Source organism: Ruditapes philippinarum, unplaced genomic scaffold, assembly GCF_026571515.1.
Source record: "Ruditapes philippinarum isolate M1 unplaced genomic scaffold, ASM2657151v2 ctg3627_1_1_1_1, whole genome shotgun sequence".
NCBI classification, from domain to species: domain Eukaryota; kingdom Metazoa; phylum Mollusca; class Bivalvia; order Venerida; family Veneridae; genus Ruditapes; species Ruditapes philippinarum.
In genome coordinates this window covers 36020-98549 of record NW_026857599.1, presented here as the reverse complement: position 1 = coordinate 98549, position 62530 = coordinate 36020, and the positions used below count along the sequence as shown (strand labels likewise).

At 32.2% G+C, this 62530-nt stretch overlaps 3 protein-coding genes across 4 annotated transcripts; 2 read left to right on the top strand and 1 right to left on the bottom strand.

Annotated features, from left to right (window-relative positions):
• Positions 1 to 1887: 1887 nt before the first annotated feature.
• On the bottom strand, positions 1888 to 8603 carry LOC132750279 (putative nuclease HARBI1). Its single transcript, XM_060740227.1, has 7 exons — positions 8223 to 8603; positions 6895 to 7034; positions 6129 to 6205; positions 5405 to 5522; positions 4989 to 5061; positions 4586 to 4767; positions 1888 to 3895 (listed from the first exon to the last, which is right to left on the bottom strand). The coding sequence occupies exons 1-7, from the start codon at positions 8430 to 8432 to the stop codon at positions 3676 to 3678; spliced, it is 1020 nt and encodes a 339-aa protein (XP_060596210.1). The 5' UTR covers positions 8433 to 8603; the 3' UTR covers positions 1888 to 3675.
• A 5176-nt stretch (positions 8604 to 13779) lies between these two features.
• On the top strand, positions 13780 to 22150 carry LOC132750280 (heat shock 70 kDa protein 12B-like). Its single transcript, XM_060740228.1, has 5 exons — positions 13780 to 14025; positions 16295 to 16537; positions 18810 to 19048; positions 19849 to 19918; positions 20838 to 22150. Exons 2-5 carry the CDS (start codon positions 16303 to 16305, stop codon positions 21899 to 21901), a joined length of 1608 nt encoding a protein of 535 aa, XP_060596211.1. The 5' UTR covers positions 13780 to 14025; positions 16295 to 16302; the 3' UTR covers positions 21902 to 22150.
• A 7522-nt stretch (positions 22151 to 29672) lies between these two features.
• On the top strand, positions 29673 to 55969 carry LOC132750276 (heat shock 70 kDa protein 12B-like). 2 transcript variants are annotated; one of them, XM_060740220.1, is made up of 5 exons: positions 29673 to 29762; positions 44810 to 45112; positions 45996 to 46214; positions 47977 to 48112; positions 53644 to 55969. In XM_060740220.1, the coding sequence occupies exons 2-5, from the start codon at positions 44819 to 44821 to the stop codon at positions 54696 to 54698; spliced, it is 1704 nt and encodes a 567-aa protein (XP_060596203.1). In that variant the 5' UTR covers positions 29673 to 29762; positions 44810 to 44818; the 3' UTR covers positions 54699 to 55969. The 2 variants fall into 2 exon arrangements, with proteins under 2 accessions (XP_060596203.1, XP_060596204.1); XM_060740221.1 differs by lacking the exon at positions 29673 to 29762 and adding an exon at positions 35335 to 35404.
• Positions 55970 to 62530: the final 6561 nt, after the last annotated feature.

Sequence of the window (62530 nt, the reverse complement as noted above, 5' to 3'; positions counted from 1 at the left end):
AAAAATTTATTTTTCACTGCAGTGAAACATATTTTCGTATTTTCACTGGTGTTGCCGGACTACTTTCTTTTAAATTCTGCCATACTCAAAATTTAAGGGAAAGTCTTGCAAATTTTTTATATCCAGAAAGAGAAAAATGTATATAATAAACAGAAAATTCAAGTTTATTCTATAGATACATGATTTATTTTCATCTTGTGGCATGAAAATTACCATATTTCACTGGTGGCTACCACCACTCATGAAATATTTATTTTCATACCACTCGATGAAAATAAATCATGTATTTATAGAAAAAACTTGAATATCCTCTATATATTTATGAAAAAATACCTTCATTAACATAAACAACTGTCATTTTATTCCTTATTTCAAGCTGGAAATAATTCAATAATACTCATGCACATTTAAATTGTAGGTGATAATGAGCCAGTGCCAAAGAAGGCAAAATATGACAGTAAGTAATTATTATGTTATAGTATTACTCCAATTCTATTATTATTTCATTTATTAACTTACAAGATTCAACATTACTAGTGATTGCGAACTGAGGCCTTGAAAAGCATGCACCTGAGTGTTAGAACCACAGATTTTTTTCACCCATAAGATATAGATATGTGTAGCAAATGGAAAAAAAACTAAGTCTCTGTTGGGTTTCAATTTATTTAATATTACAGTCATGATCAACACCTTTAAGCTCATTGGACTAAAGTCATTACATACTACATCTTGAATGTCTATAAATGTATCTTCATTTCACAAAGCCATTAGATCATGTGGCAACATTATTTACAATATATAACTACATGGGTCACATTTCATCAATGGCACCAAACTTTTTACATAATAAACCTTCTCATTAAAAATATGAACTTTGAAACAGACAGTATGTTTGCTATAAATGACTGTACATGAACCAGAATCCATTGTTACATAAAATGTGTACATTATATTTTTTAGGTCCACCATAGAGGATAGTGAACCTTCACTCAAGAGGGCAAAATATGATAGTAAGTATCATTCTTTTAACAATCAATGATTTCTTTTATGCAACTATTATTCTCATGTTAACTATGAGTAAAACTTTAACTTATCACATAGATAATCACTTGCTTATTATACATTGTAATATAAATTTCAGATGCTTCAACAAGAAAGAGTGTACCGGAAGCAAAACACATCTAGAGATGAAAGTGAGTATGATACATGTAATTAATTAAAAACAATGACCATCATAAATATCATCTAGTTATCTATTTATCTAACAGTTATGATTGTAATCAAAGTTTTTTCATGCAAAAAATGGAGCTTTTCCACAAGTACTTTACTGCTCGAACAATTTAAAGCTTCAACATTCTTCATTCATATAGATCATATTTTTCATTTATGTAGGATGGCAGTTTTATCTCATTTTTGATAAAGTCACATTTTCAAAATATTATGACTGTAGGAGACAAATAAATTTTATCGAACAAGATTGTCTGTTATCAGAAAAACATTTAAATTTGCTGCTATGCCCAATGACGGAACAAAAGGCTTTAGAATTATAATTAATACATTATTGAAAACAAATGGTATTTACAAAGGAAATAGATTGTATTGATTTTAAGGGTTGTAAAATATATTCTTTATTTTATTTTCAGGTCATCGTGTTGAAGAACTAGTTATACAGCAAACTGCTGTAATGAGGGATTTAGTTGCCCAAGTTTCATCTTTAAATGAAAATTTCAAAACCTTAAATGCAAACTTTGATAAATTACTTAACAAATTATCCTGTTAAATTGAAAAGACTGATATTATTTCCTAAACATATTTTAACTTAAGGTATTACCATCCTAATGCATTACCACCGCTTTGAAGAGTATTCAAATAGGCTAGACTACTGTTAACTACATTGAAAATGAGGGCCGTGGGTTCAATCCCCAGAAGGGTCAATTTTCTTTTTCTTTTAAACTTTTTTATTAATCTATCAGATTCCTAATGGAAGAATAAAGTGTTTCATTTTAATTATATAATTATTGTTAGCTCAAGATACTTCAGCGAACAGGTATTGCTAGACCTGTTCTTTACTGTCATAACGTCAAAATAAAAGCGACATATAAAGTTATGGAAGCCAGAACTAAATTATTGTAGGTATCTATTTACTAAATAATGCCAAATTTAATAGCAAATATGATACCAGATATTTTCAAAGTTTTAAAAAATAAAAACTACATGGTAAAAGTTTTTTATATTTTGCAAGACCAACCAATATACATTTAAGAAAATTTAGGCAAACTTTGAAAACAGCCCCTCATTGTGGAAAATTTAAGGGATATTTTAAGTAAGGCTTTTTACATATGGAAATGGTCAAATAAGTGTTAAAAGTGGGTGGGGTAGGGTTACATTTTTATACATATTAAAAAAAATAGTTTAAAAACAATCATTTTGCTTGTTTAATTTGTTACCTAAATGTCATTTTTTGTTTCTTAACAATGAGCAATAGGAAAACATTTTTCATAATGATGATATTATAGATTATTTAGAGATTCCTTATTTCTGAAAAAAGCCCTTCTAAATGGCAAAGTTTTATTCAGAAAAATTTCCATAACTCATAAACCACACGGTAAATTTTGTTTAAATTTTGCATACAGGTGATATTTAGGGCATATAACTGTGCTATGTTGTCAATTTTACAGTTCATTATAGTGCCCATTAGGGTGTTCTACCTTAAATCATATTTACACTCATTATAGACCCTTGGATAAGCATAATACTTTAATTTGGTCTGTCAATTTAAGACGGTTTTGTTTTAGCATTTATTATTTATTGACCTATGATGTCAATTTTTTAGTTCCTTATAGTGCCCATTAGGATGGTAATAACTTAAATCAAATTTACACTCATTATATACCCTTGGATTTACATAATTGCCTGTAATATAGAATGATTTAAAAGCTATAAAAGACATCAACATGAAACTTGTTATACTGTTTAGTTAAAAAAGAATTTTGACAGGTTATATTACCCCATTTAAATGGTTGTTTGCTTATATAACCTAGTTTGTGACTAGGTGAGGGTTATAATTTGCAAACAAATTCTTTTAAATGGCCATATAACTTATTAGAAATCTTTGTAACAAAGTCATAATATAGCAAACAACATTTTTATAGGGAAAAAAATTCTTCAATCATAAATTTAAACATCATTGTATTCCAATGAAAAATTATGTTAAAAAATGTGCAGTATTTGAATTATTAATATTTAACACGTATAGTTGTAAGACAAGGGGATATTTCCGAAAGCTATATTTTAGTAGTTATTTTTCACAATGATTCAATGAATTAATGTATTTCATGAAATCACAAATTAATATTCAACAAATTATTAACTGAATAGCTTTCACATGTATAGTTTACTTATATTATTTAATATTACTACTTAACCCCTTTAATGTTTATTATTCATTACAAATATCATTTTTTCTTATCAAAGGTATCATTGACTCTGACAATAAGTTAACTACTGTGCTAATTTTGGTTTATGTGAAATACAAAGTAATTCCTTTAAGTAATACATGGGTGCTTAATTGAGATAAAAAAATAGATGTAATTGTTTTAATTGAGTGAAATGTTATATTTCAATTGACCAGAACAAGTAATTATATTTTAATTTCTATGTCTTAAAAACATTTTTTCAGAATAAATTAATTAATTCCTGTCTAATATTATTATTATTTCTGTCATCTCCATTTGGTAAATTATTATCATCATCATCATCATCCTGTGTGATGATCTCCACAGGCTCTTGTACTCCTCTAGTTTTACAAAAGTTATGTAGCCTCATACATGCGACCACAACTTGGCTGCTCTTTTCTGGTGAAAATGGTAGAACACCACCACTTTTGTGTAGGCATCTGCAATAAAGGCATAAATATATGAGCCGCGTCATGACATAACCAACATAATGGGTTTGCGACCAGCAGGGATCCAGACCAGAGCGCAGTCTGATCAGGATCCATGCTGTTCGCTTACAGTTTTTCTACTTGTTATAGGGTTTGTAAACGAACAGCATGGATCCTGATCAGACTGCGCGGATGCGCAGGCTGGTCTGGATCCATGCTGGTCGCAAACCCATTATGTTGGTTTTGTCGTGACACGGCTCATGTATCTTATTTGTTTCATGTGGTATGTCATTACTTCAGTGGCATGACATTTTCACAAAAAATAGGGCCAGAAGTAGAGATCAAAGTTGGGACAGCATCATTTAAACATATTGTAAATTCATTATCAATAAAGGTCATATAGTGAAACACATTGATAAAATGGATCAATACAATTTGGCGGCGTGGCAGAGTGGTTAACGCGTCGGACTATTAATCTAAGGATTGCTGACCGCGTGGGTTCAAATCCTGATAGGGCCACGCCGTTGTTTCCTTGAGCAAGAAACTTTACATTCATTGCTTAATTAGTACTGGTTGGTTCCAGGAACGGATTCAAGAGTGTTTCAATAAGCTTATAGCTTCCAACGCAATCGAACTAAAATAAATTTGTACTATAAACTAAACTAATACAATAATTACTTTGAATGATATGCAATATTTTACCTGAAACGTGACTTCAGTATACCAAAGGCTTTTTCTACCACCACTCTGCCTCTGCTATGGTGTTTATTGAAGGCTTCCTCTTGTGGTGTTGTCGGATTCACCTTTGGGGTCAAGAGGTACCTCCTTAGAGGATACCCACTATCCCCCAATAACAACCCATTGTTACTTTGTTCTAAATGTGTCTGAAAAATGATAGATCATCATGAAGCAGTTATTTTCAGATGACATATAGTTTTCTTTAGAAAATTCACAAAAGCTAGATAAAATCAGAAAGAAAAAATATTTTTGTCCTTAATCATTTAGTATGAGGTTAGCACAAGCATTTACTAATATGATTTTAAGTCCATTAAGGGTAATGCAGCTTTAATTCATGTCATGAGAAATTTATTGTGAAAAATTTCACCTTTAACCCACAAGCATTGAAAATGGCCGCATCATGCTGTGAACCAGGCCACCTTGAGACAACATCTGTGAATCTACAAGAAGTATATTTATTTGATAAGTAAATCTACAACAGCTACATCAATTTGATACATTAATCTACAGGAAATATATTGATTTAATAAATTTATCTGAAGTTGAACTTTTTTTTTTTATAAATTGCCAGTAGTATGCTTCCCTTTTTTCTCCTTAGCATTTTAATGTTATAAAAGTGTATGTTAAGTTCATCTTCATTATATTGATTTAAACAGTTATCAAATGAAAATAAGTTCCTCCTGGGACACTTCTTGGATTAAGAAACTAAATTAGATTCTATTTTATAATTTTTTTGTAATTTAACACACTACTGACTTGAATGTTTGACATAAAATAGTGTACCTCATTTCAGCATCGACTACTGCCTGAACATTAAGAGCATGGAATCCTTTTCTGCAGACATAAGCTGCCTCATCCTGTGATGGACCCTGAATAGGGATGAGGGTTCCATCTACTGCTCCTACAAAAAAAGAATCTGAATTGATAATTCTTAGTAAGGATTGTATACAAAGAAGTGTCACTTGTGCCTGTAGAAATGATATCAAATGATTTTAAACATAAAACAATATAACAAGCATTTCCAAAAGCATAATTATTATATTTTAAAACATTCTTTTAATATATAGAGGATATTCATGTTTTGTCTATAAATACATGATTTATTTTCATCGAGTGGTATGAAAATAAATATTTCATGAGTGGCGGTAGCCACGAGTGAAATATGGTAATTTTCATGCCACAAGATGAAAATAAATCATGTATTTATGGAAAAAAACTTGAATTTTCTGTTTATTATATACATTTTTCTCTTTTTTGACATTAAAATTTGAAAGACTTTCCCTTAAATTTTGTGTCCTGGCAGAATTTAAAAGAAAGTAGTCCGGCAAGACACCAGTGAAAATACGGAAAATATGTTTCACTGCAGTGAAAAATAAATTTTTACAATGAAAATACAGAAAATGAAAATACGCATTTTATTTCATCAATATTTCTCAATATTTCATTTGTAAGTATATAATAAATATGTATATATGAAACTAATGTTCAGTAATTAATGATCAATTACCGATTACGTTTGGAATTCTACATTTCTCATAGAATTTCCTCTTCAAATGATGTAAACTTGACCTCTCAGTTGGAAATCTGAAATTTAAGAACAGTTGTATTTAATTATAGACGTTAAATGAAAAGAGTATATGTACTGATTAAAGAACCGTAAGTTGCACATATATGCATGAACAAAGTATCTTTTAAGAATTTATGTACAATCATTTAGAATTTAATAGAAACTGTAAAAAGTGTAAAGTTTGCAGAATATATAATACATATGAAAAATATATGAAAGTTCACATATATTATACATAATTATGAAAACTTATTCATATAAAAACATGTGATAACCATGAGTTCAACATATCCTTGATGACACATGCTTTTCATATGGTACTGTTTACATATGTTAATCTTTCATATGAAAAACACATGTCTTTAAACACATGTTGTTCAAAACACATGAAACACATATGTTTTACATATGGGGTACCAAACATACAGCAAACATGTGGTGCATATTTACCTGTGATATACAGGATTGCCTTAGTTTTTTTCAAATAATATATCTAGTAAAAATAGATAAAATTTTGCACAGATTTGTATTGAGCAATAGACTAAGTACTGTGTATGAATGTAATCACGAGAATATCAATGGATGCTAATTGACGAAGTGTCTCAGAAATTAAATTGAATTAGATTCAATATAACCCTGTCCTATTATAGAATTTATTATAAGTAAGTAAAATTACTTGTATATGTGTACAGCTCCACATACTCACCTAATATTCTTTAATCGAAGGTTTACACTTCGTATGAATTGGTGAATGTAAACTGCAGCTCTGGCTTTAGACACCCCGTGGATGTCTCCAACTTCTGATATAAAATCTCCTTTTGCCAGGTATCGAAGTCCAATAAGAACCTACAATGAAAGAAAGTCGAATTGCTTTATTGATGTGCTTGAAATAAAATTACTTTGATAAAAATATATCTAGATCTTATATGATTTTTAGGTGTGTGTTTTTATTTATCCGTGGCAACGAGTTACTAAGTCGTGGCAACAAGATACTATGTCGTGGCCACGAGATACTATGTCGTGGCCACGAGTTACTAAGTCGTGGCCAGGAGATAGCTAACTCGTGACCACGAGTTACTAAGTCGTGGCCACGAGTTACTAAGTCGTGGCCACGAGATAGCTAAGTCGTGGCCACGAGATACTATGTCGTGGCCACGAGTTACGAAGTCGTGGCCGAGAGATAGCTAACTCGTTGCCACGAGATACTATGTCGTGGGCACGAGATAGGTAACCATTTATGTTACTTTCCCATAATTAACTAGACATGTGCTGTAGTACAAGGATACCCCTACTTCACCAGCCTGTAAAAGAAGAATTTATACAACTTATTGATTTGTCGCTAATTTTACACTTAGCGTCACTCTGACTTAGTAACTCGTGGCCACGACATAGTATCTCGTGGCCACGAGATATATATAGAAACACACACATGTCACCTTTGTGCCACCGTAGAATACAGATTATATGTTTTTGTATATCGATAGAAACATGTTTTTGGAAAAAATTATTTTGGATGACTTGGATTATTTAAGCATTTTACATAGATTTCAAACTACCTTTGTGCCACCGTAGAATACAGATTATATGTTTTTGTATATCGATGGAAACATGTGTTTTGGAAAAAATTATTTTGGATGACTTGGATTATTTAAGCATTTTACATAGATTTCAAACTAGCAAATGCTAACGAAAACAGAACATTAATTCATGTAGGACTTCATGCATTTATAAGAAAATGTTGAAGAATATGTAGCATTTATAACGAGCAAAACATTATATGGTGTTAACAAAATAACGAAATGATTAAATATTCAAATAATATATATATATTATAATGATTTTAAGAGTGTAAAGATTCCCCATTACGGTAAAAAATACCTTATATTACGCTGATTAAAACTATCAAATTTAGGTGTATCGTGTCAAAAAAATTAGTGTCTTTTATCCGGTAATTGTTTTCCCACAACGTTATACTCGCACGCGGGCCGTTGCTATGGGTTTATGTACACTATACAGTAGTATTGTATTTTTTACCTTCGTCAAGCTGCTAACAGCAAAAGACCGGCCTGTCAAAGGTGAAAGGTCTTGTCGGCAAATACTTTCAAGCTCGTAAATGGCAGCTTTATCAAGCCGATAGCGGGCCACAACTTCCTGATCACTCAGGCAATCCAAATGCACCATTCGCTGCCTAAAAGTCCGGCTTTTCCTTCGGCATTGTCGATTCACAAGAAGTACGGCGGCCATTTTGTTTGATCTGCGACTGCTACTTAGCAATCGTAGAAAAAATGCATGATCTTACGATAATCGTAAGATTAAGGAAATCTGCGACGTTTGATAAGACACCGCCAAAAGCGTACGATCGACGTACGACAATCGTACGATAAAAACGGTCGTACGACCGTTGATAAGACGGGCCCCTGCAATACATCACTGAATCAAAGCACTGAATGTACTGATGGGGAGGCTATGACAGAATGTTTCAGACTTATAGTTTCTTTTCTTTTTGCTTAAAATGTGCTGTTAAATAAGAAGATATGCACATTGCGCCATTTATCGTTCAACCATTCATATATATGGTTAATATGGTTGACTATTCATTTTGTTAATATTCCAGAACATTTCATTGAGGTCTACTTTCGGATTGTTAATCATGCAAATTTTGAAAAACCTAAAAACCATTCATAAATGACATACCAGCAGGTATGACGACTGTTCATTATAATATCATAATACCATTTTACAACTGACGGTTCCTTATCAAAATATTCTAGGACTGTTCATCATAAATACTTTATGTCATTTTAATATCATTGAATGATAATAACAACTGCAAGTTAAGCAACATTTTAATTGAACATAAAAATTATACATATTTACATGTACCATAATTGAGATCAATAAGACACTGTCTTGTGATGAGTATTAATATTCATTCTCTACGGACATAAAGTTGTCTTCTCCCGAAGCAAATCTCGAATAAAATCACGTTTCAGAAAATTATTCCCATTTCATTACTCGTCGCTGACTTTGACGGCTTCGGATAATATTAAAGCTAAATATTTCTTGAAAAAAATACATATCTGCAAAGCTTATTCAAAATTGAATCAACCTAAGTGAAAATTGATCAAGAAGTTATATCTTCTTTTTTACCGCCAACACTCAACCAACTTATGGTAGTTAATCGATAGATTTTAAACCTCGCTAGCTTGAAATATATACTGCGGAAAATCTGTTGTTAACAGGGCGTGCGGTTATTACGTAGGGTTTTCCTTGTCGACCATTTCCCGCAAATAGATGAGAACATCGAAGCGTCAGTGCTATGAATGGTGTTATAAATAGCGTGTTTTGGAGGTTTTTGTTGAAACTTCTCCAAATCCCTCCAGGGATATGCACGTCGCGGAGAAGCCACACGGCAGGTCAAGGTCAAGTCATCTCAAGTACCAGAGGTGATTGGTTGACCTGTCGTAACTTACTCTGGAGGTTTGGCGCTAATGAACGCCGTTTTTGTTGTCGTCAGTCAGGAAGTTGATGCCTTGACAGTACTGTCGTCTCCTTTACCACTAACGAACGAAGAATGGGCTACCAGGAAGATTCTGCTTCAAAAAGACGTCCCCGATGCTATAATCTCGGACATATGGTTATTCCGGCGCCGAGAATAAATGAACTTAAAACACACACTCTTGTTGAAAACAAAACAAAACAAAAACAACAACATATTTTCTGTAGTAATTTTTCAAGTGTTGTAAAATGAAAACGAAATTCGGTTCATGCCGCCAATTATTTTTAGAACACAAGCATATAAGTTCTTTTTATTTGATTTATTCAAATAAACATTAATCACTTCAGCGCGCGCAAATATCGTTTTCAAATTAAAATTTCGTAAGATACAAATGTATGTTGATGAATTTCCGATGCTCGACTGTAAGTCATTCGTATATATATGCGTTTTTTTTTGTTTTGTTTTTTAAAGCTTCTTATTCTTTAATATTTTTATGTATCTCACAATCTGTATTGAAAATTTTATTACACCTGGACTATCAAATTATGATTCGTTGCCCTAGAATTGAATAAACTTTCTAATAACACAATACGGGGTCATTCATTTGATTGAAGACTGATCTTTGCGTCATTCTCTGAAATAATTATTTCCTTGTTAAAACATATTTGACCACATATTTCTGTCATTTAACTGTTTACTTTACTTCCGATTTTTGTTGTACCGAAACACATATTTCTATTTGTGATTTCTATTCGAATCCATAATCAGTTTAATGGGATCACCACCGGGTAAACGACTACTAGGTACTTTGGTCATGTTTTTTACCCCAAATATTTGAATGTTTCTATTGGGATTAAAATGAGCGTAGATAACTAAACAACTGGTTGTATAAATCCCTGACCTGTCTAATTCTAATTATGAGATTAGTGGATATATTAAGACATTCAATACAAAATATTCCTAAACAAAAGAGCACATGTTTAAATTTATTCCTTTACAAATAAAAGATCAGAGTAGGGATCTGTCAATTGCCAGACATATTTTTAAAAGATACTTTTATGTTAAAAGTTTGATTAATGAATTATGTAAGATGAAAATATAAGTATTGCTTTTTTATTTTGCTAATATTAAATGTAAACTTGTGGTGAAATTTTGTCGGAGGGTCCTTAGGGATTTTGTAGTTAAATAGTTTTTTTTCGGCGATACATGGTTTAAGAATATAATGTTTTCAAACTATATGTTCATCACCATTAGTGAATTTTTAGTTAAATGTATGCAAAATATTTACTAACAGCTATATGATATAGCGGTTTATGAGCGTTTTCAGCGTACAGCCTCCTAAGGTGTACTAATAAGTTAGTTTTCCTTAGTTATCACGCAAGCATGATCCATGTCTCTGATGTAAGCGACAGTTTACCATTATTTGTCTTTAAAAAAATATTAAGGACTATTAATGGTTTATAACAACAAACGAACATGCATGATATTGAGACTACGGTGTTGCAACGTTCTAGTTAATGACCCGTCATAAACAGTTGGTCGCTGCGTAGTAATTGGAAAATTGTTATCAAAAATAATAAAGAATATTTGCCACCTAATTAAAGCATTTACTTATAAATTTTCATTTATGCTTTTTCTTTAAAAGATATTGATAAAGTTATTATATAAAAGGGTTTTCATACCAGAACTATTTATTACCAACGTACGTATGCCTAAACCTGATTACCGCGGCAGTATGACGTCACGGAGTAGTGATTTTGAAAAAAATAACAAACAAAATCAAGAATTTTTCAGAGAATTATTATCTTTACAAATTGCAGATATGAAATAAAAGAATGAACATATGTTCATATTGTAAATGTCTGTGATGAGTGATGAGTCAGCTTAGAAAAAATCAAGGTACTATTTTTTTACCTGATTACCGCGGCAGTAAGATTTGACGGATGGTATTAAAATTGGGGAGGCATAGCCTCCCCAAAAACTACCGTAGCCCTATTTTGTCTAGAAAGCTTTTATGGTTAAACCAATGACATTTACTACATTTTCGTAATAAGTATATTAGCATAATTATTTCACAATAAAATCAGAAGTTATCGAATCAACCGACAAGAAATTTTTTGAAAGGAAGTAGTGAAAATTTTCAATGATTATAATTGTTTTTTATCTAAAAACACAGGGAAAATCTTATGTTATTATAAGGTAAACACTTTTCCATACATTTTTTTATCCATTTGTCCTTGCAAAGTGTATAGTTGCAAATTTCGCTTTACTTTGTTAAAACAGAAGATGTTTTCTGTATTAAAATGTCAATTCCAAATAAGAAGTAGGAACCTCTTACGCATTGAACAATCATCTTGTATATACAAATGTACCCTGTATGATTGACTTTGTCTATAATATCTGTATCCTACTGTTAACAAACTGTTATGTCATGTAACACATTGGACACAATGATTGTAAACAGATATTGATAGAGCTTTGAACTCTAACTTTATATATCCCTATATACGTTTACCTTATTTTCTATTTATTAAAGCAACAGTGAAAAACAACTTCCTTTAATTTACATTTAATTCACTGATATGAACTTGTTTAAAACCAGTTTATATAGAGTTTCCAGCAAATTTGATTCTCTTACAATAAAACTTATTTCTAGGTTATTCAAAACAAAATAATGTAATAATCTAAATATTATAAATATCGATTATTGACTTCGAATAACAGATGGATTCGGATTTTCATATCCGACTCAAGTGGTGAACGACTACTACTTAACTTTGACCATAGCAGTAATCATAGCAAAACTATTGTCTATAACACATATGTAACATGACATCAATCGACAAAAAAAACACACAAAAAACACACAAAAAAACCCAACAAAAACAACAAAAAAAAAACCACACACACACGCACATCAATACGCTGAGAAATATGTCAAAATAAAGTTAATTGGCATCAAAGACAAACACTACGTGCATTGAATTTCGCATAACGTAGATTTAAAGTAAATGTAACATTTTACTGTTAATGTCCAGCTGGATAATATGCAACACAACTGTTTTCAATCTTTAGTTAAATTCATTAATTTGAACACTTTTTAACCTTAATCAAAAATTCTATAATAGGGACCAAAATGTACTTAAAATCATAGGACTGGTGTGTAGAAAACAATGGTTAGATCGTAATTCATGTAAACAATTAATTGTCCGGTTAGTGTCATAATCATTTACGACACAACACTCCCTCTCCGATTTCGTAGCTTTCTTCTTTTTTCAATCATATGTTTGTTAATTAACGTGAATTGTATACAATATGTAAATTACTTCCTTTGTACACTTTTACTATTTCACGTTTAAATGTTGAATTCTGCTTAAGCCGGTGCTAGGGGGCGTGGACGGTAACTTGCACTTTCCAGTACCGTCCATGAACAGGCTCAATCAAACCGAGCCTGCAACATTTTCAATTTTGCCGTGTTGGGCTTTCTTTAGGGATTCTGTATTTATCTATTTTAACAACATTGTACTTTAAAATACATGTTCCTAATTGTTATGAAAACAATTACGGATCTTGGGGCGTGCTACTTACCTTACGTTTAATAATGCAATTTCAAGGAAATTTTGATTTCCCCTTAACTTTATAAACATCAAGACAGGATTTCAACAACTTCAAGCATCTTACGCACACATTCGCCACGCTTAACAATTGTCTTTCAGTTATATATTCTTGTTTGGAGTGTTCGTTATATAAAACAGTGATATCTATGTAATATGATATCTTCCTTTTTCTAATTACATTAAAGTGTTAATATGCATATAGTCATGACATTTTACAATAAAGAGAAATGCTTAGAAAACATGTTGGCATTGGAAAGAAAATAACAATTAAAAGGACAAATATAATTATTGTTTAATTATTTTAAGGAAGTACGCCCTGAAAGTGTTATAATTACGTTATTTGACTACTATGTTGAAAATGTCACGTCCCGGCTCATATATAGTTATTATCTATTTTATTCATTTTCAACCACTTACTTTAACTACCGTATCATGGCATTTGTACAAATATAATACATGCGAATTCTAGACAACACAACGTTTTGAGTTCATTATAGGTATGATCCATTCTATAATAGTAATGGGTTTTATCCCATTTGGAAAGAATTGGAAATAAGAGTAGAACTTTTCGACAGCAGTCTTTTGAATAAAATATTTTCGTTTAATGTTGTAAACATATTTGTTTTACACAGGACAATACCATTACGACGAAGTCAAAAGCAATCGAATAAAGTTTATTGATACGAGATTCTCTGAACGGAAGTTATATAAACAAACACAGGTATTTTATATGACATTGCATGTTGATATAAGAAAATAACACTGAAGTTTTTGTTTTTGCATTTCTTCCCATTTTTTAACTGTTATCTATTTCTGTCACGAGTTAAACGAACCGATAAATTCTGTCAGAGAGTATATTCTTGTATACTTTCATTACGTCATTAAATTAAATTGGTAATGTCTAATGCAAACGAACTAAAATACATTGTACATGTTGAGACAAAAGTTGAGTTAAAAAAAGACACAAATGAAGAGCGTTTTCTGCTGCGCTGAACGTGCTCGTGCTTTAGATCAATCAAATTGATGGACATAATTTTGTCGTGCCAAATAATCAGTATGTCTTTTGTTTGTTGTTTTAGTTTTATTCTATATTTCCAATGTGTTTGACAGCAACTGACACGTAGTTACTCAGTAATTAACATTTCGGTCAATGTGATTTCTTTTCATTAATTCAAAAATTACAAGATTAAACAGTTTTTGTTTAATCTGTATGGAAATAAAAATATTTATGCTTTTAATGTGCGCGAAATTACTAACAATAGTTCAATATTCACAGCCTTTTGTTTGGTAAGTCAAGATTTACAAGCAAACATGCAAAGCTACTTACATCTTCTCAGTTTATTTAGTTATTCATTTGAAAATTAGTTTCGATTAATTAAAAGATAATATGCTACCTTTCTTAATGTTTGTTATCTTGTTTCAATTGTTTTATCATAATCGTTCCGCTAAAAACCAATCTCGTATTCTGAAAATAACAAAATGTATTAGATAATATTAATGGGTTTCATCCTATTTGGACAGAATTGGAAATAAGAGTAGAACGTTTCGACAGTTCGTTTAATGTTGTACACATATTAGAAAATATATCTCATTAAGAACAAAAATTTAATATTTCAAGAAGAAGTAGCTAGATTGAAGAATGTAGAAGTGAGATGTATTTCATTTTTTAAATAAAAAAACACGTTGTCTAATTAAGTAGTTCACACATTTGTGTAAGACCAAACTAGCCAAACAAAAAATGGCACACAACGTTTTGCGTTGAATTTGGGTACTATTAAGGTTATAAAAGGGCAACCGAAGTTATATTTTTCGCTTAGATACAATAATACGATATAACATATATCGCAATAATATATTTAAATACTGAAGGAGGCTTGGCCGTAGTGTTTACAACTTAAATATACTATCAGGAGTTAAAGTGATATCGTTTTCCCTATTTCTCGTGAAAAAGATAAATAATACTGTATTGTAAACTAAGATCGCATTTAAATAATATTCCAAACAACGATATATTGAACGTGTAGCAAATTAGCATAGATCGCTTTGTAAAATCTAATTTAAAGACATTGATAACGCTGTAAAATGAACATCAGATCCTTGTACTGAAACATTTCAAAATCGGAAAAGTTACAGATTCTTTCTGAAAATTCGAATGTATGTTGTATACTAAAAATACCTACATACTACTACTGAGTGTACTAAAATAATAGAATATGTCTTTTTATCAAACATAAATTAACAATTAAATATATATTTTAATATTTTCAGCCGTATTCTGTACTGTTTTATTTGAAGTAGATTATAACTGGACAGACAATAACAAAATATTATGTACTGTTTCATTTGAAGAGGATAACAACTGGGCAGATATTTTTAAAACTGGCAAAGAATTAAAATTATATTACATCATTAAAATCTTTTACGTGATACACATTACTTTGCTTATTAATTCATAAAACTGCATTAGTAGATGCATTATATTCATAAACGAAATAGTTAAGATTCTATATTAATATAACAAAATAGCAGAATGCTCAATTTTCATTCTAGTAAAAAACAAGTTATAACATTTGATATAATGAATATCTAGCTTTTTACTTGGCACGAACATTGCGTTGAAGGACATTTTTTTAAATATCTAATACATAAAATAGAGAAACGTCAGATGCCTAAGTGAACAGAATTTTTGAATGCCAGTTTTTACATATATACATATTAAAACATTTTTTTCACTCTTAATGTCTGTCGACTTATTCAAACAATCAAGCAACTGTTAATTATTATACATGTAGTAAATTAAATAGTTAATATCAATTCACCGTAAATATAATAATGACATATATATTTACGAACGTCTTGCCCTTTTTATCTATTGATTATTGAAGTCAATTTTTATAAAAGTCTATTTAAATGCCTTTTAGTCTGTAAACAACAAAATGTACTGAAGTTTAAAATCTCATACCTGCAGCAAGTGTCCGTTCTTCTTTCAGTGACTAAAATGGCGGGTTCTGCATTGCTAGTGGTTGCATTGGACTTTGGTACAACATACAGTGGTTATGCCTTCTCGTTCCGGGACAACCCGTTAAACGTACAGACTAATAAAGGATGGATTGCTGGAAGCGATCAGCTTATATCCTTGAAAACACCAACGTGTGTTCTACTCAATCCATTTGAGCAGTTTGACTCATTTGGATATGAAGCAGAAAATAAATTTTGCTACCCTTGCCGAAGACAATAAACACCATGGCTGGCGTTTGTTTCGTAGATTTAAAATGATTCTTCACAACAATGAGGTTCTCCCTTTTGGCAAATTACTTTAGACTTGAGTTACACTCAGATTAATTTTTAAATCATTGGCGAGATTGTATGTCAAATTGTTAATAAGAAAAACAGAATGACCACAAGATAGTATAATTCAACATGAATGTATGTGGTTTTATTTTATTTTATTTTAATAACATGTTAGAAGAGTGTTTTATGAATTAATTTTTCATGTGATTTTGCAGTTTTAATGTTTCCATTCATTAAATAGAATTTCAAATGTTTTTGATCATTTTAAGAACTATGTATGGTCAAAGCATACAATTTACATCTATACTGGCATTTACACCAGAACATGTCATGTCTATTTCATAAACAAATATCAATATTTGAAACATTTAATAAATCAGATTCATAAGGAAACAACTCTAAATAGCAACAAGATTTCAAGGGTTTTCCTCGTTAAACAAATGTTTTATTTTCAAGTGTTTAAGTTGTTAATACTTTTTCAATTGTAGTATTTATGAACGATTAGAGTGAAATCCAAACATTCTTTTTAAAATGACATTTCTTATGTGAGTTATTTTCATTATAATATTAGTAAAAAATGAACACGTATTACATTGATACAGATTGGCCCCTGGTGTTGCTTTAAGTAACCTAAGGTTAGCCAAAAACATATTTCCTGTTTCGGTGCCATGCAACCTTAATTGGTTGGTGCGCCTCAAAATCAATCAACCAATCTTTTTGATACAGATACGAGTTTGTATAGACCTTTTTACGACACGGTCCGTTGCTATGAAAAATTGACCGAAAGCAGTATTTTTTCGCGCATGGGCAATTTGCGTAGGGCAAAAAGGGCCTTGCCATAAATAGAAATGCAGTAGAAATTCATAGACAATTCCGTGTTAGTTTAAGGTAAAAATTAGAAAATCATATTAAATAGCTTTTAACAGAACACAAAAGATGCATTTATAGCTTTGTGGCCAAGATCGCCCAAAAAGGCATGGAAAAGACGAGTGTTTAAGAATTTCCCCTTACGATCACGTGCCGGACATGGAGATTATTGTTGTAAAAAATGTAGAAAAATATATATTAGCAAATAAACAGGTCAATTTAATTGTTGTTGAAATTTTCCGTATAAAAACTTTTTTATAACATATAATATATAACATTTCTATATAAATTTTACAACATTTAAAATTGATCTTAATTATCATTCTGAAAAAGAAAAGTCGGAACACGTGATATAATGCATTTTTAGTTTTCAGTTTAGCTAATTTTATCTGACTTGACTGAGGTGCCAAACAGAGATTTTTTAAGTCACATTTATATTTAAATAATTTTTCAAACTCTTGAGAAGTTAGGATGGGTGGTGGAATAACACACATTTTATCCGGTACCTTGTAACACATGGAAATGCACGTCACGTACACTATTTTTCACTTCATAAAATCCATAAACACTGATGAGATTGGTATAAATAAAAGTTACTTAAATTACGATTAATCATTTTCATCATTTTAAGAAGTTAACTATGTCATGGTACTAAAACGACCCGGTTGAATGATATTATAAGTAGCTGGCAAATAACAGCCGGTCACGTGTCATCTGTTCGAGACTTACCGATTTGCCAATCCACTTTCAAAGGAATACCAATTGTGTAATATTATGTAATACATGGGTAATAAAATGTGGTCTTTAACATCCTGCTGTTTCAATTTAAATTACTGATGAAAAAGTCACCTAATGATACCTTGAACAGAGGACTTTTGGTTGTTGAATTTTAAGTCCCGCTAATTTTGTATATCTGTTATAAATATCAATTCACGTTTTAAGTACTTACCGCTTTAATTCATCCCAAAATGTCTTTTTTTTCTGGGTGACATAACTTGAAATCATGCATTTTAAAGCCTTTACATGCTTTAAGTACGCTAAAATGTATTCTATCGTTATTGCGCTTTTGTCCTACGCAGAATGCGCATGAGCGAAATGCAACATGCGTTGCTATGGAAAACTCGTACTGTAAAAAGGTCTATATCAACATGAGTATGCTTACATACTAGAATTTCGAGACAATTAGTATACAGTTGTTAAAAAAATAGTAACGGAAAATCAAAACTTTTATTGAACATTGTTATAGTGTGCGCATTAACACCTTAAAACCGTAAAATGAATGGTAATTTGAAGACGATAATGATGACATGACAATGTTAAACAATACAATCATTGATTTAAAATAAGGAAATTATATATATATGCAGGATCTATCAAGATCGACTACCGTTAACGACATAAACGGAAGATCAATGCCAGCAATGAGAATCTTTACAATGTCAATAAAGTATCTGAAACAACATTTCACTACGACGATCAACAAACAAAAGACCGGGATAGTTGACACAGACATACTGTATGTTTTAACTGTACCTGCCATATGGAATGATAATGCAAAGCAATTCATGCGTGAAGCAGCAGAAAAGGTAAATCACGTTTAAATACAGAGGACACATTTAAGGTATTCTGCTTTTTATGTAGCTCGTGACCTTTCGAGTGATTAGTTAAAAGTCCATCAAAAATCGGTAAAGAGTAGTTTTTTAAGTCTTTCCTTCACCTAAAACTATTTGATTTACTAAACAATTTCGTTAAAAAGATATTTTATGCTGGAAAAGGAACTAACATATTCAATGACATTTCATTTGATTTTGTATTTTGACAAAGATAAATTAAATTAAGACAATAAATCAATGAATCAATGTTAAAAGTAAGCTTAATTCGAAACCCGAAACAATGATTTTGTGGTTACTTTGATTTTCGCGTTTCAGGGCGAAATCACGACAACATGAAAATCTGCCGTATTTTCGTTATTTCGACCTTCGCGTTTGAGGCGAAGACACGACAAACAAAAGGCGCGGACATAAAAGATTTCGCCCCTCCGACACGAAAACTTAAACAATGAAATTTTCGTCTCTTCGCGTGTTAAAGTTTCGTTATTTCGCCTAGAATGTTTCGTGTTTTCGTGTCTTCGCCCCGAAAGGCGAAAGTCGAACTAACGACAGATGGGTATTTTTTCTTGTCTTCGCCTTTCGACTTTAAGACACGAAAACACGAATTGGCAGAAATCAGCCACCATAACTTATATGAAACTAAATCATACTCATTCAAATATTTTCCTGTTTCGCCTGTTGAATTATATTGAGTTGGCATTTTATTAACAGGCTGGCATAGAAAAGCACGCCTAAAACTGTCTTATGAACCAGAAGCAGCGTCTATTTGGTGTCAGACAATTTCTACAGATGTAAAGGAGTCATGGTCTAAAGCAGGGAGACAATACATGGTGATCGATCTTGGAGGTTGGTTAAATAGCTTGGAATACAATAATGAATTTTACCTCATTAATCGGCTATTTGTACAAAAGAAAATATCGGAAACAATCCTTGTAACGATTTTCTTTCGATTTTTATATCATTTTTCTTTTTGTTTCAATTTCAAAACTTTCATCATATAGTTAAAGTTGTACATGAGAATTACCGGAACTTAGAAACATTGTCACAAGAGGTTTGATCGGTAGCTCAAGTAATTGCGCAAATTTACTGGGTTTCTGGTTTATTGATTTTGTCTGTGTTATTGAACAAAAAAATCGTTTGAGCAAATTAATGATTTTTGTGTCGTCTGCTACTTATTACTAGTAACTGCTGCATGCTACAAAGTACCGAAGTCCCTATGGGGTCACTTTTTCGTCGTATTACTGCCTTTTTTTTCTCCTGTCTGCCCGGCGAAATTTGTTCCCCTTTTTTGGTGCCATCACAAAAACTTGCCCTTTAACTAACCCTCAAAAAACTTTTGTTTGGGCCCTTTAAATTTCAAAACATAAATGATCATTTTTCAAGGTAATTGTGCGCATCGTTGGCATTTTCAATATAAATGATTTTTGTCTGAGCCACGTCCCTTTGATTATTTTCACCTTTTAAGTTTGTCCGGACCTCTCTGATACTACTTACGCAATTTGAATAAAATGTAATGATCTGTACCTTAAGTGTTTGTGCATATTAACATGTATTTTGGTGGAACGATTTTTGCTGAGTTATGACCCTCTCATAAAACAGGCGTTCTGGCCTGTAAATTATTTTTTTGTCGTCTACTAAGCAGTGGCTGCAACAACAGAGCTGCTAAATTGGCTATCACCAGGCGATACACGCTATCCCTGATTGCTCTTGTTTTATTAAAACATAATATATGAATGCATTAGCTTATAAATGTTATTTCCAATAGGTACTGCAGATATATCAGTACATGAGAAACAAATCGATGACACATTAAAGGAACTCCATAAAGCAAGTGGTGGTCCGTGGGGAGGAATAATTGTTGACAACAACTATTTAGAATGGCTGACTAAGATATTCGGGAATACCACAATGCAAAAATTTAAAAGTAAGCAAATGGAAGACTACTTTCAAATGCTTAGGGATTTCGAAATAAAAAAGCGTTCTGTCACTCCCGAATTAAAGGGGAAATTTACATTTAGACTGTTTTCATCAATAAAAGAGCTTTATCAGGAGAGTAACATGCCTCCATTAGGGAAAAGAGTTGCCGATCTTGGATTGTCCGGAATGGTTACATTTACTGGCGACAAAATGAGAGTTGACGTTTCTGTCGTTAAACAATGGTTTGAGGCTCCGATAAATAGCGTGATTGAGCATGTACAAAATATTCTTGCAAAACAGAATATGCAAAAAGTCGAAACAATTCTTTTAGTTGGTGGGTTTGGGGAGTGTGAATTAGTCAAATACATTATCCAGAGAGAATTAAAGTACAAGGAAATCATTACCCCAGAAGAGGCAGGTCTTGTTGTTCTCAAAGGTGCAGTGCGGTTTGGACATTATCAGGATACTGTACGTTCAAGAATAATGACCCACACTTACGGGATGGCTACCTTTCAAAATTTTGATGAGCAAAAACATAAAAATGCAGAAGTAAAATTTATAAATGGTAAGAAAAAGGCTTGCAATGTCCCAAGAACAATTATACAGGCTGGAGAAGAGGTTAATATTGGGAAAATTATTTCTAAAGGTCCATTCACGCCATCTGACCCTGATGAAACGAATATAATGGTATATTGTACAGAAGAAATTGATCCTGAATACACAACAGACAATGGCTGCAAACACATAGGAACGCTAAGAGTAGCACATTCAAATGGCAGATCGAAAGAGGATAATCAACTAGAAACCTCGTTCATATTTGGTGATACTGAACTTCTCGTGAAAGCTGTTAATGTCAGAACAAAAGAAGAATTTTCTACGTATATGGACTGTCTACAAAAAGTGTATACATAAAACAAAACATATGCTATTCTACAAATGAATAATACTTTAGCATGCAATTTATTGCAAACGTTGATATGAATGCATATATTACATAATTGCAAAAACTTGGTAGAAATGAATAATTTATCCCTAGTAAAAAAAGTTGTGATGATATATTTCTCATATATTCTCTTTATTTGTATGATAGTCAAGAAGAAACAATTAATCCAATAGTTCAGCCTTAAACGTGAACTGTAGAATGACGCTTTCCAAGCAACGTTTGAGACGTGATACATATAAATTGTTTTTAAGAATGGATCACAGGGTTTTGTTATAAAAAATTTGTTTTGAATATTGGAATACATTAATAGAAAATAACAAGCCGTTTTAGGATGTAAATGAAGCATATAAAGATAAAAATAACAACATAAAAGGGAAAATTTCGGTACATGATAAATAAAACAGAATGAAATCAATAGATAGCATACTGCTAAAGAAAAAGAGACAACCAGGAATACCAGTTTGCTTCTTTTAAAATGAAGCATGCGTGATTTCATTTTGCAGCAACTATTGGCTTCGATATGCTGTAGAAGAAATAATCGTTAAAGCATCAGGAAAGTTTTGGAACACGGTTCACTCGGTCATAAATATTGCCTGGTGATATTATAGCTATAGTAATTACAGTTACTATTTTGCGAAACATGAAATAGTAAAAATTACTATTTTGTGAAACATGAAATAGTAAAAAGCTATTTAGAAATCAAGGCCTAATGTTTATAGTATTCTTTGGTAATTTGTTTTGATGATTATATATCCAATGCTTCAATACTTTTCTAACGTTTCCCGTTAATCAAAAATATGTCCTGATCTGATCAAAAACATATCATTATTTTAAAACCATTTTGAGATTGCCGAGGATGCTTGCTTTGAAGTATTATACTTCAGTCCTATCCAATTTAAGGCGGGGTTTTATTGTAATATGACAGACAAACGGACACTCAGTGATCATTAATATCATCCTAACTATTTATGCAAGTTCGTTTAGGATTATATTGTAAATTCAAATTAGTATCAATATTGTACTTCACAAATATATTGAAGTATTTTAAAAATATACTATGCTCTTTCCTTGAGTAAAATAATTTAATAACAGAAATTAATTGAAACCTATAAAATTCTCACTGAACATGTCTAATTTGAATAAAAGAATGAATAAACTTTGTGTATGGGAAGCTGCGTTCCCTATTACAGGTCAAGGAAAAGTTGGTCCTTTCTTAAAAAAACTGATATATTCATAATGTGATCAACTATTGTGTGTAGGGTTTTGTAACATAACATATCTACTTCGTGTGAAGTCAAAAACATGTTTATTCTATATTGACAAGAGAATGTAAAGCAATATTTTCTAATATCGAATTTGAGCATTGTATATCTTTAAGAAAAATTATTGAATAACGCGCTTTTGGATAAAAGCCTTATATACGATATTACCAGTATGAATATCATGAAATATTGTCGCAAAGATATGGCTTATTGTTTCTATACACAGGAAAGAGATAATGCAAGCTGTTTCAATTTTGAAATATACCAAATGTATTATTAAGTTATAAATAAAGCTATAGGAAAATATAAATTATTTATATTTAAATATACTGAAAAATGAGATACTATTAGTAAAATGTTGTGATATGCATTCCTGCTGCATTTTAAATTCAACGAAAAAGCTTCAGGATACTTTAATTTTCACTTGTACAAAAAATATATAAAGAGAAATATAAATATCTTAAAGTTTTCTGTTACATGCAAGAGAAATACACGTAAAAGTCTTGTGATGTTTTTTGTTTCCTGAATTTTTTTGTGCATGTTTTGATAAAAAATGTCGCAAATATAAATCTTTTACATTGGCAATGTACTTTATTTAAAAAGTGTGGTTAATAACCTGAATGTTAAAGTGTGTACATTGATTAGAGTATAATAAAATATATATAAATACATTTTCATTTTTTATGCCCCGGGCATATAGTAATGAACTATTTGCCGTCTTTCTGTCCGCATGAGGTTAACCTAAAAACGGCAAGTTAGATTTTTCTCAAGTTCAACCAGTGCCGATGGCTTTGTAATTTCACACTTACTAATCAATAAAAAGTACATTATCTGGGCAAGTTACATAACTATAGGCTTCCATTTTTACCAGGTAATTGCCCTTTTCAGCACTTAGAAACTGAATAATGGTTAACCTTAACCAGAAAGTTGGATTTATCTGAAATTCAATCTATACTAATGGCTTCATAATTTCAACACTTACTTTTAATACCAAAGTTCATCATATATTGCCAAGTTATAAAACTGTGTATATCAATTTTCCCCAGTTATTACCTTTTTTATCACTTTGAAAATAGGGCCTTGTATGGTTAACCTATTCCGGCAAGTTGGATTTATCTTTCATTTCTGCTAATTACTTAATTTATATAAATATGTCCTTCACATTTGGTAAGTGGATATTAAATGATTCTCTTATATTTTATAGAGTAAGAGATATCTTGGGCCAAGTCAATGTCGCTGATCTAGAAACATGCCAAGGTAGGTGTTCTATCTTTGGGTGTAGTTAGGGGTCAATTGTGCCCAAGGTCAATGTCAAACAATGTCGAAAATAGATTTTTACATTTTTACAGGTGTATTAACCTTATTATATTGCCAGATGTCATTTATATTTTGTAGTAACATAAAATTGAAGTCTTCTCCTTTGCATGGAGTTAGGGGCCTGGGTCAAACATTGCTAAAAAGGTTTTTGACATTTTTGCTCACATAGCTTTTATTTCTTGACTGATGTATTTCATATTTGAAAGGAAGGTAATTTTGCCATGGTTTTCTTCCTTTCGATTGGAGGAAGGGGATCAGTGGGTCAAAGTCACCAGTGCTAAAAATAGATTTTTACACATATTCCCATATAGCCTTTATTTATAGGCAGAATATATTTCATAGGAAGATACCTTGCATGATATTCTTCCTTGTGACAGAGGTAGAGGTCAGTGGGTTATTGTGAAGGTGTCAATTATAGAAATTCTACGCAATTGCTTATAAATAGTCTTTAGCTATTTGATAACTTGCATCCTTTGGATTGAGTTAAGGATTCAGTTGGATTTAGGTCACCAAGTGCTAAATAAATGATTTTTACCTTTTTGGCCAAACACGCTTTATTTATGGACAGATGACTTTCAAATTTGGTAGGAAGAAATCTTGCATGGCCTTTTTTCTTTGAATTGAGTAAGAGGTCAGTTGGTCCAGGTCAAGAGTGCCAAAATTAGATTTTTATATATTAGTTTATACGGCCTTTATTAATAGACCGTGATTTACATATTTGGAAGGAACATACCTTGGATGGTCCAGATATAAGTAAAGAAAAATAAACAAGAGATCATGGCCCTGAGTCACTCACAGAAACAACTGCTTTTCAGTTGTTGGAAATTATCCATTGTGAATATTTTCGTATTATCAAATTTTGAGCATAGAATTATGTTTAAACAATAATTATAAGAAATGCCATGACCTGGGGCATTTAAACTTATGCTTAAACGTGGGCCAATTAAATTAATATGAGCAAACTTAATAAAGTTTGGTTGATCATCCATGAACTAGTTCTGTAGAAGAAGATGTCTAAAGGTTTTTTTTTTATTTTAGCTCTAGAGACCCCTAAAAAGGGGCCAATCAAATGAATATGAGCAAACTTGATATAAGACTATACACAAGAATGCTACAGACAAAAGTTTTGGTGATCATCCATCAATTAGTTCTGTAGAAATAGAGGTTTTTAAAGGTATTTCTTTTTTTAGCTTTAACGCGCCCCTAAAAGGGGCCAATCAAATTAATAAGAGCAAACTTGATAAAAGACTACCCAAGAAAGCTACAGACAAAGTTTTTGGTGATCATCCATTTATTAGGTCTGTAGAAAAGACGTTTAAATGTATTTCTATTTTTAGCTTTACCGGCTCCTAAAAGAGGCCAATCAAATTAACATGAGGCAAATTTAATTAAAGACTACCTTATAATGCTTACAAAACAAAGTCTTGTAATCATCCATCAATAAGTTACTGTAGAGATTGACGTTTAAATGTAATACTTTTTTAGCTTAGCAGCACCTAAAAGGGGCCATTTAAATAAATATGAGCAAAACTTGATAAACGACTACCCAGGAATGCTTCAGACAAAGTGCGGTGATCATCCATTCATTCGTTTCTTTAGAAGAAGATGTTTAAATGTTTTTCTATTTTTAGCCCTAGAGACCCCTAAAAGAGACCCATTTAAAATTAATATGAGCTAACTTGATATAAGACTACCCAAGAATGCTATAGACAAAGTTTGGTGATCATCCGTCAATTAGTTCTGTAGTAGAAGATGTTTAAAAAAAATCTATTTTTAGCTCTGTTGACCCCTAAAAGGGGCCAATTGAAATGAAATGAGCAAATTCAAGTGTGACTGTCACAAGGATGCTACAGACCTAATTCAATGTAAATCTGCCCAGCAGTTTCAGAGTAGAAGATGATTGTTGACGCATGACGACGGACGACGGACGCCGGAGCATCCCCCGTTGATACTAATAGCTCACCCTGACCCTTCGGTTCTGGTGAGATAATAAAAATACAGTGAATTCTAAAATGAAAAGTAAAAACATGTATAGTCACAAATGTAGGTTCTAAGTAAACTAATTTTAACGTTTTATTTGTTTATTTATTTATCTTATTATTCATTTACCATTTTTTATTATTATTATTTGTTTATTTTGAAACAAAAAATCATCGTAACACTAAGAGTCCACAATACACCACTGAACAGCTGTCTTTACCCTTCTTTGTATAGGAAGTATTAACGGTTTAACCAAATCAGTTCTCTATATATTCGTAATAAATATAAAAAGCATGATTTTTTGGGGAATAAAACAGAAGTGATGAAACAATCCCTTTACATGAAATTTTTTGAAAGGAAGGTTTAAAATTTAAATTAGGAATTAAAAGGAAAATTTTTCACTTAAAAGATTTTTTTGACATTTTATTCAATTTTGGGAAATTTTATATATTCAAATAAAATTAATTTAAAAAGAAATTATTTCAAAAAAATTCCTTACAAAATATTTAAAAGGGAAAAAAAAAAAATTTTTCACATAAAAAAATTTAAATTTAAAAAGTTTTTTTTTCCCAAATTTTCCCGGGTTTTTTTTCCCCCTAAAAAGTGATTTGGGGGTTTAAAATATATAGATTTGTTCAAAAGGAAACAAGTGATTACTTGCGCTTATCTGACTCAAGTAAAGTTCCAGAATATTATAAATTTTGTTCATTTTTTCGTTATATTTATCCATCACGTGACCAGTAAGTCAACTTCTTTCTCTCATTCTTACCGCATTACAACGCTGCCAAAGATTGAATTGTTTGAAAAATAGAATGCGTGTACGAGTAAAAAATTAGACAGAGTCGGTGCAAGGGGCGTGAGCGATAGCTAGGTGCTTTTTTTGAGAACAGCCCAAGTCTGCATCATTTTTGTTTTGCTGGTTTGGTATTCTTTAGGAACTTCTGTTTTGTGTTTCTGTTGTTTTTTTTCCTATTGATCACTTCATTTTCACCCCGAAATATGAAATGGACTATAAAATTGATATAAATAAATATGTGTTTAATTATTTACCTTTGTAAATTTCATATTCATTTAAAAATAATATTTCAAATATCGATTGTCTACCACTTCGACATACTTTTTTTATTTTCGCCTAAATTTTAAAACCCCTTTTTTTTTAAATTTTGAAGAAAAAAAACCTTTCCCCTTATTTTAAAGTTTTAGTTTTGGTTTTGTTTAAAAATTGGTTCTTTTCCTGTTTACATTTTTTTTGGGAAAGGGGGGACTTATAACTTTTTTGGGTGGTTTTTTCCCTTGAACCCTTTTCATAAAACAATTCTTTTGGAAAATTTTAAAAAAGGGTTACCCGGCCCCCCCCACCCCCCCCCCCCCAAAAAAAAATTCCCAATAACGTAAATTTAAACCCGGGGTTTTTAAAACGAAACCCATTTTTCAAACTATTGGGATTTTTTTTTTCTAAAAATAAAAAAAAAAATAAAAACCCAATTTACTGATTAATAACACTAGATATCACTGTGGCAAACTATCTAAACCCTGTTTTTGGCTTTTCATGATTTGAACGTTAAAATTCAATCCTATTAACAATGGGAATCTGGTTACATGATAATTTTAAACTTATAAGGGAAACACCAAAAAAATCAAGAAGTGGAACCAAATAAATCCTCGGTGGACAACAATTCTTTGGGGAATGTGAAATAAATCAAATATTACGGACTGGGGAGGTATCATTTTGATATGATTTTAGGAATTTTTTTTGATAAAAAACTTATACAAAAATAGTTATATATTAACTTCTACATGCATTTATTTTATTTGCCCCTATACTGGAATCAAAAGGTTTTTCCTTCTGCCTTTTTCGTTGCCTTTTAAAAAGATGGAAAGGGGAAGTTAATTTAAAATTCGTTTGTTGCTGACAACTATGGTTAATCAAAAGACTTTATTATTGTAATGATTTACTTTTTGTCTATTATTTTTTGTTCTGTATCCTAACTGGTTAACTGTTAATTCAACCTGTTATGTCAATTACTCATGTACAACATCGAGCACTTATCACCCCAATGCTTGCAAACAATTTTATACAACTTTTGAACTCTAACTTTATATACTGTAATCTCTTTCTAGTTTACCTTATTATTCCTTAATTAAACCCAATGCAAAAACCATCCCTTTCCGATTAACAATTTTTAAATGCACTGACCATAAACTTCCATAAACTTCTTTAACGCGGTTTTTATATATAATGGTTCCCAGGGAAATCTGATTTTTCTAAAAATAAAAACTTTAATTTCCAGATAGGGGTTCAAAACCAATATTAAATGTAATAATGCCAAGTATTAATTATGATTATCGGATTAATATCGATAATTCGGGATTAAGGAGGTACAATTGACTTTCGAATAATGGATTCGAATTTTAATATCCGACTAGTGGTAAACGGCTACTACTAAACGTTGACCATAACATGTAACATAGCATAACAGTTATTTTTATTTATAACGCATATGTAACATGAATTCAAACGACCAAATAAAAAAAACCACAAAAAACAACATACAAAAAACAAACAAAAAACAAACAAAGGGAAATGTGTCGAAATAAATATTTAATTGGCATCAAAGACATAACTACGTGCATTTAATTCCGTATAATGTTGAACGTAAAATAAATCAAACACTTTGCTGTCAATATCAATGATGCAACACCATTGTATAAATTGAAATCATTATTTTGAAGACTTAAACCTTATTCGAAATTGTATAATAGGGATTAAAATTTACCACAAAAACATAGGACGTTTTCGAATAATGGATATCGTATAATACGTTCGTGTTATATTTATTTATATAGTCTACGTGTATTAAACAGGACAGCGCGACTACTGCAGATAATACCGGGTGTGTAGAAAATTCGTGGTTAGCCTGTAAATCATGTAAACATTAAATTGTCTTGTTCATTATAGCAGGTACAAAATATTGTCATTATTAATGACGAACCCGCACTCGCTCCTCGATTTCACAGCAATTTGCTCTTTTAATAGTACTCATTCTATATGATATATAGTTGTTATCAATTTTTTATACATTTCAATCCCTTTACTTTAACTACCGTATAATGTGCATTTGTACAAATGTAATCAATGTGAAACGTTTTGGGTTCATAATAGCTGGCTGAATTGTATTCAATAAAAATACCCTTACGATAAAGTCAAAAGCAATCGAATAATGTTTACAGATAAGAGATTCTCTGAACGGAAGTAAATTAACAAATGCAGGTAATTTTTTATGTAGCATTGAATGTTAAGTAAACATAAATATACAACACTAACGTTTTGTTTTTCCAATTATTTCTATTTATTTACAATAACTTAAGTTTAACGAATTAAGAAATTCTGCGACTGGTTATGTATCTTTGAAAACGAAAGAGGAAGTATATTCTTGTACACTTTACTATGAAACTACTTTCATTATCACTTGAAATTACATCGATACGTACCTATTACTTGTACATAATGAGAAATAAAATTAGGTAATATAATAAACACAAAAAGGGTTTTATTCAGCTTTCTCTTTTGAACTGAACGTGCTCTTGCTTCCTTTCAAATAACATTGACGGATGCAAGTTTGTCGTGTCAAGTAAATCAGTCGTTTTTTGTTTGTTTGTTTGTTTTTGTCCCTAAATATTCATTGCGTTGAATATCATTAACACATATTTAGTTATAAATGAACGTTTTTTTTGTGTAAAGAACTTTATTTTCATATAATGCTATATCAAATTTTCAAGACAGAACAGTATTTGTTATTTGTTATGCACCTGTCAATATTTTGCCCTACCGGGGGGGGGGCGGCGGGCATACACGGGGCTTTAGACAGAAGACCATTCCTGACAGGCGAGAATTTGACAAACTTATGGAATCCGGGTCCCGGGAAATAGACTTTGGCCGGTTTTTACATCCCGGGACTCGGGAATTTCGACGCCACAAATTAAAAAAGGGGAGTAACGGTCCAAAGACGACGGCGATATTTTTATTCGTGTTTTTTAAGTTGCAGACATGAAACTTTTCGAATTTTTCTACGGTAGAGAAAATAGTGGGATAAGGCGAGAAGGTTGCCTCAGAAATTGGATTTATATGCAAAGGTATACAGGGATTGTATTCTTCATTTATTTTCACATTTACCCAGACACTAGTATGTGGAGCCTAGTGGTATTTGTCATCTGTTTTCGCGAATAAACACATTTAATAATTGATTTATTTTGCGAGTCCGACAGGCATTGGTCATCACATGAAACTGACACTTATCTCGTATTGATAATACTAAATCCACAAAAGAACGTTCACTTTGCCTGTAGAATATAAACGATTACAGCAGAAAATTTCGTATCGATTGAGATAATCCTTTTAACTGCAGTATGAATGAACTGATCAAGTGACACAAAACGGATGTTGAATACATACACACAGAATTATGTTATTAATTATTCATTTTTTAATTATTTTAACACCTATGCGACCAGTGCAGATCCAGATCAGCCTGCACATCCGTACAAGGGAGTCTCAATCCAAAGGCTGAAGTCACGGGACTCCAAGTCAGTCATAGTTCCCGTGAGCCTTGTTAGAATATGATTTTTAATAAAGTAAGAAAATGCATTTTAAATATGTCAAAACAGATCTAGATAAAATGATATCTTTTTTTCAGATGTATTACCATCATTGTTTTTTATCATTTACTGTTTCAACTGCTTGTCATAACGAGGCTTTGAATCTTGGCTCTCGGTTTCATCTTCATTGGTCTTGTATTGCTTTACGGCCGTGACTTGCTCTTATAAAAAGTAAATTGAATCTGCAGAAACTGTTAAGGCTTTGTTCTAATCTGATAAATGTGAATGTATTAAAATTGATTTATATTTAAACAGGTGAATATTTGGTTGGACCATTAAAGGCATTTGACGAGTGTTGCTGCCAACAGAAAAAGGGGCAAGTCAAAGGCGTCTGAGACACGGTCTTCGAAAAAGGTATTCAGGCACAATGACATTATGAGTTGAATTTCATAAATGATTGCCTCAACATTAAATGAGTCTGAGGCCAAAAAAACTCTTTTTTCTGAAAGCCATAAAAAACATAAGGGGTATTGCACTTCTGTGGTCTAAATATGTGCATTTTATCATTGACATGGTGGGGAATCATTGATATGGTGACCTGTGACGTAACATGGTATCTTAAAGTCCCATTATGCATTTGTAAACTTTATATGAAATAAAAGAGTATTCACTCCAATGACATCAAGTAGAATTCTGATGTAAAAATTTGCATTTGATTTCTTAAAGACATGAAAGAAAATCTTCGAAATATACGCTATAAATATATTGTGCTCGTGTAGCGCAAATGTAATAATTGGAGGTATGTTTGGATGAAAAAATAAATTCTGAAGAATAGTAATGTGGAAATGAGCCATTTTCTTCAATAAGAGGATGATTATAATATGTTTATTCAGTAATTGAAATTTTACTCACAAAAGCTTATGTTCCTTTAAACTTAAAATTGGTGGATTCTCCTGAAAAAGCACAATATTGTTTATAATGTAATAATGTCACTGGGGGCTACTGCAAGTCCTGTCAGTTACGAATACACCAAGATATTTTCTGTTAAACAAAGATATTGAGTTAAACAAAAACATTCTCACATGGACACCTGAATCTGAAAGATTATAAATTGCTGTAATACCATGTCATGTGGTCTCCATATCACGTGATTCCCCACCATAATTGCAAGATTAATTTGATAGACTAAGTACTAGCAGAATCTTTAGAAAATAATGTGTTTTCAACAAAAACGAAAAACAAAAGTACCATTTTTGTTCCAATAGAATTAAAAACAATCTATTGTTTTATCTATCAAAAATATATGTTGGAAATCTTTGTTAAGTTGTGCTACTGAATTATTAATTTTCAAACAATCCAGGCTCAAGCTCCTATCCAGGCTCAATTAAGCTCCTTAAAGGAAAGGGTTTCCTTTTTAAAACCCCACCCCAAGTTTCCCATCCAGGGTTCCTGCTCCTTTTCCAGGCTTTTGGGGAGAGTGCCCCAAGATTGTGAGTACACCATGCAACCCAGCTTAAGAAATTATGCCAGTTCTTTTTTGTAAGCTTTGTGTTCATGGTGAGCCTATAATTGTCGTTTCTCATATTTGGCTGAAATCTCGGCAAAGTACAAGGCTGTGTCATTTTGGGTAAAAAAAACTATAAACACTAGGTCAAATCTTAGAAAAAGAATGCGAACACATTAAAGAGGCCACATTTGTGGCCCATTCTTCATGAAACTTAGTGTAAATGTTCATCTCTATAAAATCTAGAACATGTTCAAAATTAGGTCATGAGGGGTCAAAAATGTAAGTCACTAGGTCAAATCTTAGAACATTTTTGGTCCAATTTAAATGAAAACTTAATAAATTTGTAACCTTTAAAAATGCCCTCTATTTCAGGTAAAAATGTGGAAGTGTCCAGGTTTGGCAGCAACAGAGGCAGGAAGAATGTCGTTTTAATGACTTTTTGTGTTAAATGTTAAAATAAAATAGAAAGTTAAAGTGTTGTAAGTTTTTAGCTCATCTGAGCTGTGAGCACGAAGCTATTGTGATCATGATCGGTGAATGTCTGTCTTCGCAAATCTGGTGTCCTCAACTTTTAGTGTTTTAGCACTCTAAGAGGCCCCAGATATTCAATTATCAATTATAATTACGCTTGGTCATCATGCTTACCATCCCTACAGAAACTGGGTCATGTGGTTTGTTTTTGTTTTGTTTTGTTTTGGGTTTTATGTCACATCGACACAGTATAGGTCATATCGCGACGTTCCAGCTTTACTGGTGGAGGAAGACCTCAGGTGCCCTTCCGTGCATTATTCCAGGCACGAACGGGCACCTGAGTAGAACCACCGACGTTCCGTAAGCTAGCTGGATAGCTTCCTCACATGAAAGAATCCAAAGTCCCTGTCGGGATTCGAACCCACAGCGGTGAGGGGCAAGTGGTTTGAAATCAACGACCTTAACCACTCGGCCACGGACGCCCCTGGGTCATGTGGAGTCAGAAACTAGGTAAGTAGGTTTGTTTTGTAGCTACACTATAAATGTAAAATATTAAAGAGCTTATACGATCGATTGTGTGTCCGTGTCCGCATTGGTTTAAGTTTTTTAAGTCATCCATTCTATCCTATGAAAGATATTCAATTGAAACTAGGTACGATATTTAGTGGGACTGCCACTACCATACTAAGAATGCTTATAACCTGGATGCATTATTTTCAGAATTATGCCCCTTTATTACTTTAAAATACCCATTTTATAAGTTTCTTCTAAGTCTAATTATTTGAATACTATCAAAGTTATTAAACTAAAATTGATACATAATTACTCATTGGGTACTTCAGAGGCCCATTAATCTGGATTCATTATTTTCCTAATGATAAGCCTTTTTACTTATATTTTTCATTGTTTTTTTCTGATAACAGTTTTATTTATTGATTGATCGCTTAGATATTTACCCATTTACCCTCTCCCCTACCCCTGGGGCATTTGGTGCACCAAGCAGGCTCAAGGGTGGGAATTTAGACAAAATTGGTTGTCTCTAGGGTGGGGATGTAGACTTCAAACATTTTAAGATGTCAAATTCCCCTGGGTCAGCCCGCCGCCCCCCCCCCCGGGCGGGCAAAATAATGATAGGTGCATTATATCTGTATGGAAATCTAAATATTTATACTTTTTATATACATGAAGTTCCATAAAATGGTTTAATATTCTCTTCCTTTTGTTTGTTAAGTCATGTTTCACAAATATACTTGTAAAGATACTTATAACTTCTCAGTTTATTTAGTAATATATTTACACATACATTTTCATAAATCTTAAGATAAACGATAAAATACTTCATTTTTAGCATTGTTTCTTATCTATGGTCAGTTCAATAACCTTAATTACACTACACCTCTTCAAGTCCGTTACCTTATATTCCGTTATTAAGTTATGCTATTAAGTTAACAAAAGAAATGGTCATTGGTGACATATTTTGACTGGTGATAATTAGAAATAAGAACAGAACTTTTTGAAATAAACTTTTCGAATAAATAATATTCGTTTAATGTCGAAAACATAGTTACAAGTGAAAAAGGAAATATATTTCATTAAGAAAAAATACGAATATATCGGGAGGGAAAAGGGGGTGAGGAATAGTGAAGTCTAGTTCCAAGGTGATAAATATTTCATTCTTCCGTCAAAATAAACAAGACGTTTTCTTATCAAGTAGTGTTTGCACTTTGTTAGACCAAGCTAATCTAAACCCAACGGCGCTAATTTGTATGAAATAAAGACAGTCTGTCAACGTTATGCGTTGAATTTGTTATTGCTGATTCTCTTGTTAAACACAAATAAATAAATATTCTTGTCTTTGTCAAATTGGTGCTTTTCCCTTGTAACTGGGTATTAAGTGACGACTTTATTTTTAGTATACGAGTATATGGAGAAATGGAAGACTGTATATTACGTCATAATGTAACTTAACACTTCTCCCCTTTGTTATTTTTGTACCCATGTTTCGCTGATATCACAATAATTAATTTCTTTTATTGAACAGATAATTTAAGTTCCAATTTTTCAAAATAAGGGCAAAAGTTTACAAATCGATCTCTGAAGACTTTGGCTGATAAGAATATACTTCCGCATTTGCATGATATAAGTAAGAAAAATACTTAAAATACAGTAAATTCTAAAACGAAAAGTCAATAAATGTAAAACAATCGTCAGTTATAGTCACACATGTATATTTCTTGTTTACTTATACAATGAACTTGTCAAAGGTCAGAAGTAATCGGATCATTCCACGTGACACGAAATTCTTTTAAAGGAAGTAAATTAATTTAGGAATTTAGGAGGTAAATTTTGTAAGATTTAAAGATTTTTTGATAACATTATATACATGTTCTAAAAACTTAAATTAACATTAATTCATAGCATTATTTCATACATGCTAAAAATATTATAAGGAATAAAAAATCATAATAATCACATAAACGCAAATAAAATATTTTATTCAAGTGTCGGTTTTGTTTAACTTAACTGGGCATGTAATTTATATAAACGTTAATAATTGTGTTGCTTTTTTGTCCAAAGGAAACTTGTGATTACTTTAGCTTAGCTAATCTGACTCAGTAAAGTTCCAGAATATTTTTAATGTTGTTCATATTTTCGTTGTAATCATCCATGTCATGACAACTAAATCAACTTGTTTCTGTTAGCCTAACCTCATTATAACGAAATGTTTGAAAAAAGATTTGAATAATATATTTGTTCGAGTCAATATTAGACATAGCCGGTGCAAGTTTTAACGGTCAATTCAATGCCCTTAACAATAAAACTGGTATATAATGTAAGGTATTTTAGTAAGTAAGATTTAACGATAAGATCAGAAGTAATATAATAAATCCTCGTGACACGAAATTCTTTGAAAGGAAGTAAATTAATTTTACGGACTCGTGGGTATTATTTAGTATGATTTAAAGAATCTTTGATAATATAATTCATACAGAAAAAAATGGTTATATATAACTTCGAAAAGCATTTATTCAAGAATAAATATTTCATTTGCTAAATGATTCAAAATTATCTTTTATTGCTTTATTGCTTTAGAAAAATGAAATTGGAAGTTAATTTGAAATCGTTTGTTGTTGACAACTGCGATTATCAAACATAATACAACGTAAACATGGCAAATATAATAACATAAAATGTACCAAGATAAAACAAAATATGTTTATTACATGAATGCAAAGAAAGTGATTTATTCCAGTTTCGGTATCATTTCCAATGAACAAAAATGGGTTTGAAATCAAAATCAGTTTTATGTAGATTTAAGTTCATGACTGGGGCCACAGGCGGCAGTATCAGTGTTTGGACACCCCACCCCTATCTGCCCCTGGACCCCTACTAGTACTACAACCCTGAAAAAAATTCAACACTCTAAGGCTTACTATAAGGTACCAAATACAAAACCACCGATGAAATTATATATAAAAAAAAAATTTCCACTATCAAAATTATAGTTATAGAAAGGTGAAAAGCCTTCTATATGTTCATTTGCCAAACAATGTGGAACACGGGAAATCGTCGTTTCGGTGACTGAGGCGCATTTCGGCAGGATTTCGCTGCATCATTCATCAACATTAATAAAAAGAACTAAAATTCCACAGCTTATCTAATTCAAATCTAACGAATATCACTATCATTCCGATTTTTTCTGTTTCACGGTATTTTTTGAATTGTCGTAGCCATTTTGCAGTCTGATACCTGGGTTAAAATACGCGATCTGATTGGACGAGCCAAATTTGACGTCCAATCAGATCGCGTATAACACAAAGGTATCAGAATCTAAAATGGCACTAAATTTGAAATGGTACTATAAAGACAATACAATTTCTTTCATATCATTGTAAATTTTTAATACAATTCAAATTTCTATGACGTTTATGACTAAATGCATCAATCATGATTTTGCTAAATCAATATCTATCAATATTGCTTTCACATAAAATACTGCTTGGATATTATCAGCAATTAAAGTACCCGTGTCCGTTACACAAATTACACAATTCATTTTTCTCTATCTGACTGTAATAGAAAATGACCAGTCAACATTAAATATGCCTAATATTCATTTTTTTCAAAAAAAAGAAGAAATTCTATGAACCTGTACTCTTTGTTAACTCGACGTAGTTTCGTCAATTTTTTTTTAAAAATACAAATTTTGCGTGAATGTTACACGCAAAATAATTGTTCCTATTGAAAATTCCAGTTAACTTTTTGAGTGTTTGTAAAAGCTATAAGCGCAGGGGAGGAAAGTAAGGTACAAGCGACAACAATTCTTTAATTCGCGTAGGCTGCAACAGGTCTCGTATGTAAGTTAAAGGGATTTAATAAAGAACAAAAGCCTAATAGTATCAAATAAAATGAAAAAAGAAAATGCAAAGTTATTATATAAAGATGCAGTTATTACGCGAATAAAGGCGTTATCACGCGAATCTAAAGGCGTTATTACGTGAAAGAAAAGGCGTAATAACGCGAATAAAGGCAAAGTTACTCCAATATAGGCGTTATAACGTAGCGTCTTAAAAAATTGGCATGCAGAAAGTTGACAATATTTCTGATTAGATTTCGTTGATTTTATTCCAATAGTTTCAGCCAATTTTTGTACACACGACGTCAAACTTAACCATCAAAGGCCGTTTTTTTTTAACATAACGTCTTTGCGTATCCTTGGCAACTGTTACGGGTATTTCAACGCCATTGGCGGACAAAATATCTTTTAATTTTTTTCCTTTAAGCTGATATAAAATATATAGTTTTAAGCAAAAAAAAATATTTGAAAAATGAAAAGAAAACTGTCAATATTGTATAAAATTTGACGTTCAGTTTAGCCGCATTTTGCGGCTTTAAAGCGGCTTATTTAAAAATTCCTGCAATATATTTTCGCGTGTCGCGTTCTACCTAAATTACGCGAATCAAGACGTAATGATACGAATAAAGGCGTAGTAGTAACGCAAATAAATGCGTTATAACGCGAATCAAAATGCAAAATTTCGCAAAACAAAGGCAAAGTAGCGAATAAAGGAGTAATTACGCAAATAAAATCGTTATTACGCAAATCAGAAGGTGTTATTACGCGGAACAAAATGCGTAATAACGCGAATAAAGGCTTAGAAACACGAATAAAGGAGAGGTAACGCGAACCAAAAGGCGTAATAACGCAAATTAAAACGCATTTTAGCGCCAATTCAATACCATACTTATATAAATCAAATGGCCTAGTAAGGTGTGAACCTTGTAACGTGTGAATTGATCTGAATTAATTGCTCAAATTATAAACTAGTATATAATAATATAATATACATTTACAATAACTAGTTTCGACCATATATTTTTACGTTTTAAATTTTTGAGTCAGTGCACAGCCATTGTATAAAGTGTACAAAACCTATTTTAAGTGTTTATTTTTAAAAAGTGGCCCTAATAAGTGGCCGTGAAACGGTGCTATGGAGAAGTTTATTTATTTATTTATTTTGTAATTTTATTGCTATGAAATTTTAATTGAATAATTTCTTAATTAGGCTGTGCACTAGACTATTTTTACCATACAGTCTCATGGTTATTATCAAAATTGGGAGGTGCTGGCTACAGTTTACCCATAATGTCAAAAAAGACTCCATATTGTATATATCCCTTTGCCCCCGCCCGTGTTATTTATTATCTATCTTTTTTATTCCTGTATATATAAACTAGTATCCTTAATACTAGTAAACGTGAACCCGTGCCCCCATATGGAGCAATACGTTTATCACGGGTTCACTCAAGCATGAGATTTTCTTAAATATGTTACATAAAGACTATCTCATCACATTATGGGTAACCAAGTTATTATTATTAGCCATATTTGGGACTTAGATTTTTTCTTATTCTTCTATGAATTGTTTAAGTAATAGAAGATTAATTATTATGTGTGATATCTAGATGCATAATAATTTATAGACCATGAGACAGTGATAAATAGATAAGGCCGTTTCCACCACATTTTAACTATCATATTTGTTTTAATTTTGAAATAAAGTTGGTAAAAACACGTATACATTGGATGCAACGGGCACCTGCTAAATCTCTATCCCGTTCGCGCGACAAACTTGTCGATATAGGTCAATCCGAAAATTAAGAAAATTTGCAAATTATCACAAAATCGGATTGACCTCCTTATTTTGTAAACAGAGAATTTTTCGGCCAATGAGAACAAAGGAGGCAATCCTCTCTAAACCAATCAAAATTAACTTTATAAAGCGGGTGTTCGGTAAAACTTACAAAATTTACAAAATTTTAAAACAAACTCTGCTAATTACAAACATGTAATTAATAATATGCATCCCAATGTATACGGTTTATAACATGTAAATAGAAACCAACATAAATAATAGACAGCCCACATTGAATTGGTCAGAAAACGTTCCTGACATGCCTTCTTCGCAAGTATGCGAACTCTACAATTATAGGTAATATTTTAAATTTTTTTAGTTATACTAAATATTAGATTGACCTGTTATAAAAGACGGTAACTACTATAAACGTCTTGGCCAATTTTAAAATAAGTGCTTTTTAATAATTTAATTTTAGAATTCTTAATCTTAGTATGGGATTGCCCCATCTTCCTCCCATGGCAGAGGTTGTACGTAGAGACTACCCTGTCATGGGGGATATGGTATGCACATAAACACATGTACGGATATAACAATAAGTAATTAAACATCAGCTCCCCCTTTTTAAAAGGTTATAAATGAAGTATATGCTCGCCCATATGGTCTCTTTCCGGTGGCGAGGGTAAACAAACCCAAACACACACACACAAATTACAATAACTATTATTCCATTTGCGCAATAATAATGTAAACTATTTGACTCTTTGATATTTGTCAATATTAGGTGACTTGGTGACGTGTATGTCCATTGGACAGGATGTAAAACAGTTACTCTGAATTCACATGTATCACATAATTGATTTTACACATGTCGCTATAGTTAATAAATTTCTTTTCTTATCTTATCTTATCTTATTTTATGTTATTTTATACGTGCGTCATATGTTCAATTATCTACGGATATGACCTGTATAATTACCAAATAACCTGTAGTGTCTTCTTATGTGATTGTCACTCCTAATTAAGTTATACGTAATAGGCTATAGGTAAAATGATCTGGAAAACGTAAAATATAAATAAGTCACAGGGTGAAAATGTATCTTAATTATTGATAGGTACGCTTAAAGGGTGATAGTGTTACAGTTAAGTCATAATTAGGAGACATTGTCTGCCTTGTCTTTGAAGAAAAGTATCTAATGGTTGGGTGATAATTTGGGGAAGGCATTTCCTAAAAAAATATTAAAAAATCAGAGTGTGATATTAGGACGTATCCGTACAGAATTGAAAAAAAAAACGAAAATAAAATGCACATCTTCATCAATTCATATAGATCAACATAGTTCTTCCTTTCTTACATTACTATGCCACTGACTTTTGTTTTGCGTTATTATGCATTTTGGTTCGCGTTATTACGCCTTTATTCGCGTGTTGATGTCAATGAAAGATAACGTTTATATTATATTAAATGATATAGTGTATTAAACAGGACACTGAGCCTACAGAGCTGATAATAACGGGTGGGTAGAAAACCCGTAGTTATACTGTAATTTATGTAAAGTTTAAATTTTCTTATTAGTTATAACACGTTTGAAATATTGTCGTTATCATTTATGGCCCTACACGTTATCCCTGATTTCTAAACCCTTATCTCTTTTATAGATCCTGTATGTTTTGTGATTGATATTGTCACTGTGTGTATACCACACTTGCAAAAAAAATATATATGTATATAATTATGCAAATAAAACAATTTTCAAACGTCGAAGAATATGTAAAATGTGTACTGCAAATATTTGTGCACATTATATTTAATCAATAAATTATATGCATTCATTTCTTATTGGAAAATTTGACTTAGAATTTTTAGATAATAAACTTCTAATTACCTCCCTTTATTTACATGAAATGTTAAAATGGGTAATATCTTTATAAATAATGCTTATTGGAACTTACAATATTTACAAACCTTATTTTGAGCATCATATTTATGAAATAAAACCATGAAAAAAATGTGTTACAGGATCTTTAAAGTGTTCTATATGATAATAAATAGTTGTTATTAATTAATTTTCATCCATTTACTTTAACTACTGTATCATGTGCATTTGTACAAATAAGTATAATGTTTATGAGCGTTTTTGATTCATATTAGGTATGTTCTATTCATCGAATTCGTATTTGTTTTACACAGAAGCACAACCAACCGATGAAGTCAAAAGCTATCGAATAAAGTTTACTTGAACGAAAGTAAATTAAACAAACGCGTGTATTTTTTCTGTATGACATTGAATGTTTACATAAGAATATAAAACTGAAATAAAGTTTGTTTTTGTTTTTTTTTACAAATTATTTCCATTTATTTTCTGTCTTTAGTTAAACGAATTGAGAAAATTCTGTACGGAATGCCGTTAGGGCCATCGCCTATGAATGATTTGATCTGAAACACGATACTCGAAAGTACAATGATGAAAACGCGAAATCACGAAACCACGATGGTGAAAACGCGACAGTACGATGATGAAAATACGACAGTACGATAACGAAAACGCGATAATACGACAGTACGATAATGATAATACAATTAACTATCGTGTTTTCATCATCGTACTTTCGCGTTTTCACCATCGTAATATCGTGATTTCGCGTTTTCATCATCGTACTGTACTGTTTTCACCATCGTACTATCGCCAGAGCTGCATTACTGGTACTGGTACTGCAGTACGTACTGCAGCGATTTTGCAAGTACTGGTACTGATACTGAATTACTCTTACAAAATTTTGCTACTACTGGTACTGGTACTGCATTACTGTCTTAAAAAGTGGTACTGCTACTGCATTACCCAGTACTTTTGGTTTTGATAAAATTAAAAATAACATCAATTTTTCTCATAAAATAAAGCTGTAAATTACATTAACTATATCTTATTTTTGTGAAAAAGTAAGTTATCAAATCTAAAGATAATTTGCTGCAATATTCCTTCAAATAGTAACATAGTATTCATCATAAAAAACACCAAATACTTTAAGTAAAAATTAAATTAAGATAAACAGACTCAATAACTCTTTACCCTAAAATATCCTTAGCAAAATAAACACTAATTAGTTTCTTCTATTCTAAAAAATCCCATCTCAAGTGAAAAAAGTGATATTGTTAGCACCACAAAAAGTTGTTATTTACTTTGGTATAAATTGAACAGAGGTGTGAATAAACCATTATTTTGCAATTATATATATTCATGTCATGTGTCATTTATGTATTATATGTTGTATTTGTATATTTAATATGGTGATGAGCTTTTTATGCTTAAACCAAGAAATAAAGTTTCTGTTCTGTTCTGTTCTGTTCTGTGAAAGGCAACAAAAGACTGCTGTTTTTTAAATGAAAGATGTTTGCATTGTATTTATACGAATGTAGGACAAAACCCCATCAGTTAAAACCCCACCACTCAAAATTTTATAGAGTGGACAAAACCCCATCACTAAATTTTATAGAGTGGACAAAACCCATACAGTTGACTGGTTACTAAACAATTAGATATGACATGAATATATGTTGTAAATATTGTTTGTAAAAAGTATGTTAAAACTTTAAAGCAGCATGCCTCCAGATTCATCCTAATTTTCATGAAAATTTTGAAAATGTATTTAAAGGTAAAATATTGTTAAATGAACAAAGAAAGTACTTGACACATTACAATCGGCACTTAAAATCCACGTAAATTACCAAAAAGAGGTCAAAACATGCATAAATAGCCCCTACTGCGTTAGTAACGCAGTAGAAATATAGTGATAAACACTACAAAATACAGTCATTTATTGCACATAAGATAAAAATTATCACTTGAATCTTTAATTTGTTTACTTTTCTCAAAGTTTTAGTAATTTTTTTCCAAGTTTAATTTTCTTGAAATATTTTGGGTCATCTGGAGGTATGCAGCTTTAAAGTAAATTAGGAATTTATTTCTTTGCTGAATAATATTTGCAATTATTTGTTTGACACTGTAGTTATTCAAACTTTGATGAATATATAAAAGTAATGGTACTGATACTTAATTACTTCACCAAAAAAAGTACTGGTACTGCAGTACCGAGCTAAAATCTAGTACTGGTACTGGTAATGGTACTGCATAATTTGCCAAGTACTGGTACTGGTACTTAAGTACTACACCCTTGGTACTGATGCAGCTCTGACTATCGCGTTTTCATCATCGTACTGTCGTGTTTTCATCATCGTACTATCGCGTTTTCACCATCGTACTGTCGTGTTTTCATCATCGTACTATCGCGTTTTCATCATCGTACTATCGCGTTTTCATCATCGTACTATCGCGTTTTCATCATCGTAGTTTCGTGATTTCGCGTTTTCACCATCGTACTATCGTCTATCGCGTTTCAGGTCAACACATTCATAGGCGATGGCCCTAACGTACATCGCAATAATGTATTTAAAATTAAATCGTAAATCATAACATAACAACTAGAACTCCGCGAATCGGATGTGTCGCCTTGTGAACAGTATAGCTGTCACTTGGGCTTTTCTTCTTAAATATTGGTTATTTATAAACGCCGCTAAAGGGCAATAACTCAAAATACGAAATGCAAAGTACCGGTTATTGTGCAATACACTTCTTCTTAATGAGATCTATCTGCTAAAAAGATTCAAGTCCATAGCTTTTATAGTTTAGGTGAAATGGCCGGGAGCATCTGGTGTTCACTCAGTGAAATATAATTTAATCTTACATGCAAAACAAACAAATATCCTCTATATAATAAACTAAATAACACATGACTGTCGGGATTAAAGAAGCTGCACCTCGGGGTAATATACCTGTTCTCCTGTGGACAATATCCTCTATCACCCCGACAGCCATGTGTTATTTACATAATATCTTTTTAAGTTCAGAAGGACAAAAATAAGCCCAACGTGCTTACTTTTGATAAATATTTCAAAGCAATGTCTTATTTAAAATCACTTGCTGTTTCCAAATCAAATTCAATTTTTATGTATGCTCATTCAGAATTCTATAAAGTTAGTTTATTGACGTTAAATTATTTTGTGTATAAATATTAAAGCTATACTTTATTAATCCTTGAATAAAATATTTTTATCACTGAAACTTACTGAAATCTATTAAATTCGTACTGTCTAATTTAAATAAAAGAATGGGTGAACCATTCCTTAATACATGTCAAATAAAGCTGGTCTTTTGTCAGTTTTTAATGATACATTATACTTCTATTGTGACCACCTATAATGTGTAGAGTTTTAAATATAACAGTTCTTCTTTATTTTAAGTTAAAACAAGTTTTGTTTTATATTTACAAAGAGACTGTGTAGGTAGCAATTATCAATATTTTCTATTATCAAATTTGAGCATAGTATATCTTAAAGGAATGTCTTCTCAAGGCATTATATTATTATATATAAATCATATTCTAATATGATATAAACATGTATTTCATTACTGTTTGTTGTTTTATCTGTATATTTATAAAATTAACGGTTTACACTTCAGTTAAAAGCCACATTAATAGTCTGTAAACAATAAAATTTACCCAAGGACTTTAAAATCTCGTACTTTTTTCAAGCACCCTGTTCTTTTTCAGTGATGTAAAATGGCAGGTTCCGCATTGCTTGTGGTTGCGTTTGACTTTGGTACAACATACAGTGGCTATGCTTTCTCGTTCCGGGATGACCCTTTAAAAATACAGACAAATCAAAAGTGGATCGCTGGAAGCGATCAGCTTATATCTTTGAAAACACCAACTTGTGTCCTTCTCGATCCAAATGGGCAGTTTGACTCGTTTGGATATGAAGCAGAAAATCACTTTGCTACCCTTGTCGAAGATAAAGAGCACCAGGGCTGGCGTTTGTTTCGTAGATTTAAAATGATTCTTCACAACAATAAGGTTGTTTTTTTAAACTATCTTCGTAAGACTTGAATAACACTATGATAAAATTTTCATTTGTTTTAATTTTAGGTTAAAATATGTAGCTTTAGTCTTTTTAACACTTGTTATATATTTTAGGTAATTGAAAGGTCACTGAATTGAACATACAGTATTTTAATCATATCTAACAGCTTCAGCTTTGTCACCAAAATATCTCAATAAACGTTATGTTCAACTTATGAATTATGCGTGTGATTGTAAATTATATTTAATAGAGAAATACACAAAGTATTCAAGATAGAATTTTGCTTTTGACCATTTGAAGAACTGTGTATGGTCAAAGCGTGGATTATGCATCCGTGATAAGATATACACCAGAACTTGTCATCTCAATTTTTTATACAATTACGTTTATGTTTAACATACAATTACTTAGACTAAAAGAGGAAACAACTCTTAAAAACAACAACATCTTCAAGGGTTTAATTTCTTTAATAAACAAATGTTTTATTTTCAAACGTTTAAGTTTGGGTTTGTTTTTTTTTTTTGCAACTTTTTCAATAGTATATATGAACTTTTAGACTGAAGGCCAAGCAATATTTTCAAAATGATGTTATTTCTTTATGTATGTTTTCTTCAACATAGTTAAAGTTGTATGGCAGATACGAGTGTGAATAATAACACAATTATGGTTACGTATTTGAATTTCGAGACGATGAGCGAACAGCCGTTAAAGATATGAACGGAGAAACAATATTTTTATTTAACGCCGTTATATTGTCAATATTAACATCTTAAAATCGTAAGATATATGGTTAGCGTTTTAATAATGAAGGCGTTAATGATAAAACGACAATAATAAATAATTCAATTATAAAAAGGTAATTATTTATGTTCGCAGGATCTATCAAGATCGACCACCGTTGAAGATATAAACGGTAAATCAATACCAGCAATGACGATCTTTACAATGTCAATAAAGTATCTCAAAAAACATTTCACTGAGGCACTCAACAAACAAAAGACCGGCATTGTTGATGAGGACATACAATATGTTATTACTGTACCTGCCATATGGAATGATAATGCCAAGCAGTTCATGCGTGAAGCAGCAGAAAATGTAAATTACGTTTTTAATACATAAATACAGAAATATATATTGCTTTTCATGTAGCTAATTACCTTTCAGGTGATTGTGTAACGGTCCATCAAGATTCGGTAAAGAGTAGTGTGTTTTATTCTTTACTACAAAACTTTGCAATGTTCTTAAACAGATTGCTTTTTGAAAGATATTTAAAAGTCGTTAACTTTAGCTGTAAGAGAACACAGATGTTTAATGGAATACTATTGTCATGTGACTAACAATAAAAAATAAAAATAAAAACCATAAACTCATTGGGCAAATTACCTTTGACTGTCTTATGTTTAAGCCTCGGCCTTTTTAATGATCTGATATATCAGACAATTCAAATTAAATCTTTCAGAATATAAGATCGTTGATGTACATTGTTAACTTTAAAATGTCTCTGTTATCATGCCAGTACCCTTAAATCGTGGCCAATTTAAGTAAATGTAATTATACGGTGTCAAAATAGCCATATTATTTATGAAAAGAAACACAAATGTCCGCCATTTTGTATTATTTATTGTTTTGACGTGACGTCACAATTGTGGCGTTCTATCCGGTTCGCGCGTTGTGTATTTTTTGGAAATAAAAAAAGAAGAAAAAAAATGATTTCTAAAGAAGCTTTATATATTGTCAGAAGGCTTAATTTTCAGCAAGTCTCCTTGTTGGTGAGCAGGTCCAGTGAGGGAACCGAATAAAGCAGCAAGTCTAGAAAACGGTCGGCTTTCTAGTGAAGAGTTGAGCCTTAGCAACGGTCCGCTTCCCAGTAAAGAAGCAAGTCTAAGAACGGTCCGCTTCCCAGTAAAGAAGCAAGTCTAAGAACGGTCCGCTTCCCAGTAAAGAAGCAAGTCTAAGAACGGTCCGCTTCCCAGAAAAGAAGCAAGTCCAAGGAGCGCAGCAAGTCTAAGAAGCAAAGCAAGTCCAAGAAGCGCAGCAAGTCCAAGAAGCGCAGCAAGTCCAAGAAGCGCAGCAAGTCCAAGAAGCGCAGCAAGTCTAAGAAGCGCAGCAAGTCCAAGAAGCGCAGCAAGTCCAAGGAGCGCAGCAAGTCTAAGAAGCGCAGCAAGTCCAAGAAGCGCAGCAAGTCCAAGAAGTGCAGCAAATCCAAGAAGCGCATTAAATCTAAGAAGCTCAGCAAGTGCTCGAAGCGCAGCAAGTCCAAAAAGTGCAGCAAGTCTAATAGTGCAGCAAGTCTAAGAAGCGCAGCAAGTCTAAGAAGCGCAGCAAGTCTAATAGTGCAGCAAGTCCAAGAAGCGCAGCAAGACTAATAGTGAAGCAAGTCCAAGAAGTGCAGCAAGTCTAAGAAGCGCAGCAAGTCTAATAGAGTGCAGCAAGTCCAAGAAGCGCAGCAAGTATAAACGTGCAGCAAGTCCAAAAAGCGCAGCAAGTCTAAGAAGCGTAGCTAGTGCAATAGTGCAGCAAGTCCAATAGTGCAGCAAGTCCAATAGTGCAGCAAGTCCAATACTGCAGCAAGTCCAATACTGCAGCAAGTCCAGGAGTACAGCGATTCTTAACTTATAATCACAAATACCGCTCAGAATATCGATAAAAATTTTATAAGTGAAACCAAAACTTGACATACGGCCTTCACTCTGCTTTTATGAAACTAAAGCATACATCAAAACGATTTTAAAATTGTATACATTTTTTAAATGTATTTCTGCTGTTGTTGTTTTTTTTAAATATTTCTTGTCTGTTTGTTGTTATATTTTTATTGTTGTTTTTTATTGATAATATTAGTTTGGCTTTTAATTAACAGGCTGGCATAGAAAAAGCACGTCTAAAACTGTCTTTTGAACCAGAAGCAGCGTCTATTTGGTGTCAGACAATTTCTACAGATGTAAAGGAGACATGGTCTAAAGCAGGGAGACAATACATGGTGATCGATCTCGGAGGTTAGCCTAATTATTAAAAAAACAATAATTAATTCTACCTCATAAATCGGCTTTAGAAAAATACTTAAGAAAAAAAAGAAAAATGACTTGTATCAGTTTGATTGATTTAATTTCGAGAATCCTAGAATAAGCCTTGCACATGTAGTTAAGTTGTTACATTAGTACATTAATGCGACATGCTAAACCGGCAGTTCATTCTAACCAAAATAATTGATTTTAAAATTAATAAATTTTGTTTCACATAAAAAATATTTTTAATTAAAATAAATCAATGAAAAGCCGTTTTTTATAGAAAATTAAGTCCCTTATTATAGGATGGAAAACTACCAAAGTATGATAATACAAGGGTCACTGAATAAGTCCTGTCACTGGCTTCAATTTCTGTAACTCCTATATTTTATTTTTAAAAAAATCTATTTCAAACCTTCAAAGTACTTCAACTCTTCCTAAATGCATCTGTGTAATCTCTCTGTCCCGTTTCCAAAGGCTGAAATCTTTTTTGTAAACTGTCGCAGGCACTGATACATTGCAGACACTGATACATTGCGCTGCAATAAAAAACTACTGAACGTTTAAATGTATCTTGTACCTGAAAGCATTTTGTTTAATTATGGGAAACAAAAAGAAGTCGCAAGGACTGGTCAGGAGAATAAAGCAGAAAATTGAAAATTAAAAATTTTCAGGCGTCAAGAAAGACTTAACAATCTCGTTTTTGTGAGAAGATGCATTGACATGTATAATAAATACTTTTCACCACCATTTGCATGGACACTTCTTGCTGTAAAAATGCTTTTTCGTTTTTCAGTCAATGTACAGAAGTCTTATAGAACAGTCCAGCGACTGTGTGAACTGGGTTCGATTATCCAAAACATTGGTTAAAAGTGACCAATGGACAACTTGCCACTGGTTAAATCCTTATTTTATTGCTCGACAGTTGGATGGTACCCTGGTTACCTAATCAGTGGATGGCGTTTTTATCCACTGATTAAGTACCACAATGCAACAGGGCCGGTTAGTGATTCTGGAAACAAAATGGCCGATTTTTTATGAATAAGAAATTTTAAAGAAATACGAAGTCCCCCTAAGAATCAATTTAACATGCTTTGAGCCTTCATGTATCGATAGATCTTTTTTTCTGAGACACACATAAGAAAAAATCAAAAACATGAACATGAGTACTGACACTTGTATGCTTTATTGAAAAATATGAATGTTGTGACTTTTTAACTGAATTTTCTGAACAACAACAACAAACAACAATTGAATTGATAAAGGTTTAAAATACACTGTTTTTAGAAAAAATATGCACTTCAAATAAAATGTTCAAGTTAAGAAAACAAACAGATATATATATATATATATATATATATATATATATATATATTTGTAAGAAAAAATGGTGTTTAAAGTAAACCACTGGATAATGCATTTTATCCGTTGGTTATCACTTAGCAATGTTTTTGAACAACCGGGTTCAGATGTACAAGGTGGCTCTTGAACTACTTGTCAACTGGAATTAACGAAAACCATCTACAATATTTTCCTTGTACCAATAGTACTTTTAGCAATACAGGGCCGATTATGATATAATCCGAACCAATGTTTGTTGTTTGGTCCTTTTTTGAGGCTCTACAGCAACGTTTGTCTTGGTAGCCTACGTTGTAGGCCTACCCGAAAGATAGTTATCTCTGCGCTTTGAAATGATCTGATGTCCATATATGCCACACCATTCACAATATATATGCGTTGCAGCTATGTCAATCCTCATGTGACTTTTAATGTAGCTTCTAATTTTGTTCTGTTATTCATTGTACAAATTGGCCAATTAATGCATGCATTTTGAATTAAAATATCTAGATCATTTTATCCTTTTTGGCAAGAAAGCGATTTATTATTCTATGGGGATAAAACAATTGAAACCTCATAGTGACATAAATCATTAAATAATACTCGTAGTAACATAAACAAAGATCTTTTACGGTTTTAATTTCAAATATTCAAATATTTTATTTAATAAATTAATTTGTGATATTTTCTTTTACATTTACTAATTGTTTTATGATATCCTTTCCATAATGCACTTTAAAATTACAAAAACATTAAGTGAAGGGTTAAAAATCAACAAAAAGCTTTAAAATGTTGTTCTCTGATCGGCTTAGAAATACTTTTTCTCAGTATCCGTGTATATTCACTGTTTGTTTATAAATATAGATTTTCTGGATTTTCAAACTTGCCAAAGAATGCAAAATTGCGACTTCAAGTCACACACGGATTGTAAAAAACGCTGGCGAACGCGTAAATGAAAGTCAAGTTAGTCTTATTAAGTTGTCGTCTTAATGTTTATTAGCTCACCAGAACCGACTATTCAGGGTGAGCTATTAGTATCAAAGGGGGATTTCCGGCGTCGTAGTCCACCGTCATGCGTCAGCATTTACCTTCTTCTCTGAAACAGCTGGACAGTTTTACTTCAAATTTAGTCTGTAGTATCCTTGTGATAGTCACAATTGCTCATAACATTCAGTTGGCTTCTTTTAGGGGTCAAGAGAACTGAAATTAGAAAACCTTCAATCGTCTTTTATACTGAAGTAATTGATGAATAATCACCAAACTTTGTCCGTACCATTCTTAGGTAGTCTTTTATCAATTTTGCTCATATCAATTTGATGGTCTGTAGAGCTAAAACTAAAAAAAACATTTTAACACCATCCTCTACTGAAGTAATTGTGGATGATCACCAAACTTTGTCTGTAGCATTCTTAGGTAATCTTTTATCAAAATTACTCATATCAATTTGATTGGCCCTTTTAGGGGCCGCTTAAACTAAAATACCCATGCCATGGCATGTCTTCAAAATGAAAGGGAAACAACTCATGTTGGAATGTCTGCCATACATATGTACATGTAATGCAATTTTCCTAAAAATATTCAATAGCTGGGAGGAGGTCTGAATGTCATGACCTGTTTGCAGTGTAAATAACTTTCTCGGTTAAACTGTTATTGATATTTTTGAAACCACGTCACCTACTTTCTTGTTTTTTATGTAAATACTTGAAATTTGGGTCCGGAATGTAATTCCTGATGCGAATTGAATTAAGATATCAACTGAATTAATTTTGATATTAATGATACCGTTTTACCTAGTTTCTCGTTTTTTGGTGTGCCCACTTGACATTTGGACAAGGTGTTTAATTTCTGATCTTAAATTAAATTTTAATATCAACTGGCCTACTTTCGATATTTTTATTTTTAATATTTTATCGCTTGAAATACTTTTTTGTAATGTACAGACTTGAAATTTGGACCTGGTGTGTAATTTCTGTAATTTTGTGTTGAATTGAATTTTTATATCAGCTGACCTACGTCTGATATTTTTAACCAAGTGACCTACTTAAACTTTGGACCAGGCGTGTAATTTCTGATGCTGAATTTCATATTGATAGCAACTGACCAATTCATGATATTTTTGATATCATTTGACCTACTTTCTTGCTTTTTGGGGTTATGACTTGAAATTTGGTCAAAGGGTGTGTTTTTAAGCTGAATTCGATTTTGGTATCAGCTGGCTTACTTTTGATATTTTTTACATTGTTTGACCTATTTTTTTTAAGGTACAGTTATGTAACCATATAGAATGTTTCAAAAATTTGTTGTCCCAAACTGTAAACTTCAAACATCTTCACCTAACATATTTGCATATATTTTGTGTATCCATTCACATAAATTATAAAACAAATTGTCCCATCTAAATTAACCCTGCTCTAGTGGTCTTTATTCTGCATTTATTCTACATAGTCTCGTAGGAACACGCTTGCAACATTGATATTTTTAACAAAGCCTGTCTAAAATATTAGGACAAAATATTTCATTGTATATAGTGATCAATGAAATGATGGGTCAGATGAATGATCTAGGGCCATCTTGGCCCAGTTAATTATCGGCAAGATTATTTGAAAAATAATTTTTAACATTGAAAAACAGTTGTTTCTGGCGAGCGACTTAGGGCCATTAAGGCATCAAGGCGTCTTGTTTGAGAATACTACGCATATTTACGTTCGGATGCGTAGTATTCAAAACTTAAGGCTCTAGAATAAAAAAAGTGAACAAACTAATACAATTTCGATTTGCGCCGTAGATGCCCTATTTATTGACCAATGTGATAAGTCTTACATAAGCTTTTTATGTATCAAGAAGATTTGGACTCTTAGAAGGTGAATATGATGCGATATGCACTGCATAATTAATATCAATTCAGTACTTTTCTCGCCATATTCATCTTAAAAAGTCCATGTTTGTATAAATTGGACAATTTGAACGGTTCACACGGAATATTTGTGTCGCTTACTACAGAGCGGCGACACATATATATCATTTCTCCGGCGGCCGTCTGTAAAAAAAATTGTATTGACTACTCCTCAAATCTACTGTTATGGCCCTTTAAGGTAGACCACAACTTTGAAGAGTATTCAAATAGGATAGTCTCACTTGTCAACTGCACTGAAACTGAGGGGCTTGGGTTCAAACTCCAGAAGGGGCAAAAAAATATTTCTTTTTTCTTCTTTAACATTATTTATGTATCTCTCGGATCCCTTATGGAAAGAAAAAGTGTTTGATATTAATTAAATAATTATAATAGGTATTTAATTGCTAAATATTGCCAAATTAAATAGCAAAAATGATACCAGATATTTTCAAAGTTTATTAAATATAAAGGCTTTTTATGTACGGAAATGGTCAAATAAATATTTTAAGTGGGTCGGGAAGGGTAACATTTTTATACATTGTAAGATATCTTGTTTAGGAACAATATTTTTCATGTGTAATTTGTTACCTGGATGTTATTTTTTGTTTATTAGGAAAACATTTTTCATAATGATGATATTATAGATTTCCGCCATTAAGAGTTTTTTTTTTCATTTCTGAAAATAATGTCCTTCTATTAGCAAAGTTGTAGCTCAGAAAAATGTCAATAACTCATAAACCGCACGGTAAATTTTATTTTAATTGTGCATACATGTGTCCTTTAAGGCATATAACTGTCCTATGCTGTCCATTTTACAGTTCCTAACAGTGCCTATTAGCAGTGGTCTACCTTTATGAGTTTTGTTTTTAAAGTTTGTTCGGCCTACTTCCCTTTATATTACTAATGAAATTTGAACGAAAATTTACAGAATTGATCGATGCCTAAAGTTTGTGCGTTTATTTAACTGGTTTTCAGGTTGAATGGACTTATCCGCTTAAACTACTTATGTAATTTGAATGAAATGTTACAGGATGGATCGTTACCAGCAGTACTGTGAATATTTAAGTTAAACGAATTGTGGCTGAGTTATTGTCCTCGAATTAAAAGGCGTTCTGGCCTGATAATAGTTTTTATGTAAACTGCTACACAGTTCCTGTAACATGCTACCAAGCAACCGCGACATATACGGAATAAACTGCCCAATCACCTCTCAAAACGCATGCCATCAGTAATCGCACTTGTTTAATTAAAATAAATATTTGAATGCATTCGCTTGTAAATGTTGTTTCAGGTGGTACTGCAGATATATCAGTGCATGAGAAACAAATCGATGACACATTAAAGGAACTCCATAAAGCAAGCGGTGGTCCGTGGGGAGGAACAGTTGTTGACAACAACTATTTAGAATGGTTGACCAAGATATTCGGGAATACCACAATGCAGAGATTTAAAAACGAGCAAATGGAAGACTACTTTCAACTGCTTAGAGATTTCGAAATAAAAAAGAGAGGCATCGGTCCCGAGTCAAAGGGGAAAATAACATTCAGACTGTCTGCATCGATGAAAGAGCTTTATCAGGAGGAAAGTAACAGAGTTCCATTAGAGGAAAAAATTGACCAGCTGGGGTTGTCGGGTATGGTTACATTAACCAGCGACAAAATGAGAGTTGAAGTTTCTGTCATTAAACAGTTGTTTGAGACTCCGATTCATTGCGTGATTGAACATGTGCAACAGATATTTGCAAAGCCAAATATGCAAAAAGTCGAAACAATTCTTTTAGTTGGAGGGTTTGGCGAATGTAAATTAGCCCAAAACCTAATACAGAAAGAAATAAAGAAAAAGAAAATAATTATACCGGAAGAAGCAGGTATTGTTGTCCTCAAAGGTGCTGTACGGTTTGGACATTTTCAGGGCATTGTACGTTCGAGAATAATGGCCCATACGTACGGATTGTCTGTTTGTACAACTTTTGTCGAGCAGAAACATAAAAATGCAGAAGTAATATTCATAGATGGTGTGAAAGAAGCGTTAAATATATTCACGATTATGATACGAGCTGGAAAAGAAGTAAATATTGGGGAAATTATTTCTACAGGTCCACTCACACCAATTTACCCTGACGAAACGAACATTATTGTATATTGTACAGAAGAAATTGATCCTGAGTACACAACAGACATTGGCTGCAAACACATTGGAACGCTAATAGTTAAACATTCAAATGGCAAATCAAAAGCGGATAATCAAATAAAAGCCTCGTTCATATTTGGTGATACTGAACTTCTCGTGAAAGCTGTTAACATCAGAACGAAAGAAGAATTTTCTACGTATATGGACTGTCTATAAAAAGTGTATACATAAAACACAGTCTTTCTATTCTACAAATGAATAATACTTTAGCATGCAATTTATTGCAAACGTTGTTATGAATGCATATATTACATAATTTCAAAAAGTTGTTAGAAATGAATAATTTGTCCCTAGTAAAAAAAGTTGTGATGATATAGTTCTCATATTGTATGATAGTCAAGAAGAAACAATTAATCCAATATTTCAGCCTTAAACGTGATCTGTAGAATGACGTTTTCCAAGCAACGTTTGAGGCGTAATACATATTATTTTTTTTTAAGAATGGATCACAGGGTTTGTTATAAAAAGCTTTGTTTTGAATATTGGAATATATAAGTAGAAAATAACAAGCCTCTTTAGGATGTAAAAGAAGCATATAAAGATAAAAATAACAACATTAAAGGAAAGATTTCGGTACATGTTAAATAAAAACAGAATGAAATCAATAGATAGCATGCTGCTAAAGAAAAAGAGACAACCAGGAATACCAGTTTGCTTTATAAAAATGAAGCAGGTGTGATGTCATTTTGCAGCAACTATCGCCTCCAGATAAGCTGTAGAAGAAATAATCGTTAAAGCATCAGGAAAGTTTTGGAACACAGTTCACTCGGTCATAAAATATTGCCTGGTGATATTATAGCTACAGTGATTACAGTGATTATGTACCGTTACTATTTTTCGAAACATGAAATAGTAAAACGCTATTTAGAAATCAAGGCCTAATGTTTATAGTATTTTTTGGTAATTTGTTTTGATGATTATATATCCAATGCTTCAATACTTTTCTAACGTTTCCCCGTTAATCAAAATATGTCCTGATATGATCAAACACTTATCATTATTTTACAACCATTTTGAGATTGCCGAGGATGCTTGCTTTGAAGTATTATATTTCAGTCCAATTAACACCCAATTTAAGGCGGGGTTACAGACAAACGGACACTCAGTGATCATTTATAAAGTCCTAACTATTTATGCCGGCTCGTTTAGGATTATATTGTGAATTCAAATTAGTAACAATGCCAAGAATCAATATTGTACCTCACAAATATATTGAAGTCTTTGAAAAATATACATTTTGTACTATGCTCTTCCTTGAGTAAAATAATTTAACAACAGAAATTTATTGAAACCTATAAAATTCTCACTGAAAATGTTTTATTTGAATAAAAGAATGAATTAACTATGTATGGGAAGGTGCGTTCTATTTTACAGGTCAAAGAAAATTGGTCCTTCCTTAAAAAACTGATATATTCATATTGTGCTGAACTATTGTGTGTAAGATTTTTAACATAACATATATACTTCGTGTGAAGTCAAAACATGCTTATTTTATATTTTCAAGAGAATTTAAAGCAATATTTTCTAATATCGAATTTGAGCATTGTATATCTTTAGGAAAAAAATATTGAATAACGCGCTTTTATAAAAGCCTGATATACGATATTACCAGTATGAATATCATGGAATATTGTCCAAAGGTATGCTTATTGTAACTATACACAGGAAAAAGATAGTGCAAGTTGTTTCATTTTGAAAATATACCACATGTATTAACAAGTTATAAAAAGCCTATATTCATTGTTTAAATCATACACTGAAAATGAGATACTATTAATAAAATTTTATGATATGCATTCCTGCTGCATTTTAAATCCAACAAAAAGCTTGAGGATACTTTAGTTTTCACTTGTACAAAAGTATAGAAGAGAAATATAAATATCTTAATGTTTCGGTTACATGTAAGAGAAATACATGTATAAGTCTTGTGATGTTTTTGTTTCCTGAATTTTTTGTGCATGTTTGATAAAATGTCGCATATAAATCTTTTACATTGGCAATGTACTTTATTAAAAAGGGTGGTTTATTACTGAATATTAAAGTGTACATTGATGAGACTATAATAAAATATATATAAATACATTTTCATTTTTTATGCCCCCCGGGCATATAATAATTTAACTATCCGTCCGTCCGTCTGTCCGCATGAGGTTAACCTAAAACGGCAAGTTAGATTTTACTCAAGTTCTACCTTTGCCGATGGCTTAATAATTGGACACTTACTAATCAATAAAAATACATTATCTGGGCAAGTTACATAACTATAGCTGTCATTTTTTACCAAGTAATTGCCCTTTTCAGCACTTAGAAACTGAATAATGGTTAACCTTAACCAGAAAGTTGGATATATCTTAAATTCAATCTATACTAATGGCTTCATAATTTCAACACTTACTTTTCAATACAAAGTTCATCATATATTGCCAAGTTATAAAACTGTGTATATCAATTTTCCCCAGTTATTACCTTTTTTATCACTTTGAAAATAGGGCCTTGTATGGTTAACCTATTCCGGCAAGTTGGATTTATCTTTCATTTCTGCTAATTACTTAATTTATATAAATATGTCCTTCATATTTGGTAAGTGGATATTAAATGATTCTCTTATATTTTAAAGAGTAAGAGATATCTTGGGCAAAGGTCAATGTCACTGATCTAGAAACATGCCGAGGTAGGTCATCCTTCTTTGGGTGTAGTTAGGTGTCAATTGTGCCAAGGTCAATGTCAACAATGTTGAAAATATATTTTTACATTTTACAGGTGTATCAACCTTATCATATTGCCAGATGTCGTTTATATTTGTTAGTAATATAAAATTGAAGCCTTCTCCTTTGCATGGAGTTAGGGGTCAGGGTCAACAGTACTAAAATGGTTTTGACATTTTTGCTCATATAGCTTTTATTTATTGATTGATGTAGTTCATATTTGAAAGGAAGGTTATCTGCATGGTTTTGCTCCTTTTGATTTGGGAAGGGATCAGTGGGTCAAGGTCACCAGTGCTAAAATAGATTTTTACACATATTCCCATATAGCCTTTATTTATAGGCAGATGTATTTCATAGGAAAATACCTTGCATGATATTCTTCCTTGTGGTAGAGGTAGGGGTCAGTGGGTTATTGTGAAGGGTGCCAATTATAGAATTCTACACAATTGCTTATAAATAGTCTTTAGCTATTTGATAACTTGCATCGTTTGGATTGAGTTAGGGGGGTCAGTTGGATTTAGGTCACCAGTGCTAAAATAAATGATTTTTCCCTTTTTGGCAACAACAGTCTTTATAAGTGGACAGATGACTTTCAGATTAGGTAGGAAGAAATCTTGCATGGTCTTTTTTCTTTGAATTGAGTAAGAGGTCAGTTGGTCCAGGTCAAGAGTGCCAAAATAGATTTTTACATATTAGTTACGGCCGTTATTTATAGACCGATGATTTACATATTTGGAAGGAACATACCTTGGATGGTCCAGTGCTGGAAGTCACAAGATCAATGTCACGTGTGCTAACAATAGATGTTTTACATTTTTTTAAACAGCCTTTGTTTTTTTTTAAATGTCTCATTTTTACAATGAACATACCTTTATAAGATGGTCCGTTAATCTTGTATGGAGTCACTGTGTTCAAGGTTTTTAGTTAAATAACACTGTTTAAAATGTTTCATTTTTTATGGGGGGATTTCTCTGTCCATAATTGAGTGAATGGATAAACATTGCTCAACTGTCAGATTTTATAACATACATAGATTAAGAGTTGACGTTTCTGCAGGCGTCATGAATACGTTTGTGTTCACAATTAATATTGGTATTTTCAAGTTTTTCAATAGCAATAACATAATGAGTCGATACTCCTTGTTGGTAAATTTGCATTTTGGCCTAATGTTTCATACGACATTATTTTGGTAATATCAAACAGAATAACATCGTCTAAGAAAATGCAGGATTTGCTGTCCTTAAAGGCTCTGTATATTTGCCATTCCACAGATGGTACATTTGATAGTACTGTCACAATTTTACAACTTACATTTCATCTATAACTTTAAATTTAACAAGAAAGAACACGCTCTTGCAAAAGAGAAAGTATTTAAAAGATGTTACGTTCTCTGATAAAATATTCAAACGAGATTGGGAGGAAATCAAAACTAGAAAGCCAAAAGCCATCATACATCATTAATGCCGACTATTACTCACCTTTGTATTCACGTAAAAGGTATGGAGATTTAAAGTATAAGTGACAGACAACTTTTGTATTTTTCAGCAGAGACATCCTTGTTTAATGGTGCTGAAATGTTTGTCAAAGATGTTTACTTAAGTTCCAAATGGAAGATTGATATACATTGAACGTAGATAGAGTCGTTGGTTAAAATAAACAGACAGTTTATAATATTACAAGCAATATTTTATTTAAAGCTATCAGAAATGTCTAGTCTAGTATTTTATAATATCCTGATAGAAAAGGGAGAAGAGGAAAAAGGAGAAATAATATCCAACAATAAGATGATATCAAGAAAACTGTAGACTTTTCCCACATTAAAACTTTTAATGTATACTTGTATTTTCATGACCTACCTTTATACCTTTTAGCTGCATATCATATATCATAACACAGTAGAACTTTGATTTTAGACACCAGGTCCAGTGTTCACAAAGATTTAAGGACCAGGATCAAGATCAAGATCAAATTTAAAAACTCAAATATTCTCCATTATGTATCCTCATAGATTAAATATTCAGTGTTAACTTGATAAAACTGGACTTAAAATAACATATTTATGATTTTTTTTTAATAAATCTATTGCTATTTTTACATGGAAATTGCCCATTGCTTATATAGCCAGATAAACATTTGATCAACTCTTGATTATTCATTTTTTTAAAACTGTAAATTTCTGAATATTACGGTGGCACAAAGGTGACATGTGCGTGTTTTTATTTATCTCGTGGCCACGAGATACTATGTTGTGGCCACGAGTTGCTAAGTCGTGACCACGAGATAGTTAAGTTGTGGCCACGAGATACTATGTCATGGCCACGAGTTACTAAGTCGTGGCCACACGATAGCTAAGTCGTGGCGACGAGATACTATGTCGTGGCGACGAGTTACTAAGTCGTGGCGACGAGATAGCTAAGTCGTGGCCACGAAATTCTTTGTCGTGGCTAGAGTTACTAAGTCGTGGCCACGAGATAGCTAAGTCGTGGTCACGAGATACTATGTCGTAGCCACGAGTTACTAAGTCGTGGGAACGAGATAGCTAAGTCGTTGCCACGAGATAATTAACCAATCAGAATACACTATATATATTATGATTTTTGTTTAAACTTAACAACTTACTTTTACATGCAACATTAATTTTTGAAAATACTGAAGATATTCACTTTGTAATTGTCTTTAGGATCATATTAGAAAATCACCTTCCAAGGTCCATCAGACAGTAATTGTTGCTATAGCTCTTTGTTGGGACAATTTTGTGACCAAATTGGTCAGTTTGTACGTACTACGGCCTGTTAACCTTGTTTATACGATAACTTGAGAAGGAATAAGTCTAGGTTTATTTTATTTGGAAGGGACATTGCCCATGGACAGTAGATAACCTATAAGGTAAACCCTTGTCTGGTGAATAATTAAAAAGGGATAAGCCATGGGTTATATAACCCAGGACGATCATTGCACCTGATCAGTAGATGACATCTAATAATTTCGAGATCTTTTGGTCAAAAATCAGGGTCAAAGTGACGTAAAGTGATGTAAAATTATTGACCAGTCAATAAGTTGTATAAATGGCCCTTTTACAGGGTGGTGAAGTAGGGGCATCCTTGTACTATAGCACATGTCTAGTAAATAAATGAAATTCATATAAATGGTGTAATCTGATCGGTTATTTATCTCGTGGCCACGACTTAGCTATCTTGTTCCCACGACTTAGTAGCTCGTGGCCACGACATAGTATATCGTGGCCACAACTTAGCTATCTCGTGGGAACGACTTAGTAACTCGTGGCCACGACATGGTATCTCGTGGCCACGACTTAAGTATCTCGTGACCACGACTTAGCTATCTCGTTCCCACGACATAGTATCTCGTTCCCACGACATAGTATCTCGTGGCCACGACTTAGTTACTCGTGGTCACGACAAAATATCTCGTGGCGCCGACTTAGCTATCTCGTGGCAACGACTTAGTAACTCGTGGCCACGACAAAGTATCTCGTGGCCACGACATAGTATCTAGTGGCCACGACTTAGCTATATCGTGGCCACGACTAAGTAACTCGTGGCCACGACATAGTAACTATGCATTAGTTCTTCATAATTTTGATATATATCATTCATCATGATAGTAAATCAACTTGTTTATGTCAACCTAACCTCATTAAAATATTGAAATACGTGAACTAGCAATTTGGAGAAAAACAAGATATTGATAAAATGTTTGTATAAGTAAGTTTTTAGACATAGCCAATGCTAGGGACTTGAACGATAGCTTTGCGTTCACCAATACAATTATTGAACAGCCTCAATCCATCCCATCCTGCATCATTTTTAGTTTTGTTGATTTAGCGTTCTTTAGGGACTTTTTCTATTTTTCTTTATATGTGTCCTGTTTCGTATCCGTTAAGAAACTATTTTGCAGTTGCATGATATTTTGAAAACTAAGTCATTATGCCTTCAGAAACGAAGTTTAGGGGGCATATAGGAGTCAGTTTGTCCATTGGTCGGTTGGCCCATCGGTTGGTCGACATCATGGTTTCCGGATGTATTGCATTTGGACCTCATGGGGTCAATGTTTATGTCACCGTTCCTATAAATAGAACAATAGTTTCCGGACAATACCTAGAGCTAGGAATGAGATATTGTAATCAAACTTGGTGTAAAGCAAGCTTGTATGAAGACCCGGTTGATCTTGCATTGGGGCGTCATTGGGTTAAGGTAAAGGTCACCGTAACTAAAAGAAGAAAAATTGGTTCCGGACAATATCTAGAGTTAGGAATTGAATGAGATATTTTAAACAAACTTGGTGTATAGCAAGCTTATATGAAGACCCCGGTTGGTATTGCATTTGGTCCCACTGGGTTCAAGATCAAGGTCACCATTATTAAAAGAAGTAAAATGTTTCCGGACAATAACTTAAATTAGGAATGAGTTATTGTAATCAAACTCGGTGTATAACAAGCGTATATAAAGACCCCGGTTGGTATTGCATTTGGACATCCTAGAGTCATGGTCAATATCACAGTTATCAAAATAGAGAATTGGTTTCCGGACAAAAACAAGAGTCAAGAATGAGATATTGTCATCAACCTTGGTCAATTGGTATTGCATTGGGACTCCCTTGAGTCAAGGTAAGGTCACCGTTACATAAAAATAGAAAATAGTTTCCGAACAATAATAAGAGATAAGAATGAGATATTGTAATCAATCTTGGTGTATAGCAAGCTTATATGAAGACCCCGGTTGGAATTGCATTTGGACCCCCTTTGGTCGACGTCAAGGTCACTGCTCCTAAAAATAGATATAGTTTCCGGACAATAAGTAGAGTTAGGAATGAGACAATCAAACTTGGCGTTTAGCAAATTTATATGAAGCTTCTGGTTGGAATTTCAATTAATTGAAATACTTCTTTGTACATAGTTGATACTTCATTTACTATTGGTTGAGTTCAAATATTTCTTCGGACCACTTATTTTTCAAAAAGTAAAAGTTGCTGGCGGGGGCATTAATCAACTTCAGTGATAGATTGAGTTCAAGTTATGTTGGATCCCCCGCCAAACCCTGATCGATGTCTTAAAGGTAAAGTAATGAAATTTACTTGTACCAACCATACTTATTATAGTATTCTACGCGATATGACCAGTAATATGACAGTGTTGCCGTTAAACCGGAACAAACAAATTAATAAACAAAGTTCCTTATCGGTTTCAAATTGGTGCTTTTTATGTTGAAAGTAGGATACTGTACTACGCCATTACGTAACTTAACGCTGCCCTCCCTCGTTATC

What these genes read in the sequence shown, in the direction of transcription:
- LOC132750276 (XM_060740220.1), top strand. Translation starts at nt 44,819, where the DNA reads ATGGCAGGTTCCGCATTGCTTGTGGTTGCGTTTGACTTTGGTACAACA. An exon ending in TGCGTGAAGCAGCAGAAAAT is followed by an intron (nt 46,215 to 47,976) that starts GTAAATTACGTT and finishes TTTAATTAACAG; the next exon opens with GCTGGCATAGAAAAAGCACG. An exon ending in CATGGTGATCGATCTCGGAG is followed by an intron (nt 48,113 to 53,643) that starts GTTAGCCTAATT and finishes ATGTTGTTTCAG; the next exon opens with GTGGTACTGCAGATATATCA.
- LOC132750280 (XM_060740228.1), top strand. Translation starts at nt 16,303, where the DNA reads ATGGCGGGTTCTGCATTGCTAGTGGTTGCATTGGACTTTGGTACAACA. An exon ending in TTGCTACCCTTGCCGAAGAC is followed by an intron (nt 16,538 to 18,809) that starts AATAAACACCAT and finishes ATTTAAAATAAG; the next exon opens with GAAATTATATATATATGCAG. An exon ending in TGCGTGAAGCAGCAGAAAAG is followed by an intron (nt 19,049 to 19,848) that starts GTAAATCACGTT and finishes ATTTGGTGTCAG; the next exon opens with ACAATTTCTACAGATGTAAA.
- LOC132750279 (XM_060740227.1), bottom strand. Translation starts at nt 8,432, where the DNA reads ATGGCCGCCGTACTTCTTGTGAATCGACAATGCCGAAGGAAAAGCCGG. An exon ending in CTGTTAGCAGCTTGACGAAG is followed by an intron (nt 7,035 to 8,222) that starts GTAAAAAATACA and finishes CTTTCATTGTAG; the next exon opens with GTTCTTATTGGACTTCGATA. An exon ending in TAGAATTCCAAACGTAATCG is followed by an intron (nt 5,523 to 6,128) that starts GTAATTGATCAT and finishes CTTTTTTTGTAG; the next exon opens with GAGCAGTAGATGGAACCCTC.